General features: G+C 47.1%; 3 protein-coding genes, 1 long non-coding RNA gene and 1 other non-coding gene across 8 annotated transcripts; 2 read left to right on the top strand and 3 right to left on the bottom strand.

The window, feature by feature from the left end:
* The first annotated feature begins 10,946 nt into the window (after positions 1 to 10,946).
* C2H1orf162 (chromosome 2 C1orf162 homolog) lies at positions 10,947 to 17,955 on the top strand. Of its 4 annotated transcripts, XM_058716218.1 has the most exons (8): positions 10,948 to 11,069; positions 11,440 to 11,581; positions 12,789 to 12,908; positions 13,082 to 13,129; positions 14,315 to 14,375; positions 14,862 to 14,956; positions 15,221 to 15,288; positions 15,455 to 17,955. In XM_058716218.1, exons 4-8 carry the CDS (start codon positions 13,093 to 13,095, stop codon positions 15,614 to 15,616), a joined length of 423 nt encoding a protein of 140 aa, XP_058572201.1. In that variant the 5' UTR covers positions 10,948 to 11,069; positions 11,440 to 11,581; positions 12,789 to 12,908; positions 13,082 to 13,092; the 3' UTR covers positions 15,617 to 17,955. The 4 variants fall into 4 exon arrangements, with proteins under 4 accessions (XP_058572203.1, XP_058572201.1, XP_058572200.1 ...); XM_058716220.1 differs by lacking the exon at positions 11,440 to 11,581 and having other exon boundaries at positions 10,947 to 11,069; positions 13,051 to 13,129; XM_058716217.1 differs by lacking the exon at positions 11,440 to 11,581.
* Positions 17,956 to 24,376: 6,421 nt separating this feature from the next.
* LOC131490882 (transmembrane domain-containing protein TMIGD3-like) lies at positions 24,377 to 27,678 on the bottom strand. The gene is made up of 3 exons (XM_058693316.1): positions 27,450 to 27,678; positions 25,834 to 25,899; positions 24,377 to 25,099 (listed from the first exon to the last, which is right to left on the bottom strand). Exons 1-3 carry the CDS (start codon positions 27,676 to 27,678, stop codon positions 24,930 to 24,932), a joined length of 465 nt encoding a protein of 154 aa, XP_058549299.1. The 3' UTR covers positions 24,377 to 24,929.
* A 3,068-nt stretch (positions 27,679 to 30,746) lies between these two features.
* On the bottom strand, positions 30,747 to 33,076 carry LOC131504192 (uncharacterized). The gene is made up of 2 exons (XR_009257852.1): positions 32,574 to 33,076; positions 30,747 to 30,995 (listed from the first exon to the last, which is right to left on the bottom strand). It is a non-coding gene; the product is annotated as an uncharacterized LOC131504192 (long non-coding RNA).
* Positions 33,077 to 35,104: 2,028 nt separating this feature from the next.
* On the bottom strand, positions 35,105 to 39,663 carry ADORA3 (adenosine A3 receptor). Its single transcript, XM_058716216.1, has 2 exons — positions 38,694 to 39,663; positions 35,105 to 36,214 (listed from the first exon to the last, which is right to left on the bottom strand). Exons 1-2 carry the CDS (start codon positions 39,041 to 39,043, stop codon positions 35,608 to 35,610), a joined length of 957 nt encoding a protein of 318 aa, XP_058572199.1. The 5' UTR covers positions 39,044 to 39,663; the 3' UTR covers positions 35,105 to 35,607.
* Positions 39,664 to 56,926: 17,263 nt separating this feature from the next.
* On the top strand, positions 56,927 to 56,999 carry TRNAE-CUC (transfer RNA glutamic acid (anticodon CUC)). Its single transcript has one exon. It is a non-coding gene; the product is annotated as a tRNA-Glu (tRNA).
* Positions 57,000 to 64,429: the final 7,430 nt, after the last annotated feature.

Genomic DNA, 64,429 nt, shown 5'->3' with positions numbered 1-64,429 from the left:
AGATCTGGCCACTCCTCCCACTGCTTAATCCAAGCTGCCACTTCACTTCAGCTACTGCACTTCGGGCTACTACAATTCTCTGTTCCCATACTTGCACCTTTTTTAACAAGCCTCCGTAGCCAAAGTGAGCTTTATCAAATGTAAGTCTAAACCCATCACTCCCCTGCATAAAACTGTAATGCCCCATCACACTTAAGTAGAATCTAGTCCTCACCATTATTTATAAGATGCTGTATGATCTGGTCCCCAGCAGCCTCTTGGACCTCACCTACCACTCCTTGTTCATTCTGCTTTGGCTATCCTTTCTTTGCTGTTCCTCAGACGTCTAAACCTTTCCAGTTTGCAGCGTTGGCACAAACTTAGAGCTTCCCAGACAGGTTACCACGAATGGCAAATAACGCCAGGAGATACTGCTGTCCTTAATACGTGGAGCAGCCGGGCTGTTCGAGGCCTCAGGCCAATGATTTCAGGCTGAGAACAGCATCTGGGTTTCTCACAGGGCCACCTGATCTGAGCAGAGTCTGAAAGCATGCCCCATAGTCCCCAGAACCAGAGAGCTGGATGAGTGACGTCCTGCACTCAGCAACACTGAAACATTGCCAAGACAGTGCTCTGCCAACCTAGACCTTAGCCATAGCCAGTTATAGGAGCACATGCTGCTTCTCTTGGGCAAGAGGCCCCGGATGGAGGAATTTATTTACCTGTGCCCCAGGAGTGTGGTGTCACGGCCCAAAGTGAAGCCAGCCAGGAAAGAGAGGAGGTGATAAGCTGAGCAGGGTTCCTGGAGGTAAAACTCCACAGACTACAGCTCCAGATCTCCACCTTCAAATTACCAGACGTTTATTTCTATGTGGTAGATGTGGTTTAGTACTTGCAAACTGGCCGTGTGGTGATTGGCTGTGCAGTCTGCAAGTTAGAGTAGGGTGATTATTTTTTAAATACGTGATATGAAAAAGTCCAGTTGAACTTGAAGTATTTTTGTGTTAGCAAAAGAAATAGATTACAATGTCAGTGAGAAAAGAGAACTGTTGTTAGATCCTTTACTTTTGTTATAAATGTGATAATGACCATAAGAAAATTTATTATCAACGATAACTAATAATAATCTGAAGACCATTCCAGTCAAGTCAGTCACCCTAATTCAGTGGTTATTCTTAGCAACATGCATGGTGAGATAACCAGAAATGTTTCCTGATGGGACTAAATATAAACTAGACAATGTCACCTGCGATGTTAATCTAGCTAAAAATATTTAACTTGAATCTATCAAGGCATAAGATATAAATTCCAGTTCCAGGAAATGAAGGAGATAGAGGAACAAGATAAATGACACTAAAGGAAGTAATTAAATTAAGGATTGTTTTTGTATATATTAGGTCTTGTGTTTTCCCTTAAATTATTTTTGATGTTCTCTGTTAAGGTCCTATACCTCTTTTATAACACTTATTTTAAACACTTTCTGTCCTTTATTAGTATTATAAAATGTACCTTGCTTAAATTTTCTGTTTGCTGTTGAAGTAAGAAGTACAATTAAGATGTGGACTCCTGGAGCTTTGTTGTTGGGATTCAAATACAATTAAACTGCAAAATCTTGAAACTTTGGCTTCCACTAGTGGTAGACAAGGTAATTCAGACCAACTGTCTGACTGAAGAAATTTTTAACATCTGAGCGAAACATAAAACCTATCTTAGGGGTACGAAAGCACCACAAGATAACGAGAAATCATCAGGCCAAGAACCGAGAGATGGTGGAAATTCAGAGAGGTGAGTGTAGCCCTCGGGACCACTTCTGCCCTGGGAGCATTTGCCAATCTCGAGATAGCCAAGAGACTACGCTATGCTTCTGGTGGCTTCACCGGCCTCTGGTAGCTTGAGGAATGAAAGACAGAGCCCAGGACCCATCGAGGATGAAATGCAAGTAAACATCACCACTGCCCACCATCACCACATACTGTGCACACAGTCAGCTGCGCTCAGAGCACAGGTGAAGCCAGAAAACACCAGTCCTTACACTTGACAGCGCCTTGCTGTGAGTGGACCCACTCAGTGAACTCAGCCCTGAACTCGGATTAAGGTGATCCCAGATTGCCGATGCCCCCAAGTCTCTGGCCAAAAAAACCCACAAAGAAACGGAAACCTCGTTTGGAGGAAGAAAACATGATCCTAGTCTTCTCTTTCTTCTGCAAATGATTTTTCAAACCCAATTTTAGAGGAAGAGGTAATCAGATAATTAGAAGATAAGATACCATAAGCCAGGACTAAACAAGCCATAAGCTAATTATGCTTATTGTAGTGAAGGAGATAAAAGTCGAGTGCGAAAATGTTGACAGAGGGGTGTTTGGCTGGCTCAGTCAGTAGAGCATCTGACTCTTGATCTCAGGGTTGTGAGTTCAAGTCCCACGTTGGGTGTGGAGCCTACTTAAGAAAAAATGTGGACAGAGAACGAGACACTCTCTTAAAAGAAACAGAAGTTTTGAAACAAATTCTAGAACTGAAAAAATACACAGAAATTAGCTCAATTGGCCATTTTGTATAGCAGATTAGAAAGGAGCAATTATGAACTGGAAATAACTTAAAAGAGAACATCCAGAATGAAGGAGACAAAAAGATGAAAAACACAAAAGGGAGAGTAGGAGAGAAGATACAATAAGGTCTAAATATGCGGTTGGAGTCCCAAAAGAAAATGAGAGAAGACGAGGCAGAAGGAATATTTAAAGAGCTTATGGCCAGAAGATCGTGAAAGGAAATGATCAGTGGGGGGGGGGGGGGGGGAGTACCTAACTAGAATTCTATAGCAGCAAAAATATCTTCTTTTAAGAATGAAAGAGAAAGATTTCAAGAGAACCAAAAATGAGTTAGCAACACCCGTAAGTAGCACTTCATTAAAAGACTAAAAGCTATTCTTAAGACAAGGAAAATGATCCCATAGAACATGCCAGAAACACAAGGGAAAAGGAAGAAAAACATAGCTATTAAATATGTGAGTAAACCTAAATGAATATTATAAGTATAAAACCTTTGGAGATTAAAATATTTTTATGTAGAAATAGACAAATTTGGGGGTGCCCTGGTGGCTCAGTGGTTTGCATCCCGCTCTTGATTAGGCTCTCAGGTCATGACCTCACAGTGGCAAGACTGAGCCCTGTGTCAGGCTCCTCGCTGAGCATGAAACCTGCTTGAGATTTTCTCCCTCCCTCTGCCTCTGCCCCTCTACTCGTGTGCATGCTCTCTCTCTCTCAAAAAAAAAAGTATATATATATATATATATATATATATATATATATATATATATGGAGAGAGAGAGATTCATAATTACATCAGTAACTAAAGAATTAGGAAGCAGTTAGGATATAGAGTCTGAACAAACACAAACACAAACTGGACTTAATAGAGGTACAGAACACTGCTCCCAATAACTGCAGGCTATACAATTTTTCTCAAGTACATACGAAATAGTATGTAAGACTTGACCATATAATATGCATGATGCATGTCTCAACAGATTTTAAAGGATTGAAATCGTGCCCAGTATTTTTGCTAACCACAGAAAAATTATGCTTAAAGTTGTTAACAAAAAGATAAGGAGATCTACATATAATTAAGAAACACCTTTCTAAATAATCCATGCATCAAAGAAATCAGAAAGGAAATTAAAAACTATTGTAAAATGAATGATAGAAGATACAGAACCACAGAGTGCAAAATCTGGCCCAAAACTTGCTGAAGTTGGGTTTGCAGTTAGAGGATCCTCAAAGAAGTTTTGTTTTGTTTTTCTCTTTGCCCTCCTCTTGCCCAGAACCAAGATTGGTATAAGCCAGAGTAGTAGGCAGGATTCTACACTGCGGCACAGTGTCCGCCCCCTGATGTTACCCTGGGTGAAATCCCTTCCCCTGAGCGCAGATTTAATCTGTGCCTTGGATCTAATCAATACAATATAGCAAAGGTGGTGGGGTGCCCCTCCCTTGATTGGGTTACTTTATGGGGCCAAAGGTGATGAGAAGTCACTCCCACTGCTACATTACGCTGTGTAAGACCATCCCAGCAGCCTAGTAAGACTCTCCTGCTGGCCTTAAAGAAGCAGGAGATTGTGTTTTGAACTACCTATGAACAGGGCCAACGGCAGAGAACTGCACACAGCTTCTAGGACCCGAGGGCAGACTCCAACAGAGAGCCAGTGACAAGCTGGGGCCCCCTCGGTCTTACAGCCAAAAGGAAACGAATTCATCCAACAAATGGAGTTTCAAAGTGGATCTTCCCCCCCCCCCCCCCCCAAGCCTCTGATGAAACCAAGACCCCAGCCAATACTTGAACTGCACCCTGGTGAGAGCCTGAAGCAGAGAACCCTGTTAAGCTGTACCCAAGCCTGTAACCCACAGATCCTGTGAGATAATAAATGTGTACTCTCTTAAGCCTCTAATTGTGTGACCATTTGTTATGCTGCTGTTGAAAGCTGGTACAAGGATCCCTACCATTTCCATCTGTGGCATGACTTTTCCTCATTTACCCACTGTGGGTCCCCTTTCAGAGGGTCCAATGCAAATTCCCACCTTTGCGCAGGCTTTAGAGTTGGTTTCCAGATCTTATGCACATGGCATTTCAACCCTAGCTCTGGCTCAACAAAGATTACCAGCTATTCCCCAAGCAAACACCAGCTCCAGCTCTCACCCAGCGGGCTTCCTTTCTACCTTTGAGGATTTCCAACATCTAGTTCAGCCATGCATTTTTAAATGATGGTGTTTAAAATGTTTTATCCAGCACTTACTGGTGTTCTTTAACAAGAGGATCTCTTTAAAGATCCAATCTGCTATATGTCCCGGGATTTCTGTTCAACTATGCAACCCACTGAAGTCTTATTTCCGCCACTGCCAACCCTAAACTACATTCACAGAAGAGATCATGATCTCTTAATTTCCTAATCCAATCCACTCTTTCCAGCCCTCATGTTACTGCACCTCCCTCTCAGCAGCATCTGGCACTGTTGGCCACAGTTTTCCTGCTTTCCTTCCTTCCTTCCTTCCTTCCTTCCTTCCTTCCTTCCTTCCTTCCTTCCTTCCTTCCTTCCTTCCTTCCTTCCTTCCTTCCTTCCTTCCTTCCTTCCCTCCCTCCCTCCCTGGCTTCTAATAGCACATGTGAGATAAGAACCATCCCAAAATCTCCATGTCTTTTGCCCATTTCTTCACTGGATTATTTGGTTTTTGGGTGTTGAGTTTGATAAATTCTTTATAGATTTTGAATACTAACCCTTTATCTGATATGTCATTCGCAAATATCTTCTCCCATTCCGTCAGTTGCCTTTTAGTTTTGCTGATTGTTTCCTTTACTGTGCAGAAGTTTTTTTATTTTGATGAGGTCCCAATAGTTCATTTTTGCTTTTGTTGCCCTTGCCTCCGGAGACATGTTGAGTTAAGTTGCTGCGGCCAAGGTCGAAGAGGTTTTTTCCTGCTTTCTCCTCGAGGATTTTGATGGCTTCCTGTCTTACATTTAGGTCTTCCATCCATTTTGAGTTTATTTTTGTGTATGATGTAAGAAAGTGGACCAGGTTCATTCTTCTGCATGTTGCTGTCCAGTTTTCCCAGCACCACTTGCTGAAGAGACTGTCTTTATTCCATTGGATATTCTTTCCTGTTTTGTTGAAGATTAGTTGGCCATACATTTGTGGGTGCATTTCTGGGTTCTCTATTCTGTTCCATTGACCTGAGTGTCTGTTCTTGTGCCAGGACCATACTGTCTTGATGATTACAGCTTTGTAATACAGCTTGAAGTCCGTATCCCAAAATTTCCTTAGTGTCAATATGGAAAAGCTTATTTTTTTGCTCATAAAGAATCTACCGCAGGTCCAAGCGACCCTCCAGAGAAACTGTCCTCCATATGATGACATAGTGATCCAGCTTTAGAGCTTTCAGCCTTAACCTTCTCACCACAAAATCTCCATGATCACCCTGCAGGAGAAGGGGTCAGAGGAGGTCTTAGTTAAGCAAGTAAATGCTTCAACTGGAAGGGAATACATCACTTTCATTCATGGGCTGTTGGCCAGAACTAGTCACATGGCACCACCCAACTACAGGTGAGGCTCTGGGCCAGGAGAGGAGAACCGTTTGTGGGTGAGAACTAGTACTGTCCACACAAATCTAGATCTCTTTCATGAGCCCTAGACCTGTGCATCCAACTACCTCATGTTCCCCGGCCACCCTAAAGTCAACGTGTCCGAGAGTGATGCGTTATTCCCCCACTCCAACACCCATTTCTTCTATATTTGCACTATTAATCAGGGATACAAGGCAGAAATCTGGGAGTTACCCTGAGCTCCTCTCCCGTGCCTTCCTCTCACAACTGATAAATAATCCCGTCTCTCTGCCCTATCTCTTCCTCCCCGTGCTCATTTCCTCTGGCCAGAGCTCTGCAGTGGCAGAGGACTTGCACCCACTTCCTGGATCCCAATCAGTCCCTCCAGCGCTCTGTTGCCTACACCTAAATGTGACCATGTGATTCCTCTTCAGCAGTGTCTCCATTTCCTGTAAGGTAAGGTTTGTGTAGGGTCCTCCATCACCTGGTCTTGCCTTTCCTCTCCAGCCTGTCCTCTTCTGTTCCCCATCCGCACCTGAGCCTCATTCCCCACTGCACCAGCCACGTAAAACACTTGCATTTCCTGGACCGTAACCAGCATGACAAAGCATGTCTTTGCTCGTGCAGTCCCCCTACCTGGAATACGCTTCCTTCCTCTGCCTGCCTAGAAAATGTGATTCATCTTTCCAGACGCAGCTCATACATCATCTCCTCTATGATGCTTCTGGTGACACTCACTTTTCTTCCTTATTTTGTAAGCTGGGCCTTTTCTCTCTTGGGTCCCATTCCATCCTGTGCAGATGCCTGCATAGCATCTACCATGTTTCATTTTACTGTTGACTCCAGAACTTGGCAGTGCATTTGGGTCATAGTAGGCGCTCGGTCAAGGTCTGATTAATTAATTAAATCATCACTCTAAGTCTCAGGGCGCCTGGGTGGCTCAGCATCCGACTTCGGCTCAGGCTGACAGGGTGTGGAGCCTGCCTCGGATCCTCTGAATCCCTCTCTCTCTGCCCCTCCCCCATTGACTCTCATAAATAAATAAGTAAGTAAATAAATAAATAAATTCGTTACTTTAAGTCTTGAGCTACTGCTGTTTCCCATTCTGGATCTTCTTCCTCTGTCAGTCAGCTCTTTGGTAACAACTTTGGTAACAACTTTGCTCACAGTCTGACTTTGCCCTTCCTTGTTTTTGCCACCACCCTCCTGGATATCTCTCAAATTCACTTACGCCTGTCCATCTCTCTACTGCTACTGCCTTAGCCCGAGTTACTATTATCCATCCCTCCACTGGGTCACTGCAGTAACCTCACAGTCTGTCCTTTCATACCTAATCCACTGTCTTCTAGTTTGCTCCTCTCCCCCAGGTTGAGTGATTGAGAACGCAAGTCTGATCGTGTCACCCTTGCTTATATACCTCTAGTGTAGATCAACCCAATTATCTTACAATAAAAACAAAAGCTCTGAGGGAACCCACCCCTTCCTGCCTCTTCAAATCCCCCCCTCCCCACCGCCATGCTCCACACCCCACCCCCCAACCCCAGAGTCACAGGCTTCCTTGCTTTAGGCTGTTGTCATAGGAGTCTTGTTTTTCCTTTTTGAACTTCCTACCCTCCTTTCTGGCACAGGGCTTTTGAATTTTAACATTCTGTTCCCTCTGATCCTTTGTCTCATCTTGGCCTAGTGGAACCCCAACTCACACTTAGAATTTTGGCTTGCTTTTCCTCCAGGAAGCCTTCCCTGGTTCCCTGTATGTATCATAGGCATATACAGTGGGAATTCTGCACCTTCACAGCGCATGGAATTATTGCAATTTATCATTTCCTTGTGTGGTATAGGCCTCTTTTACTAGCCTGAAAGTTCTACGAAGACATGAAAAGGCTGTTTTGGGCTCACCATTATGTCCTCAGGATGGAAGTACATGGCACACAGTAAATGTTCAACAAATGATTTTGGAGCGAATGAAAAAAATGAATTCTCTCAGCCACCGAGATTCAAAACCTTGACATAATCACTTGTTTCATTCCCTGTATCCAGGTCCCAACTTTTACAACTTCCAGTCTCCTTACACCTGGAAGGCGGGTTCCTCCCCATCCCCAATGCTCATGTGCCTATTAAATACCTAAAATATTGCCATATTCCCCTAGCTGATTTCCTTGTCTCTTTCTCTACCCATAATTTATCCTAGATGAGGTGGCACAATCTTCCTTAAAGACCATGTTTATCGTATTATATCCCAAGTCAAAAACCTATAGTGGTTCCTTATTATTACTTAAAATACGTATTTTGCTTGGATTCAAAGACCCCCACAGTCTGCCCTCAGATCTGTGGAACTATTTCCTACTTCCCCCTCCTTCCAAATGCCCCACTTTTGGAACCTTGCTGATATCCCAGAAACACATCCCCTGAATTCCAGCAACCAGTCCCAGGCCTAGGGCACTCTTTATACACGGTTCCGGTTCGTTTCTGCCCCCTCCATCAAACCCCATCTAGGCCCAGAGCCCCAGCTCCAGGTGTACCCGTGCAAAGCCTGGCCTGATTTCACCAGCTCTGCCCGTTCCGCCAGCTCTTCCTTTCTCCAGGCCCACAAGTTGCTCTGCCCTCTGCCTGGAACCATCTTTCCCGTCCTCTTGTCCTCAGTGCTTGCTCCTTGGACAGACCATCCCCGGTCATCCATTTCATCTAATGACATTCTCCCATCATTTACTCTCTAGCATGGTACTCAGCTTCTTTCCTTCATGGCCCTCAACACAATCTGTAATCAGTCTGTTGTTTTCTTACCATCTCTCTTCTCAGTTAGATGGTAGGCCTCACAAGATTTTCTGCCCTGTTCTCTGAAATATCCACTGCACCCAGGTCACTATTTTTTTGTTAGTGATTATATGTATTAATATTTTATATATTTTTCCAAACTATCAAATGTTTATTGTTTTCAAATACTAACCAAAAAAAAAAAAAATAGTGTGCATTTCTTGATTAACAATCCAGAGATAGTAATTCCAAGTTAAAGGTGTTTTTTGGGGCACCTGGGTGGCTCAGTTGGTTGGGCATCTGACTCTGGCTCAGGTCATGGTCTCACGGTTTGTGAGTTCAAGCCCCACGTCAGGCTCCGTGCTGACCTCTCAGAGCCTGGAGCCTGCTTCAGATTCTGTGTGTGTCTCTCTCTCTGCCTCACCCCCACTTGCGTTCTGTCTGTCTCTCTCTCAAAAATGAACATTAAGGGGCACCTGGGTGGCTCAGTCGGTTGAGCGACCGACTTCAGCTCAGGTCATGATCTCACAGTTTGTGGTTCGAGCCCCACATCAGGCTCTGTGCTGACCACTCGCTCAGAGCCTGGAGCCTGCTTCAGATTCTGTGTCTGCTTCTCTCTCTTCCCCTCCCCTTCTCATGCTTTGTCTCACTCTGTTTCTCAAAAATAAATGTAAAAAAAAATTTTTTTTAATGAACATTAAAAAAAATTTTTTTAAAAAGGTGTTTTTCCTCTATTTCAATAGTTTCTTTGAGTTATACTAAGAGGATAATCGACTGAGCCCTCTCTTTCTTTGATTGCTTTAGCCTCATAAGCATGAGAATTCTTGCTTTATTTTCCATAAACTACAAAATTGAGGACATTCTTTTGAAAAAAAAAAGATACCTAAAAAGTAATAATTTCAGGGGCTATTTTCTTTTTTCACACTTCTTGAACCCTTTAAATATCAGATTTCACTCTGAAGGTGTTGTTTTCTTATAATGTCAAACACAAAACACAAGAGTGACCAGAACCTCGGCGGTGTTCTTAGAAATTGCCATGCTCCAAATTTCTTAAATATCTGTGAATTCATAATAGTACATCTTTCATAAATTCCATTTTGGATAATATTTCTAGATCCTTATGTTTATTTTTCTAAATTCATCTTCCCTCTACTTTTTACTACCCCTTTTAAGAGGCAGAGAGTACTTTAGGGGTGCCTAGGTGGCTCAGTTGGTTGAGCATCCGACTTTGGCTTAGGTCATGATCTCTCAGTTCATAGGTTCAAGCCCCACGTCGGGCTCTGTGCTGACAGCTCAGAGCCTGGAGCCTGTTCCAGAATCTGTGCCTCTCTCTCTGTCTCTGCCCCTCCCCCACTTGTGCTCTCTCTCAAAAATAAACATTAAAAAATGTAAAAAAAAAATAAGAGGCAGGGTACTTTATTAACATTATGTTATGAATACATGTTTATAAAGGAATAATTCGTGGGGTGCCTGGATGGCTCAGTTGGTTAAGCATCTGACTCTTGGTTTCCACTCAGGTCATGGTCTCACGATTTGTGAGTTCCAGCCCTGCATCTGGCTCTGCGCTGACAGTGCAGAGCCTGCTTGGGATCCTTTCTCTCTCCCTCTCTCTCTGCCCCTCCCCGCTTGTGCTCTCTCTCTCTCTCTCTCTCTCAAAATAAAAAAATGAACTTTAAAAAGAAATAAATGATTCGTCTTCCCTTTGAAGGGATCGCCATAACTGTCAACACATTTCATGTGTGCCCAGCCAGCCGGCCCTTCACCCTTGATAGTGCTCTCCGTTTCTCCTTATCGACCTCATCTTTCTGGTTAGAACAAATGAGATTTTAAGATGCTTGGTGGCAGCGATAATATCATCCTGCTGTGACCTCCACCTTATCTAGCATGGTGGTTACATACATAAGAAACACTTCATTAGAAATAAACTTGTTTTTAATCCCCTACATTCTGGTGTTCGTGTGTCAAAAGATACAAAAGAAGCTGTTTATGGGATTCAAAAATATATGCTCTTATAAAAAAACAATTAAAAGTATATATATATATATATATATATATATATATATATATATATAGCGTTGGCCTCAAAGAGGAAGTCTGCCCTCAGGTTCAGATAAGATCTTTGCGACATACAGCCTGATGGCGGCAATAGCAGTAATCGTTTCGTCATTTCTGAAAAGTAGTACTAAGTCACGGAAACAAATGAAAAGTTCAGTCTTACACGATTGGCGTCTTGTGACCGGACTTTTTCTTAGAAGGTAATGCCTTTACTCCCATGCTTTTAATCTAGATGAAATAATCATTCACCAAAAGAAAATGTCATCTAATTTTTAGTGGTTGCTATCCTTTTTTTTTTTTTTTTTTTTCTGTTTAATTTTATTTGGTGGGGGAAGGGTTGTATTTTTGAGTAGCTGCAGTTAGTTGGTAGAATTTGTGGCAATCAGTAAGATTCTTCCCCGGGGGAAAATGTGGGAAAGTAGATACGCTGTTTCTATTTTAATTTATGCTCTGTCAAATGTTTGTTTGGAGTGTTGTTTTCAAATGGAAATGTGTTTCCTGCTTTTCTTGGCCTGGATCTGTAAGTAGTTATTTCCCCGCAGCACTGTGTGTGAGGGTTTTGTCTTTCAGGGTGGGGTGGCCCAAAATATTTTAAAGGTGGCAACAGGGACATTTCTTTGTGGATGGTGGTAAATTGAGAGCCATTCAAGTGAAGATTAAGATTTTACAGAATCCTACGGATCCGGATCCTCTCCCTCTCATCTCCCCAGTGGTAAGGTTCAGTATAAATTCCTAGGGGATCAGAGTCTTTTTAGGGCAGACACATATTTCAATATTTCGAAAATACTCTGTACTAAATATTTTATGGTGCTCTACAAAAAGCACTGTTGACTTTTAAATTAGAAAAGGAGCAACAAATGCTAGAAAAATTGTTATCACCGGTGATTCTGCTGTAATAGTGGGCTTCCTATATCTCGTGTCTCAGAATTCTCACCAAATTTTCCTGTCAGCACTTTTCTTATTATCCTAGGTTACGTTATTTGGCCAATTGTAAGGCACTTAATGTTGCTGTTGCGGTTGTAACTGGTACATGGCGATGAGGTATCCTTCTCCCGGCCCTCCCCATGTTCAAGGACTTGGAAATTCATTCATTTTTGAAAGCTGAACAATTAAACACAAATAATTGATGACATTTGTTGTGTAAATACATGACCTTAAAGTACACCAGGTATAAGGAGAGCCAAAAATTCTTGTCAGGGCATGTCTCAATATGAAGTAGAACTGTGGTCTTCTAAAATTGTTTTATTATTTTATATAAAGAAAAGTGGAAACCATTTTTATCAGCGAAGAAACTGGTTAAGCACACTATAGTACATAGCTGTAGCAGAAAGGCCTATCACCACTAAAAATGCTTATGGAGAGTTTTGAGTGGCATGGGAGGGATGTTTATGATTAAAAAAAAACTTAGTAAAAATAACAAAAAAGGAGACATGAAGAAGGCTCAACCAGATTTTAGGCAAATGCATGGAAGTATAACTAAAAAGAATACACTAAAATATTAATAATTGGCAGTGGGATTTGGGGTTATTTTCCTCTGCTGCTTTTAGGTACTTTATCTTTTTAGTACAAATAAATAAAAGAGAAAATACAGAAAGTTTCACATAACAAGCAGAACCATAGCCTAGATAAGGACACTGACATACTTGGAAAGACAATATGTGGACAGAATAAAAGCTCTGATACAGCCTAGAGGAAGGACCTTGAAGAAAAAAATGGGTCCAAGCTTACCCAGCACCGCCAGGGAGGAGTGAGGCAAATACATCAGACCTATATGACGTTCAGTCTTAAAGTCATGCTTTCATCTTCTCCCATACTTAGTTCGATTCAATGTTTACCAAGAAAAACCGGTTTTAACTGACTTTCTTATATGTTCTGATAGAACACACTAGTGACACAACATGTTCCTTATGTCGTTTCAGTGTCTACATCAGTCTCCTGTGAGTTACTTGCTTGTGAGTCAGTTCTGGACCAATCAGCCTATTCTTGGCGCTCCGCTAAGATTAATTCCGGACGTGCAAAGCTGAGGACTAGTTGCTGAGGTGTGGTAACCATACCATATGAAGTCTGTGACCCCTGGCCTCACCAGAACACCCACCCTGACTTGCCTCTCTCTCATTGCTACCGCTCTGATATTAAAATCACACTCTCAGAGTTTGCCCCTTTGTTGCCTTTCCTTTCCAGGCTTTCTAAGAGGAATCTTTTTTATTCTCAGGGGAAGACGGCATGGGAGGAGGTCATTCCAAACCTGAATGCAACAACGGTAAGTCCAGGGCAGGAAGCGTTACCTGCCCCACTGCTGAGTTAATCTGGACTGGCATCACCACCATCAATTTTACCTTGATGCAGAATCTAATGACAGGAAGAGAGAAAAGGAACCAGAGAGAACAATCTGGTCCTCCCAATTTGAGTAAAGCATGTCTCTGTGCTCAGTACCAGACGGGCTGGGTAGTTTATGGCAATACACTTCCCTTCTCTTCCTGGTCCCCTATTTATGGTGCAGGCATTAACACCCTGCCCTGTCGCTGCCTTTGGCTAGTCACTGTTAAAAGCTGCCCTGCAAACAAAGGAACAAACTAAAATAGGTAGCAGTTTACAAGGCCAAGTTCCCCAAAACATTGGGAAATGCTAGTTCTGGGTTTTGCTTTTGGTTCTCTACTCCCTGGCCTTGAGATTGTTGGCTTAAGTCCCAGGGAGCATATCTCCTAGGGGTCCTATTAAATCTTTGAGGGGCCACAGGAGAGGTTTGTTTGTTTGTTTGTTTGTCAAAGGGACACATGGGACTACAAAAACGCTAGGCTTCTCTTTCATTGGTTTAGCTGATGGGGTTTTTTGTTTGTTTTTTTAATGTTTATTTTTGAGAGAGAGAAGGAGAGACAGCATGAGTGGCAGAGGGGCAGAGAGAGAGGGAGACAGAATCTGAAGCAGGCTCCAGGCTCCGAGCTGTCAGCACAGAGCCTGACGCGGGGCTCGAACTCACAAACTGTGAGTCATGACCAGAAGTCGGAGGCTTAACCAACTGAGCCACCCAGGTGCCCCTAAGCTGATTGTTTTTTAAGTTCCAACTCTAATTTTCACATGAAAGGATCGAGGATCTAGGAAACACTGTTCTCTTCTTCTTCTTCTTTTTTTTTTTTTTAAATGTTTATTTATTTTTGAGAGACAGGAAGAGAACATCAGCAGGGGAGGGGCAGAGAGATAGGGAGACACAGAATCCCAAGCAGGCTCTGCGCTCAGCCGGACGCGGGGCTCAAACTCCTGAACTGTGAGATCGTGACCTGAGCTGAAACCAAAAGTCGGACACTTAAGCCGCTCAGGCACCCCTCCCCTATTGCAGAGTGTAGCACCCCCAGCATTTATCTCCACGGGTTGCTTGCATAGGGAGGGGTGCCTGGGGACATTCATGAGACGGGACAGGGACACTAATCCCCTTTCTGTTCTCTCACAGACGAACGAAACACCAACACAGTAGCCCCAACACCTCCGTTCTCCTTCTGGGAGCGCACCAAGTAAGTGCTCCGCCCATTTCGTCTGGAACCCCAAGGCCCCGGATTTTGCGTTGACAGCTTGGGAGGGTGACTTAGGAGGAACTTAGGAGGGCCGTCTGGGGAAAAGGGACCAGAAACAGCTGAAGAACTGAACTGGTTTTTTTTATTTTCAGAGTGTGGTTCTTAACCCCAGGTTGCCCAGGGAGGGGAGATCCCTCAAGAGATCCATGAATCCCCTCGGCGGATACATGAAATCTGCTCTGGGGGGGGGTACCTATGAAGATTTCAGGGAGGGAAGAGAGCCCACAGTTTTCACTGAGGCCTCAAATAGTTCTGGAACCCAAAAGCAAAATGCTGAAAAGCAGTGGGTAAGAGTGAAAGTCACCTAACCAACATGGCAGCTATTGCAGGGATTTATGCACGGGTGGGAAAGAGGACCTTCTGGCCTCTGGCAAAGGCCTTCAGAAGGTCCAGTGGTCCGTCTCCTCCCTTTCTTTGCCAAAACAGCATACAGTATTTGCTCTTGGCCTTTTTTGCCGGGGTCCTGATCACGCTGCTGCTGTTGGCCCTTATCTTCTTCGTCATAAAGAGCTACAGGAAACGTAAGTGGTCTCTGAGAGACGGCACGGCTCTCACTGCCCAGCCGTTGAGAACAGACGTGGCTCTGAGGGGGAGTAGAACCCAGGGAGCTCACCCTGTCTGCACACTGAGGACCTGAATCCCCAAACTTCTCCACCTGCCCTCCCACCCTCCACGCTTCCCACCTCCAACACCCAGCCTTCACCCCAGCCTGCAGGGAAAGCCTTCCTATTCTTCCAGACCCCATTGCTGAGACTTGTCCCTCTCTCTCCTGGCACCTGAGGCAGGTCACTCTAGTCCCTGCGCCCTGGATCCTCCCTTCGATCCTCACTCTGGCCAAGATTCTCCGGCCAAGGTAAGATGACCACGTTGTTTCCGGGACCCTGGGCAAGTGCATCTTGGAAGGGTTCTTCTGATCTCTTTGGTCCTCTGTGACCACAGCTTCCAAATGGCTTCTAAAGAGACACCTTCCTCCAAATCCAGCTCACTCACTCCTCTGCCTCCTCCTCCTTCCTCTGCAGCTTTCATCCCCAGAGGAAACACTCACCTATGCTAGCATGACTTTCCAAATCGCAGAAGAAAAGAATCATTACCTGACTGAGAAACATTCTGCAGGCTTGGATCCGGTTGTCTACTCTCAGATCAAAGTGACAAACTCACCCGACCTTTCCAGTGAGGCTTGACGCCAGTCCCTCTTATCTCAGCTCTGTCTTTATATAATCACTTTCCCTTTGGACAAATTTGGGACCACAGCCTGACCAGACTACAGTGGAGTTGTTGGGGTGTGATCTGGCCATGTTAGCCAGCATGTTTGAAGACCAAGGGCCCATCTTTCCCTTGGCCTGAGAAAAGATTGCTGGCCCGGCCGCTTGAACGGACAGTCTGATAGCCCCTCAAGGGCTGAGACTGCCTCGCTCGTCCCCTTTCAACGAGTGTGGTAGTACAGAGCTCATGGCACAGAGTGTTCACTCAGGGCCGCTGATCAGTTTGGGAGAAGTCAACCAACTGGGCAAGTTAGCAAGAATTACAAATAAAAGCAAACCCCCTGCAAAGCCGGCCCCTCCTGCATCATGCATTTGTCTGTCCCGGTCACCTCCAAAGACGCAGAGCTCATGCACAGCCAGAAGCCTAACAGAGGTGACGGGACTCTAGATCAAGTTCAGGATTGATTGGGGCACAGGTCTCAAGCTCTGCACCAACTAGCTGCATTCTTTTGGGTAAGTGTGTGAAACTTTTTTTTTTTTTTGATTTTTTAAAATGTTTATTTTTGAAAGGGAGAGAGACAGAGCGTGAGCAGGGGAGGGGCAGAGAGAGAGGGAGACACAGAATCCGAAGCAGGTTCCAAGCTCCGAGCTATTGGCACAGAGCCCGACCTGGGGCTCGAACTCATGAACCCTGAGATCATGACTTGAGCCCATGTCGGATGCTTAACGGACTGAGCCGCCCAAGTGCCCCAAGTGTGTTGTTAAACTTTTCAAAGCTTCAACTGCTTCATCTTGAAAACAGAATAATACTTACCTCTTAGTGTGAGAATAAGTGAGATGGCATCTACTTAGGTACTTCATACGTTCCAGTTTTACATAAATACAAGGTCCCTGTTGTGTAAAGTGCTATTCAAACCACCTTCTTGCTATAGCATAAAAGATATGCCAAGCAATATTACATGGAACAAAGGATTAAATGTTAACTCCCCTAAATCCTAATGGATAATCCCATATATAATCCCAGTAAAAATACCAATAAGATTATTTTTCACTCAGTGAGGTTCCTGTATAGATAATAAACAAGAAAGTAAATCCAGGAAAATCTATACAAAGAAGCAAATAAAAGTAATCTGGGAAGGCTAGTCCTCACAGCTAACTAAAAGTATTATTTTATCAAGCATGACGGACTAAAACATGTTCCTGGTTCATGAATAAACAAATGGGATAGAGTAAAAAGACTAAAAAAAGATCAAAATCCATGAAGAAATTTAGAGTATGACGAAGATAGCGTATCCAGTCATTTGGGGGAAATTGGTTAATTCATAAACGGTGTTTAGACAGGTAGGTAGCCATATGGATGAAAGTAAGACCAGAATCCACACCTCCCTTCTTAAATCATAATAAATTCAAGATACATCAAAAATTTAACTGTAAAAACATTATAAAAGTATTAGAAGAAGGGCGCCTAGGTGGCTTGGTCAGTTGAGGGTCCGACTCTTGATTTCAGCTCAGGACATGATCTCACGGTTCGTGGGCTCCGTGCTAACCGTGTGGAGGCTGCTTGGGATTCTCTCTCTCCCTCTCTTTGCTCCTCCCCTGCTCGCACACAGGCGCACACTCTCTCTCTCTCTCAAAATAAATAAACATTTAAAAAAATTAAAGTAATAAATAAAAAATTTTAAAGTACTAGAAGAATATATAGGAGAGTTTTTAAAACATAGTGGTGCATGCCTCAAATGTATGACCTGGAACCAGTAAACCAGAAAAGACTGATTAACTGGGCTTACAAAATACTATTCAAAATGCCAAGCTTGGAAAATATTTGCAAAGCACCTTATAGCCAAAAGGCTAATTTTCTTAATATATTAAGAGCTCCGGAATATATTAGGGCTCCTAATATATTAAGTCAACAGGGAAGAAATCAGCAACTCAGGAGAAAATAGAAGACCAAGGATAGGTCTGTTGGTCACAGAAAAGGAAATGTAGTGGCTTGTTTAAACATGTGAAGAGGTACGCAAGTTTACTCGTAATGAGAGAAACAGTAGTTAAAACTACAATTAGATCTTTTCTGTCAGTGATGTTGGCGACCTTCAGAAAGTTTGCTAACAAACAGCTTGGGCAGGACTGTGGAGACCCAAGGCACACATACAATTGCTATGGAGGCAATTTGGCAAGAGCTGGTGACGTTTTAAAATCTGCTGCTGCGAAGCGGGTGATGGGCATTGAGCAGGGCACCTGTTGGGATGAGCACCGGGTGTTGTATGGAAACCAATCTGACTACAAATTTTATATTAAAAAAAAAAATCTATTGCTGCGAACACATCCTATGGAAAGTCGCCTATGTATTTGAAATCGCAGTTCATAAGATCGCCTAACACTTAGCAAGGCTTGTTATACTCGAAGTGTATTCTAAGTGTTTGGCACGTGTTCATGGAAGCCTCACAAAACACTAGGAGGTGACAGTTTTACTGTTCCCATTTTAGAACAGAAAGGGAGGCTCTGAGAGGCTCAGTAACTTGCCCGAGTTCACACTGCTAAGTAAGTAGGGGCGCTGAGGCTCACACCTACGGAGGCTGGCTCCGGAGTTTGCCCGTTTTTCCATTATCATCAATGATCTGAAATAGTGAGAGATGGAGAAAACCCTCAGTGTCTGTTAAAGAGGGGACTGGCTAATGGAGTACAACGTAGCCATTAAAAAGAAGGAAGCCACTCTATGTTTGAAGAAAAAAAAGATTTCCAAGTTATGTTAGATGAAAAGTACCAGCTGCAGAACAGAATTCTGAATACACTCTATTCATGTCCAGTAGAGAATGTGTGTGTGTGTGTGTGTGTGTGTGTGTGTGTGTGTGTGTGTGTATGCACATGTGTGCCTGCACGGGTGCGCACCTGTATTTGTGCACATCTAGTCTCTGAAAGAAAACACCATGAACTGGTCTTAGTGATTGCTCCCCTGGGAGCTTGATAACTGAGGGACCGAGGGGTAAGGGTGGGAGGAGGTATTGTCCCTTAAAAGCCTTTCGGTAACTTTTTTTTTTAAATGTTTTTATTTATTTTTGAGAGGGAGACAGAGACAGAGACAGAGACGGAGCATGAGCAGGGGAGGGGCAGAGAGAGGGAGACACAGAGGCCGAAGCAGACTCCAGGCTCCGAGCTTTCAGCACAGAGCCTGATGTGGGGCTTAAACCTTTGAACCTCGAGATCATGCCCTGAGCCGAAGTCGGACGCTTAACCGACTGAGCCACCCAGGTGCCCGATCCTTTCTGTGACTTTTGAAGTTCTTCATTTACCTTGATGAGGATCTTCAGGGGACCTGATACCCAGTGCTCCCGTCTCCACCTGAATTCTGAACCAACTGAGAAACAAGAGGACTCAGCAGAGAAAGAACAAAGTACCACCTTTATTACAAACGTAGTGCTGGAGAACACAGAGAAAGTGTGTCGTCAGAGAATTGGGCAAGTCCCCTCCCCTCCCCACATCCCAACCAGTGGCTCAGCTGCCCCCAGGAGTTGCAGAAGAGATCATGTGCTCTTTGAAAGCTGCACCCAGACTTTCCCTTGCCGGTTAAAAAAGGAAGAGGAAGGGGCGCCTGGGTGGCTAGGTCAGTTAAGCGTCCGGCTTCGGCTCAGGTCATGATTTCGCGGTTTGTGGGTTGGAGCCCCGTGTCAGGCTCTGTGCTGACAGCTCAGAGCCTGGAGTCTGCTTTGGATTCTGTGTTTCCCCCTCTCTCCCCCCCGCCCCTGCTCATTCTCTGTCTCTCTCTATCTCTCAAGAATAAATAAACTTAAAAAATTAAAAGAAAAAAAGAAGAGGAAGGGCAGAGCGGGTACACCCAGCGTCCCACCCATAGACTCACATCAGATAGGTCACTTCTTCTCTGTTGGGGTATCATTGAGGAGTGTTACCCTAATGGAGCTCAGTCTGCAGCAAAGGAAGCAAGAATGGGAGGCAAGCAGCCTCCACAAATCTCTTTTAAAAAAACATTAGGTAAGGGGTGCCTGGGGGGCTCAGTCAGTTAAGCATCTGACCCTTGGTTTTGGCTCAGGTCATGATCTCACGTTTCATGAGCTTGAGCCCTGCATCAGGCACTGCACTGACATTGCAGAACCTGCTTGGGATTGTCTCTCTCTCCCTCTCTCTCTGCCCCTCCCTCGCTCTCTTTCTCTCTCTTAAATAAGCTTTAAAAAATACATTAGGTAATATTGTAAGAAACTGAGGTAGGAAAATTAACATTCAAAGAAATCAATTTAGCCAATGTCTCGCATCTAGTAAGCAGCAGAGCAACATTTATTTTATTTTATTTAAAAAAAAAATTTTTTTTTAACGTTTATTTATTTTTGAGACAGAGAGAGACAGAGCATGAACGGGGGAGGGGCAGAGAGAGAGGGAGACACAGAATCGGAAGTAGGCTCCAGGCTCTGAGCCATCAGCCCAGAGCCTGACGCGGGGCTTGAACTCACGGACCGCGAGATCGTGACCTGAGCCGAAGTCAGACGCTTAACCAACTGAGCCACCCAGGCGCCCCACAGAGCAACATTTAAATCCAAGTCTTCCAACTTCCGATTCCTGGCATCTTGCCTGCACGCCAAGCTGGCCCACCCAGAGCAGATAGAATGGCAGAGAAACTAGAGAAACTAGCAGATAGAATGGCAGAGAAAGTCAGGTGACCTAATCGAGAGCGTGTGCATTCTGAGATGGAGCAGTGGCTCCTGAGAGCTGGATTTTTTTAAATAAGCATTTATTTTTTTTTTATTTTTTTTTAACGTTTTATTTATTTTTGAGACAGAGAGAGACAGAGCATGAACGGGGGAGGGGCAGAGAGAGAGGGAGACACAGAATCGGAAGCAGGCTCCAGGCTCTGAGCCATCAGCCCAGAGCCCGACGCGGGGCTCGAACTCGCAGACTGCGAGATCGTGACCTGAGCTGAAGCCGGACACTTAACCGACTGAGCCACCCAGGCACCCCTAAAATAAGTGTTTATTTATTTTTAAGAAAGAGAGAGAGGGAGGGGCAGAGAGCAAGGGAGACAGAGGATCTGAAGCAGGCTCCACGCTGTCAGCGTATAGAGCCTGATTCAGGGCTCGAACGCACAAACCACGAAGTCGAACGCTTCACCTGAGCCACCCTAGCATCCATTGACAGCTGGATTTTGAGAAGGCAGTGGAAGAGCGGGCCCAGTTTGGGAGCAAACAAACCGGGGAGAAAGACGGTTGGGGGACGAGTCTTGTGCAGAGGCCACAGCACAGCAGAGTGGCCAGCCCCGGGAGGGCAGTCGAGGCCCTTCTGTCGTTGGCTGTGGGGAGCACCTCAGGGAGGTCTCTCTAGCTGTCACCCATTCCCAGACTCGGGGCTGACAGCAAACAATTCTACAGACCTGTGAAGCTAGAAGCCACCTCAGCTTTCCAGTCGAGAGCCAGTGCTTTTTACATGGCTCCAAGAGGAGGAGTAAGCATTGTCCCAGGGCCACCCACTTGGACATGAAGTATCACATTAATTGCTCTTGCTTTTTTCTTGAAGCTTCCCCATTTTTAGTAGCAGAGCCATACGTTTACAAAGTTTTGGGTTTTGTCTCCCTGTCGTGAAAACTGGTGTGCACCTGGTCTTGCTGGATGAAATGAGCCATTAAGTAATTGACCAGAGATTCAAAAGGTCAGTGCCAGGGACGGGAGGGAAAAAAAGGCTCTAGAACCCTGGTTCATGGAATCAGAGCCAACCTGTAGGATTCTCAGGAAAATGGCTCTCCAGATTCATAAGTATACATCTTCCAAGAATAGCGATAGATGTCTTCATCTGTCATGGAAGATTGATGCCTGCTGTCTTGCCTCATGCAGTAAGATGGCCCCACGGGGCCCAGACTGGATTGCTATTTGTAGAATCGGCAGGCTCGTGCTTGAACGTGGCCACGGAGGAGGGCCTTGAGTTGTTTTGTAGATGAGGGAAAAGGCAACACTTTTGCCGCTGTTTGCTCTGAGACTCTGGGAGGGAGGGGGTCTGGCCACAAGGACACAGGGAGGATGGCAGGAAACGGATGGTCCCCCACACCCCTGCCCCTTCCCATCGGGCTTCTGGGTAGCGTTGAGCTCCCCACCGACAGAGGGGTTTGGGTGGAAGACACCGTGAAAGCCTGGACCTAAATGTGCGGGGCACGTGCAGAATCGTGGCACGAGCCATTCTCCCTGCCCCTGCCCCACACTGACCTCAGAACTGCTGATTACCCTGAGCGCTGACACTGGCCGGCACCCTACTGCAAGATACCAGAAGAGCGGGGTTTTTATGAGGGCAGCAGAGGCGGTGATGGGGAGCCCCTGGGAACCCCCTGAAATTGTAGGAAAAGACTTTATATGGGGAGAGAAGGTGCAGACGTGCAGGTGTTGCTGAGAGCTTAGGTAATTCTGTCGTTAATGACGGTATAGCTTCACTTGCACCCACGGCTGCCAATGCCTTGGTCTTGATTTGTGTTTCCTGGTTTGACCGAATATTTCACCCACCACGCCTCGGCTTCTCACCGGTCAAGGGCAGCATCCGTTCAGTCTGGTGGCGGTTTCCCACAGAGGACCACCTTTTCACCAAGAAGATCTGAGAAATGCTGATTTCGCCTCATGGGGGTAGGACAGGGTGTAATACCAATGTAGAAGCTGATATTGCAATGTCATAGTTTAAACTTTCCCAGAAATCCATTTCCAGTGATATCCCAGGAGACGTTAGTCGTGCCTCAGAGTTTATTCAACACCAGTGAGGAGTTCATGGGTGAACCAATAAAACACAAGGGATCTCCTGATCCCCTGACCAAGATGCTGCCCTCTCTTCACCTGGCAGCTAGCCGAGGGTATGGAAACTAAGATCTTTTTTTTAATTTTTTTTTTTTTCAATGTTTTTTATTTATTTTTGGGACAGAGAGAGACAGAGCATGAACGGGGGAGGGGCAGAGAGAGAGGGAGACACAGAATCGGAAACAGGCTCCAGGCTCCGAGCCATCAGCCCAGAGCCTGACGCGGGGCTCGAACTCACGGACCGCGAGATCGTGACCTGGCTGAAGTCGGACGCTTAACCGACTGCGCCACCCAGGCGCCCCTAGAAACTAAGATCTTGAGATGTTGTCGACCGCGGGGGCAGCCTTGCTCTGTCATGGCCCAGCACAGCTCCCGTGGCTAATACTGTTCTTACCTAGCTGCAAGCCAGCGCCGGCAACCTGGGGGGGGGGGGGGGGGGTGGCCTTCGGAACACCTGAGAGATCACAATCCATCCCCAAGGTGTGGGCCGGTCGTCATGGTGACTATGGCAGCATCACTTTATTTATAAACTAAATGAAAGAGATCTTCAGTCATGTCTGTTCAGGATGAGCCATTTTCTTTGGAGCCAGGACACCAGGAGGAGGGCTTCAAAGAGTCCTCTACTTTGTGGGGAATAGACAAAGGAAATGGAGTTGAGATGTGTTGCCTACCTGTGCCGAGTGGTTTCTGCCACAGAAGTTGCAAACTCTCTCCTGGTGGCTTTACGGGGCCTAAACACCAAAGTATGTCTTCAGGGAAGAAATCAGCTGTCATTGCTTCAAAGCCCATTGGTCAGTCAGTAGGGATGCTTGGCACATGGGGCCTGCATTCACCTCCCACCGAGCTTCGGTGATATAATGCAACCGGACCCCTTCAAAGCCCAGGAACGTCAAAGCCAGAAGGGCGCTTGATTCCAGCTTCCATGTTTCAATTGGCTGAGTGTGGGGAAGCAGGCTGGGGCTAAAACAGGTTGCACCGCCCCTGGCTACAAGGGAAGGGGGTTGGATTCCGCTGCCTCAACTTCCACGACACCATGTGCTTCTCCCATACCGTCCTTATGCTAGCGGACACATTTTTCATCTGTGTGATAGTTTGTCTTCCTCCCACTCTACCTTATAAGTGCCATGAAGACAGATGCTATGTCTTTCGCTCATCTTTGTATCCCCAGCATCTAGCACGGTCCTTGTGCTTGAAAGAATGAATGAATGTATGAATTAAAAGCTCGTGGGGAGTATGAGAATGGAGTCCTCAATCGCTAGAGAAGAAAACAGGCCCAGAGAAACGACCAGTTACCCAAGATCATGCCTTAAGGCGGTGACGTTGTCTGTCTTAGCAAAAAACCTAGAATACAATTGGGCCCCGAAGGGAACAGTCTTGGGTAGAACTGAGAAAGATGTTGTCTTGTCTATATTCTTCACCTCCGTGGTTCCCAAAGCTCTAAGAGGACAAAATGGAGCCATGGCTTTGATTTCTTAGGGCTCCTGCTCCACCTGGGGCCACGTTATCACAGAGAGACTAGGAGACCTCACAGCCTTAACTGTGACTCTCAGATTCCTCTGGCGTTACCCTTGTGCTTCCGTAGCAGGTGTTGCCACACGTGCACGTGTGTGCGTGTGCGCGCCTGTGTTTTCCATCATTCTCTGAAATGTTTTTCTGCACTTCCACACCCACAGGAGGGGGGAGTCTATTTTGTACCTATGCCTACAGTCTCTCCACTGCCCAAGGTACTTCTGTGTCTTCTGAGCATAAATCTAAAGAAAATTAAAATAAAGAAACCCTACTGGCCAAGCAGTGGCACTTGTATACGATGTTCTTTCTAGCCTGTGTCCACTTGAGGGGTTAGCAGAACCACCACACGGTTGCCTTAAGAATTTTGGTTTTTCTGATGCTGCCCCAAAGGAAAGGTGCCCAGATCCACACAGTCCCTGCTGAACAAACTTCCTGTTCTCTGTCTAGGAAGGGAGATCCCTCAGTCAGGTGGCTGTGGGGCGCAGGGCCCAGGAAGAGCCAAGGAAGGAACTTACCAGAGGTGTGGGGATCATAGAAGGAGCTTGACTGGTTCTCTGGCTTCTAGCTGGGCCTTTACCTGTAATTGCCCAAGGGCAGGAGACACAAAGCTTAAGGGCTATTCCTCCCTTGGCTTAAGACTACAGTTGAGGCCATGGGCCTGTCCTCTTCTGCTCCTGACCCTTCTCAAGGAGACTTTTCTATGTCTGCTTACCCAGTGGCCCCAGAGGTCCTTTGGTAAGTCCCTCCAGATGAACAAAAAGTTTCAAAGAGTAAGGCTGCCTCCCAAAGCTTGTGTGCTGGGGGGGCAGGTGGCCCTCGCACACACTGGGACCCGTGGTGTGACCATCTCCGGGCCTCCCTCCTCCCTAGTCTACACATACCTCCACTTACCAAGGCTACTGTGTCCTCTCTGTGACATCTCACGGGGCCTTTGTCACCATGAAGCAGAATCTACCCCTGTCTATGGGCTGACTGCATTGGCCTCCATGGGTCCAGGCAACAGATGAGGGGCACGTTCACTCGTGTGAAAGTTTTTCCTTGGCCCTTTCATTTTCCTTAATCCCCACCCCCAATGGCCACTTACCCCTTCTATTCCTCTGGCTTCTCCGCCTTTTGGACAAGTGACTAATTATAGAGATTATCCCCAAGCCTGTGATCAGTATGCAGATTATGAGAATGGACATCCCGGAAGGAATCGCAGACAGACTTCATGTCGACTGAAAAGAAACCACCTTTCATTCCTGTGCTCAGGATCCCCATTCCTGGGATCTGTCCCTCTGCCCTGCCCGCACCCCACCTAGTCCCAGTAGCTCCTGGCCACCAAGTCCCTTCAGAGTGCCCGTGTTCTCCAGCCCACGCCTGTTTGGACCCGGGCTGGTGGTCTGACCAAGCGGGGCTGAGCCCTTGCCTCAGAAACTAACATGGACCCAGAGCAGGAGGATCCAGTGTTCAGACTGGATGGGCTCTTGAACAGGGGAGACATAAACTCCGGAGCTAGAAGTGGCTGCAACGAAACAGAAAAGGGCAGTGCAGAGAGAGAGAGAGAGGAAGCAAACACACATGAGAGCAGTGGATCAGAGACAGAGACAAAGTCCCAAAGACATTCCGGACCATTGCTGAGGGTGCCATGTCTCACCCTTCATGCATGCAACATTGCTCTCCCCTTAGGGTAGATCCTCCTTTTCAATTAACATCATGAGAGGGCATTTTTGCTATTTACGTTCAAGAGTCCTAAACTATATTGTTCTGAAAGAAACCACGTGGTCACATTGAAGCTACACAGTTCAGGTGGAGAACAAGAACCAACGACATGCAGCTAAAGAGCAGCAGGTGCAAATCAGTTGCCACACTGTGTTATCCTCGCCTGCCTCCCCCCCAACCCCCCAACACCGGTCTGTCCTCCCCAAGGTCTGACTCACCTGGAGGGATTGGCCTTGTGAGCCACATTGGAAGCCCTGCAGCTCCGGTTCCTGTCGCCTGATAGGTCTGCAGCAGAAAGGACTGGTTGGGGGTCAAGTGAGGCCAGCCCCAGGCCTGCCCTTTGCCTTCGGCATCTCCGCGTCTCTGCCCGTCATTCAATCCCCAGAGAACGAGTGCTCTGGGCAACTCTGCTGGGTCGAGCAGAGGCACGGGGCATAGCTGTATAAATGCGCCCTGCACAGGGCACAGGCTGGAGGGAACAGGTAGGAGCTGAAATCCAGCCCACCCTCTGCTGGCCAAGCCATATGCCCTGCCACTGGGCTCCAGGCACCTCGAGGAAGGGCCACCTTTCCAGAGGTGCACCAAAGCTCTGTGTGGACTAGATGTGGCCCATGGTTAGAGAGTCCCAGGCTGAAGGCTATGATACCAGAGGCACAAGAGGGCCAGTCCAATCCTTAAGGAACGGATGGATAGGTGGCATCATTGCCACACTGTGCTCGTGGCAGCCACTGAAACCCAATGGGGGAAGTTCTGCCATGGCCCACCCACACTGCCGTCTCTGGCAAATCTCGTTGGGGAGGGGCAGGGGTCTTTGTTTCACTGAAACTAAGGAGCACATTTAGGCGAGGCCTCTTTCATCCCGAGCCTAAAACAGTGCAGTAGAAACATTTTAGGTGTGAAGGATGCCACACATTCAATAAGATGCTTCCTAAACAAATTACTAGTTGGTCAAGTGTGAGCAAGATTCTCTAGCCCCAGGAGGCTTCCTATAGCTTCCCTTAAGTCCTCGGTCTGTTTTTCTACTGGCATTGTGTTCTGGATTATGATAGAAAGCATTCCTTCTAGAAATGGAAACACTGAGAAGCCACAGAAGGAAAAAGAGGAAGGCTGGTACTTTCCATAAGCTTTTTGCCTGAGCAGAGGCTTTCTGATTTAAAAAGAGGTTTTCAGCATTGGACAGAAGAATTTGGGTGAGCATCTGGAGAGTTGTGTCTCAGCCCTGGCCCAAAGGAGCAGTTGACCGGCTTAGCCAGACCTCCTCCCACCACAGGCTCAAGTTCAACCTACACCCACCCAGTGGCCTCCCCGTGTAAACTGCACTCCTAACCAGTTTGGCCGTGATAGTTACGCCTGTGGATGAGGAAACTAGTTAGCGGACGGTCTTTGAAGGTCCTCTTCCAGACACCTGGGTCATGTTTTACAGCTTCACTCACCTCTCAAGAAATGGATCTTCAAGATTCTAGACCTACTAGGTTGGCCACAGAGCACAGACGTGTAATGAGAACCTCTGAGCCTTTCCTGGCCAGCAACACGAAGCTCTCCCACCTGTTAGCCCCCGGGAGCCTCTCCAAATGCCATGGGCCAGATCGCTGCGAGGGAAGGGAGGTTCCAAGAGCACCCCTGCGCCCACCCACCCTCCTCTTCCCCAAATTCCAAGTTAATCCCCGGCACCATCAGCAACGACCCTACCTTGGAGAGAAGGAGATACCAGGGTACCCCAAGGAACCTAAGGGGGGCCTGAGCTGGTGCTCACTGGCCTCAGCGAGTATGTACCACACCAACAAACATGCACAACTGCGGGTTACCCCTGACTAGACCCCTGACAGGGTCCCTACCTTTCCCAGACCAAAAATCACTGGCGAGGCCTCCTCTGTCGTCAGTCACAACCAGCTCTGTAAAATCCAAGTCGTCCCTGGCAAAGTCCCACTGGATGCCACACGGGTACCAGCCTGTATCCTCCTTGGTCAGGCAGGACAGAGTGATGATGAGCTGGCTTCCTGTGTCCCTCAGGGCATGACACGCATGCACACACACACACACACACACCACGGTCCTTTTAAACATGTTGCAGCTCCCGCCACACTGGAGCAAAATCAGTTTAAGCACTGGGGGCTGATTTTTTATTTTGCTTGTTCTGGGTTAGCAACTGCTTTGGGCAGAAAGAGGTCCCGCTAAAACTCACACATTGAAGTGTTAACTCTAGTACCTCAGAGTGTGACAGATTGAGCCTTTAAGGAGTTAATTAAGTTAAAAGGGGGTCATTAAGAATGGGCCCTAATGCAACCTGACTGGTGTCCTTATGAAAAAGGAGTTTAGGGGGCGCCTGGGTGGCTCAGTCAGTTGAGCATCCGACTTCGGCTCAGGTCATGATCTCACGGTTCGTGAGTTCAAGTCCCACTATCAGCAAAGTTGTGTGCTGATGGCTCAGAGCCTCGAGCCTGCTTCGGGTTCTGTGTCTCCCTCTGTCTCTGCCCCTCCCTGCTTGCACACTCTGTCTTTCTCTCTCTCTCTCTCTCAAAAATAAATAAAACATTAAAAAAATTAAAAAAAGAAAAAGGAGTTTAGGACACAGACAACAGGTCGAGGGAAAGTCCTGTGAGGACACAGTGAGAAGGCAGCCCTCTGCAAGCCAAAGAGAGAGGTCTCAGCAGAAGGCAAACCTGCCCACACCTTGATCTTGGACTATCCAGCCTCTGGAAATGTGAAGAAATTAACCTCTGTGGTTGGCTGGACCTCTGAGTCCAGCTCTGGACTGGACCTCTGAGCCAACCTCTGGCTGGCTGAAGCCAGCCAGTCTGTGGTGTTTGTTACGGCGGGCCTAGCAAGCTAATGTAGCAACCCTGGAGAAGTCCTGTCTCCTGGCCTGAGGCCGGGGGATCAAGAACTTAGGAGGCCTCTCCCCATTGCTTGTTGGGGGGCTGGAAGAGCCCGAGGATCACTGTTAGCAGATCCCCTGTGTCCATGCCACTGTGGACCCCTCAGGAAGAAACCGAGAAGGTGTGGAGGCTTCTGCGGGCTGCAGAGGGCTGGGAACAGAGGGAGTCACGTTCTGTTCTTAGGAGCCGAGAGCTTCCTATTCCCTCCGGACAAGACCTGCGCGGGCAGCCCCATCATCTCAGCGTGTTGCGTAGTGAGGAAGTCATGTACTCTGTGTCCCCCTAGAAGGTGGCTGGGGAAGTATCTGAACAAGGAGCAGAGATGGGAGCAGCAGGCATTTCTCAGCTAGGTCCCCTCAGATGCCACCAACAACCAGCCCGCACGGCAGGTTCACGTCGCTGATGTCAACTGATGTGACTTGATATCTTGTTTTCCTATCAAACCCACAAGGAAGATGGGGTGGTGCTCAGCTTACAGGGCTGGACTCTGACCCAGGGAGAGGCACAACAGCCATCAAGGTCAGCACGCCGGGGGTGGGGTGGGGGGCAGCAGAGCCAGGACTGGTCCCCCGAGTCCCACCTTCAGGCTCAGGCACCGGCAGACAGTGGAAAGTCCCGGCCTCGTCCATGTGCTCAAACACTTTGAGGAAGAGAAGGGGGAGGGAAGGGGACCTTACACTGAAAGAGAGAGTACAGAGGCCCACATTTTCGCTGAGGCTTTCAAATTCCTCACAACCCTCTTAGCAGAGCAAAGAGCAAGGATGAATTTGGACAGGATCTCTTTTCTCCTTTTATTTTCCCATCCCACTTCTTGGGTGGTTCGAGCTACTAAGCAGGAGGGGAGAAGGAAATGCAAGGTGTCTGGGAAGTTTGGAGGCTGCAGATGTTCTTTCCCCATATCTTACCTGAAAAGACAGTCAAGAGAAGCAGAATGAAGAGCCCCATGACTGGAAGGAAGTGAACCTTCACCTGGAATGGTAAGATACCCCCAGGGTTTCAGGAATCCTGGATCTGTTTAAAGGAAACAGATATCTTTGAGCTTAAGCCGGTTTGATCCTGTTTGAAGAGACCAGGGCAAAATGACCAGTCAATCCAAGCAGTGCTACTATGTATAGCTATCCAGGTTGTGTACTGCACAAGGGTACCTCCTGAGAGGGATGCCATTCATGGACATAAACTTACTTTTATAACAATACGGGCAACTGAAAAAAAATTGTGGGCTTCTGGCACCCCCAAAACAGCAACGGAGAGTCCCCTCCTGGATAAGTCCACCCTGCTACAACAAAGCCTTATACATACGTAGACCGGCACAGGCACACACATCAGCACGGACACACATTCAGGTGTCCAACTGTGCCCTGTCCCGCCAGTGGACCGGGTTATTGCCAGAGGACGACACGCTCAGAGGCACGTTCTTGTCTAGTTGAGAGGAAGACCAGTAAGGAAATTACCTCCCCTGACTCCCGCGTGGACCATGAAGCCTCACCCAGGGAGCGGGGTCAGGGGCAAAGCACGAAGCTGTTATGAGCTGTGCCTGGTGTCTGGAGCATGGAGTGGTGTCGGTGTGAGTGTCTGAGTGTCAGCAGGCAGGGCCGCAGCCTCCAGAACTCTTGAGAGCTTTCCGGGCAGAGCTGGGGCAAACCAAGGGTATCTGTCCATGCAGAGGTAGAAGCTTCTCTTGGTTCCTTTTGGGACTCCTGGCCTGACCACTGATTTTGATTTTTATTTATTTTTGAGCGAGCGAGCGAGCGCGAGAGAGAGAGCACGCATGTGCACTCGAGGCAGAGTGGCAGACAGAGGGATACCAAGGATCTGAAGCGGGCTCTGTGCTGGCAGCGGAGAGCCTGACACAGGGCTCGAACCCATGATCCACGAGATCATGACCTGAGCTGAAGTCAGAAGCATAACTGACAGAGCTATCCAGGTGCCCCCCGACCAATGACTTTTAGGGTTTGAATTGTGGAACCACCTCCCAGGTGAATTTAGACCGAGCACTACTTATCACACCCCAGAGCCAACACTTCCCATCAATGGCCAGAGGTGGATGAGCGTCCAGGGTGTTCAATCATGTCCTCTTGTGAGGGAGGGGGACCTCTCATCCACACGAAGTCAGCATGTTGGCCAGCTCTAGGCCGAGTTTCACCTGCACCATGTTGGTTGTGTTACCCATATTGCCTCATTTACACCTCATCAAACCTCTACGAGTTCAACACACAAACCGCAAGGTGGAGGAAAAAAAAAAAAAAAGGAAGAAAGGAAGGAGGAATCTATAGTTTAAAAGGGGCTTAAGAGAAATAATGACAAATCACAATATATGGAACTCATTTGGATCCTGATTGAAGCAAACAGTTGAGAAAAGTGTAGACAGTGGCTCCATAGTTGATAATGCTAAGAAATTATGGTTACGTTGTTTCAGAGGGGATCCTGACATCGTCAAGAACCAGCCTCTCCAATGGCTCCCGGCATTCATGCTGTTGTTCCCTCTTCAGCCGAATCAGGGCTGGCCTGTGTGATCAAGAAAACCAATGAAAATTAGATAGCAATTGATAATTTGTGTGGTCATATTTTTTAAAATCAGTATTATTTCTGAGAAAGCTGCATGCAAATCGTGCACTGGGAATGGCTCGGAGAAGGTGCCGTGAAACCAAAGAAAAGCACCAACGGAAGGAGAAATGGATTGTGCCCAGACGTCAGTGAAGTGCGCAAGTCATGAAAAGGTGACGTTCTAAAGCAAATGAGAGGCCCGGAGTTATAGAGAATGGACGGATGTGTCTTATCAGTATCCTGACTTCCAGGTGGTGCAGTTAGTTCTCCCGGTGCCTCATAAGGGTAGAATTAATTTTTGCTCCTTAGATGGGCAAACTAAGAAGATGAATGGGTAAAAAGCAGAAGCCCACTGATCATTTAAAAACTACCTTTTAGAAATAAAACCCGAAATGTTTGCAGAGGAAATAAATTGATGTCCCCAAATTTCAAGATAGTCAGGGTAGGGCAAGCGGGTGGGTAGGGGCATAGAGGGAACAAGATTGGCTGTAAGTGGACCATTATTAAAGCAGCATAATAGATATCGGAGGGGTCATTTTTCTGGTCTCTCCACTTTTGTGTGCCTGAAGTGTTCCATAATAAAAAGTAAAACAAACAAACAAACAAACAAATAAACTCAGATATTACAAGGTTCAGTTTTAGGAAACTGCCCCAAGTTCACATGCCCAAGTACAGCCATGATAATCTGATGCTAAATCCGGAGGAAAACACACACACACACACACACACACACACACACACACACAGTTCTTTCCATCACACTCTTCTTCTTCCTCAACAGTAACAACACTGCAAAATTATAGATACTTTATGTTTTACAAGGGGACGTGACCTACACATATCACCTGAGTGGTCAGGGCAAGAGGCAGCCTGTTTTCCCATTCCCACCACACCCAGCGTGGCATCAAAGGGCAGAGTTTCTCTAGAAAATACGCATCTGGTTGTAAGAAACTGAATACACCAGTGGGCAATGGCCCGATCACATATGACAATAGACCTCTGGACAGAATTTCTGGCTGGGGAAACCAGCATCTTATCTACAGTAAATGGCCGGGGAAGCTGGCCTGCCAGAAGTCCAGTTGGTAGGAAGTCAGACCGTAATCTCTAGCAGAAGTCCAGAATGCCAATTGATAATCCCCGTGACCATCAACCCCAAATGGCCAGGGATAACTGACAGCTTCCCAAATTCTTGTCCTGCTTCCAACTTGGGACCAACCAGAGAAAGCCAAATACACTCTCCTAACCAATCCCACAGGATGCCCGCTGCTACTTAGCCCACCCGCAGCTTCCCCAGGCCAGCAGCCTCTAGGCAGGGCACAACTAAAGCCTCCCAGTTTCCCCTGTAGAGCCTGCCCCCCTCCTCTGCACGCCTTTAAGTCTCTGCCGAAATCCAAGTAGCAGTGACTGACTCCCTGGCTACTGCAAGCTTGGGATAGCTTTTGCCTGTTCCCATCTGGTCCTAGCTTATTTCCACAGTTGACTTAATAATAATAATAATAATAATAAATGGGTTAATAAACCCAGCTACTCAGCGCCTACCTTCATTCCAACGAATTCATATGGAGGAGGAGGAAGCAAACTTTGGTCTTGTCTGGGTAGTCTTTTTTTCCTTATTCCTTGCGAACAAAAGCCCAACAGCCACCCTCAACTGTTCAGCTGAAGGGAGCTAGCCAGGAGACAGCCTGGAGGAAGCGCCGGTGACACTAATCTCTAAATCTGAAACCAGGGTGGACCTCACCACTTCTACCCGAGCCCCTCACCAGGGATTCTTAGTTCATCTTTTCTGAGTCCTCTCTAACAGGCATTCTCATTGTAAGGGCTTCTTCTGGGCTGGTGGAACATCTTAGCTCAGGACATTCCCATTTCACTGAAACAAAGCAAAACAAAACATAAAAAAAAAAAGCAACTCCTGGGGCGCCTGGGTGGCCCGGTCGGTTAAGCATCCGACTTAGCTCAGGTCATGATCTCGAGGTTCATGAGTTTGAGCCCCACATCGGGGTCTGTGCTGACAGCTCAGAGTCTAGAGCCTGCTTTGGATTCTGTCTTCCTCTCTCTCTCTCTCTCTCTCTCTCTGCCCCTCCCCCACTTGTGCTCGTGCCCTCTCTCTCTCTCTCTCTCTCGCTTTCAAAAATAAATAAACATAGAAAAATTATTTTAAAAAAATTGAACTCCCTGCAAACCCTCAGTGGATCTGCTAAGCAGTGGACTTCAGAGCGGGGGAGTGGCGAGGAGGAGAAAGGGAGAAGAAAGGAGAAAAGTTTGTTTTTTCTGAAACTCAGAAAACTCATCTTCCCACAGTGATGACCCAGGACAGATTGCTGCTTTGTTTTGAGGGAAGTAGTCCCCTTAAACGAAGTTTCTTTCTTTTTTTTTTTTTTTTATTTTTTTTAACGTTTTATTTATTTTTGAGACAAGGAGAGACAGAGCATGAACAGGGGAGGGTCAGAGAGAGGGAGACACAGAATCTGAAACAGGGTCCAGGCTCTGAGCTGTCAGCACAGAGCCCGATGCGGGGCTCAAACTCACGGACCGTGAGATCATGACCTGAGCCAAAGTCGGCCGCTTAACCGACTGAGCCACCCAGGCGCCCCTCAAGTTTCAAAAACAGTAGGTGTGAAGTGTGCTACTGCAATGTTACAGATTGTAAATTATGAAGCGCCTGTGTCTGGGACTGAAAACTGATCAGCCCTTCCTTCAAGGGTCCGACGGGGCGGAGGTGGTTTCTGGCCAGCAGAATGCAACAGGGTCACCAGAAAATCCCACAGTAAACCCGGGGCCTCATCCTGGAGGGGCGTTTTAACTCAGCACAAAAACTAATTCAGGGGGGAAAGCCTTAAATCAAACAAGGGACGCCATTAAGGGGGAAATTTGGTGGAGGTTTTGGGGCCGGCGCTTGGATTTTTAAAGAAAATAGATCCCCAAATGTTGAAGGGGAGGCTGCTGGGCTGAAGGTAGCCTCCCACACTTCTGGGGACAGTGGCGCCGTGGTCCAGCCATTTGCCTTTAAGATAGATTGTGAGCGGTGCAGGGAAGTGGGTGGGTGGGTGACCAGCTCAGTTTGGGGTTAGGAAAGTAGACGGAAGTTTTTCAACTTCCCAGACAGTGTTCTTCTTCCTGGGGTGATGGGGGAGACAAGCGGGGCTTTACTGAAATGAAATGTTAACTAGATAAATATGGTTATCATGCCCTGGCCCAAGATTGCGGTCGGGATAAACTTTCAGAACCGGCTAAGAACTAATACTAATGATGATAATAATAAACCATTTTTGGTATACTTATCCTCTTGGAAGTGGTTTAATTGAAATCCCATCTTGCTGCTCTCATCAAGTTTATATATTCATTGTCTGGGGAAAGTCCACAGCTGCAAGTGTGCACAGACCACACCAGAGATGTGCCCTTCAATCTCTAGAGCCACGCTCAGTGTTTGAAAGGTGTGGCTGGAACTCTGTCCCCGCCTGGCGTACCTAAGTACGGCCGTGCTCGAGCATACAAGCTGTAGTTTGTATCCATGTGTCTGCTGATTGTACCTTAGATGAACTTGACAGTTTGGACTTTGGAGAAGTTACAAGCCCCTCTTCGTGTCTGAGAATAGGTGGAGAGGAGCTTGGGATCTCCGAAGGCAGGGCTGAGTTTCAATCCTGGCTCTACTACTTGTTAACTGTTTGACTATAGACAAGTTATTTAACCTCTCTGTTCTTCCATTTTCTTCTGCACAGCGAAGAGGATAGTAATGGTGGGACCTACCCCAGAGGGTGTCCAGACAAATGTATGCAAAGTACGTAGTGCATAGAAAGTGCTCAGCAAAGAATAGCTATCCTGTCTCTCTCTCTCTCTCTCTCTTTTTTTTTTTTTTGCCTCTTTTGACCCTTCTCTAACAATTGATGAATGGTTCATAAAGTTGGCAAATGCTCCGATCAGCCCAGGAAAAAAGAACAGGGTATTCTAGACAAGAAGTGAGGGCCCCAGAGTCCAAACAGGTGAACATGGCAAGCAGGTTGAGTGCCACGAGCAGCCAGCTGGGGTCTGCAACCCCAAATGACCCTGACCCCCAGCAGAGAACTACACAACAGTTAGCCGTCATCTTTTATTTACTCAAATACATTTATTCAAATACTGGTGAATTCAGCAGTTTAAATCCCCCTTTGTTAAACTCTGCTCCCACCATCTCCCTGGCATCTGATGGTGTAGATGTCTCTGCTTGGTTCCACGACAGAAAGGAACTGAGTCACCATCACACACATCCAGATCGGGACCTTTCATCAGTAAGTCAACAAAGCATCCTTCAGATACCTTGACTTCTCCTCCTTCCCAAACAGGAGGCAGTAGTAACAGTAGAACGCTTTCTTCAAGTCAGTCATCCGGAACATAGAATCAAAGAAAGACAAGGAAAAAATTGGATAATAGAAAGGGGGTGTTAGGGGAGGTACCACTGGGGGCAGCCAGTCAAATGCTCCCCACTCAGTAGAAGGAATTAAGGACATGAAAGCCTTTGGCTCAGATGGGTGGTTCTTCAAGTGTTTACTGATGCCGAATCCAAAGGTCAATGGGGTGAAGAGGGGTCTTTCATGGATAACTACTCAGAAGTCTGATCGGTGCTTGGGTCCAAGGAATCAGAGGACTGGCAGATCATACAGGTTTTGAAGATCAAAACGTAGGTTTCCTTGAACTTCTTTATTTTGTAAGCATAGACAATAGGGTTCATCATGGAGTTAGCATGGGAGAGCAAAATTCCCAAGTAAAGTATAATTTGCGGCACCTCACCATGGAAGTAGGTGATACAGTTGATGATGGATAAAGGCAGCCAGGACAAAGCAAACAGGAAGAGAACCAGAAACAGAGACTTGGCCGTCTTGAACTCCCGTCCGTAAAACGTGCCTGTCTCTTTGGAGCTCGAGAAGCTCTGATTGAGTTTGTTCCGGATGACATAGAATATGTCAAGATAGATGGCACACATAATAACCAGGGGGATTAAAATCCACGTGAAGAAGCTGAAGTAGACCATGTAGTCCATCGTCATGACAGAACGGAACTGGCATGAAAGGGAGGTGACATTTCTGTAGTACTCGGAGGTCAGTTTCATGTTCCAGCCAAACATGGGGGTCAGTCCCACCAGGAATGACACCAGCCAGCAAAGGCCCAGGGCCAACCATATTCTTCTTTGAGTGGTGATCCTCCTGTATCTGTTTGAATGGAAGAGAATGGGTGAGTTTACAGTAGGAATTGCTAAAGGAGTGGGGGAGGGGAAGATGAGGCTGGAGAGTGCTGGCATTCCTGCAAATTTCTCCAGGGACTTCTTTTTTGTTTTTTGTTTTTTTCAAGAAATACCACGGGGCGCCTGGGTGGCTCAGTCGGTTAAATGGCCAACTTCGGCTCAGGTCATGATCTCATGGTCTGTGGGTTCGAGCCCCACGTCGGGCTCTGTGCTGACAGCTCAGAGCCTGAAGCCTGTTTCAGGTTCTGTGTCTCCCTCTTTCTCTGACCCTCCCCTGTTCATGCTCTCTCTCTCTCTCTGTCTCAAAAATAAATAATAAAATGTTAAAAAGAAAATTAAAAAAAAAAAAGAAATACCATCTAGAATGGATTAGAAATATGTTGCCACACTCGCAGCTCAAGAACTCTTTGATTCCTGGGAGGATAAGAGTTTTCTAAGTCTCCTGGCATCGCCTACTTCGTGAGAAATTATCTCCTCAAAGCGCGTTTCTGGCCATGTTTTGTTTGGTCCAGGAATTACACTTTGCCTCTCCCACACTCCCCCCCACCCGTGCCTGCCCCTGCTTCTCTCTTTGCAATGGCATCCACACTTGGTGTTTGAGTCACATGGGTCTGTGGAGTTGTAGAGTTCAGGTTCAAGTGCTTCCAGGACCTAAAACGACTCATCCAACAAGAGTCACCATCTCTCCTTCCAGCATCCTTCCTGACAACATTCCACACAGACTATGAGAAGGAAACTGATTGTGTTAAGCACCGACTGTGTCCTCAGGAGACTTTAGCTCAATTAAATTTCACAACAGGGGCACCTGGGTGGCTTAGTCGGTTAAGCGTCCGACTTCGGCTCAGGTCATGATCTCAACAGTTCGTGGGTTAGAGCCCCGCGTCAGACTGTGCTGACAGCTCGGAGCCTGGAGCCTGCTTTGGATTCTGTGTCTCCCTCTCTCTTTTTTTTTTTAAAAATTTTTTTTTTTCAACATTTTTTATTTATTTTTGGGACAGAGAGAGACAGAGCATGAACGGGGGAGGGGCAGAGAGAGAGGGAGACACAGAATCAGAAACAGGCTCCAGGCTCCGAGCCATCAGCCCAGAGCCTGACGCGGGGCTCGAACTCACAGACCGCGAGATCGTGACCTGGCTGAAGTCGGACGCTTAACCGACTGCGCCACCCAGGCGCCCCTCTCCCTCTCTCTTTGACCCTTCCCCCACTTGTGCTCTGTGTCTCTCTCAAAGATAAATAAACATTAAAAAAAATAAAATGAAAAAAAACTCACAACAAACAAAAGCTATCTCTATGATAATGTCCATTTCATTGCTAGTGATGGGTGAGGATAACAGTCATTTGAGCTACCATTGATCGAGCACAGACTGGGCAGGCATTTCGTTCTTTTAGAAAGATATTTTTTTTTAAGTTTATTTATTTTGAGAGAGAAAGAGTGCAAGCGAAGGAGGAGCAGAGAGAGAGGGAGACAGAGAATCCCAAGCCGGCTCCGCAGCTGGCAGCACAGAGCCTGATGGGGGGCTCTGACTCACAAACTGTGAGATCATGACCTGAGACAAAACCAAGAGTCAGATGCTTAACCGACTGAGCCACCCAGGGTGCCCCGACCTATGGAATTTCATGAGGAAGTTGCAGTTACTGTCCCCACTTTATAGGTGAAAAAAAGAAACGGGCAAGTAACCTGCATGAGCTGGAAGCGGCAGAGGTAAAAATGGAAACGAGGTAAGTCTGAGTTCAGAGTTCCAAAGTTAACCACCGTGGAAAGACGAGGAACCAAAGCTGAGAAAGTTAAACAACTTGCCCCAGCTCAGAGCTCAAGATCTGGGCTTTGACCCCTGGCTTGTTTGCAGATTTGCAGGTTTCTCCCCACGTCTCTTCCCCAAGACCAGACAGGAGGAATATGAGACAATTGCTATTCAGGACTCTTGGGGAATGAGATGTCTCCACTGGTGGGCCTATTCTATTCACATGGTCACAGGAAAGGTTGTTACTGCTTTCTGCAGTGGAGAACGTTTTGATCCCCGTCTCTACATGGAAGAGGAAGCAAAGTTAAAGTAACTTTAAAATAACCTACATCTGCAAAGAACAGAACCATCCATTTATCCCTGCCTATTCTTTTCTGTTCGCTCCTTATTTTATCTGGTAGGTTTCCAACATTTCTAAAACTCAGGAACAGTTTTTACTAATTAAAGATGCATCAAGCTTTCATCATCCTTAGCTGCCCCAGGGGCCCGAGCATACACGCCCACAGTCAGTGGAGAATGATCGAGCATTCCTCTGTTCCAGAGTCCCAGCTCAGCGTCGTTAAGCCCCTCACACACCAAATGGTGCAAAGAAATGTAGTGTCCTCTTTCAAGTTCAGTCTGGATTTGTTTTCACTGAAAAATCGTCTGGGATCTGAATTTTGTAGCCCCGTGCCCCAGGCGCCCCCATCACACCTCCCCTCTTACCTGACTGTGAGCTTGACCCGCAGGTATCGGTCCACAGCAATGGCTAGCAAGGACATGATGGAGGCATGGGTGAAGATCAGCAGTAGGCAGGTCATGAAGAGGCAGTTATAAAAGTGGATTGTGATACCCAGGCTGATGACAATGGCCAAAGGCATGACCAGCACCCCAACAGCAATGTCAGCCAGGGCCAGGGAGACAATGAAATAGAAGGTGGTGGTCTGCAGGCTGGGGTTCAGCTTGACCACCCAGATGACCAGCACATTGCCCACTATGGCACAGAGCCCGATGAGAATCTCCACAGTGATGTAGGTCACGTTGGCCAACAACAGGGCAGTGCTGTTGACAGCCATCTTACTCTCGCCAAGGAGCCTCCCTAGTAGCAGGCGTGCTGACGGGATCCGTGCAGCCCGGTGAGTCGAGCTCTTGCCAGGCACCTCACTTGAGGTTCAGGGGCAGCAGCAGCAGTCTGAAACTCACAACTCGCTCATTCCTTCTCTTCTCCGATGGGACACTCCCTTGGAGACGCCCCCACCTTTTCTTAGAGAGAGCCCATCTAGGGGCAATCACTTCTTGCCTCTTTGTGGGCCACACATCCCTGGGCTCCCAGAAGCGTGGAGGACAGTTCTCTGTGGGCTGAATCTGAAAGTGCTGCGGCTCTTAGTTCCCCAGACAGACACGCTCAAGACCTCTGCCTCCTGCCCCCAGGGGGCCACTTGAGCTCCATCGAGATAAGCAGCCCTCTTCAGGGGTGTTTCAGGAAGTAAGATGGGCCAAGAGGAAGCAGAGACCAGGGACATTCAGCCAGAAGATGGAAAGAGAAGAGGAGGGGTGTGAATGTCAGGGAGAAGGTTCTGAATTCATTCACGGGGGGACTGGATAGGAGTATAGTACCGGGTGGGAGAGCAGTGGAAACACAGACTCTTCTATTCTGGCTTTCTGCTGACTTAGCAGAAAGATCCCGTGACAAGGAAGCAAACGGGAGCCACAGGGGAACAAGAAATAGATTGTGGTGGCAGCCTTAGCCAGAATTTATTGGGTTTTTTTTTGTTTTTTTTTTTTTAGCGTATGTTATAGACTGACTGTTTGTGTCCCCGCAAAATGTATATGTTGAGATCTGATCCTCAAAGTGATGGTATTAGGAGGTGGGGTCTTTAGGAGGTGCCTAGGTCTTAGGGATAGAGCCCTCAGGCATGGGATTAGTGTCTTATAAGAGACACCCCAAAGAGCTCCTTCACTCCCTCTGCCATTCATGAACCAGGAAGCTAGCTCTCGCCGGACACCAAATCTGCCGGTGTCTTGATCTTGAACCTCCCAGCCTCCAGAGCAGAATGTCTATGGCTTATAAACCACCCAGTCTGCAGTATTCTGTTACAGTAGCTTGAACAGACTAAGACAGTGCAGACAGCAAGCACTGAGGCCAGCTGGGACCCAGCTTTTGCATCAAAGATCCTTTACCCAGGCTCCTGGCTCAGTGGGTTAAGCGTCTGACTTTGGCTCAGGTCATGATCTTGCAGTCGGTGAGTTCGAGCCCCGCGTCGGGCTCTGTGCTGACAGCTCGGAGCCTGGAGCCTGCTTCGGATTCTGTGTCTCCCTCTCTCTCTGTCCCTCCCCCACTTGCACTGTCGGTCTCCCTCATATGAGAGAGAGAGAGACCCATTGTCAAAGGACAAGCTAAGATCCCCTGCTCAGAAGGGCAAAAACACTCAGCACCTCCCACAAGCATCACATCTGCTGACTCCACATTTCCCCCTGTCAGCCCACACGCCCACCAATGTCTCACATGCCCTCACACCAGCAACCACCGCTGTGACAAATCTCTTTGAGGAACAACAGGACAACAGGATGACCGGCCAGGCAGAAAGGAGAGAAAGGGCCACGCGTGTACATAATCACACAGCATACCCCTCCCACTCACCCACCCCCACCCGCATGAAAAGAGGAACCAAACTGCTTCCCTGAAAGTTGCTCATCACCTGGTCTGAAGCTTCTGGAAATCAGACACTCAAATGCAGTTGTTATTTAAGGTCCAGTCCTGCCCACTGGGGTTATTTAGAGACCCAGCAAGAAGGGATGGGTGGACCTGAGCTCACACAGTGGATTGGAAGGTTTATAATATTTGCCTTAAATAACCCCAATCTACGCGCAGCCAGAACTAAAATTCAACACCGACAACAGCGTTGCTCACATCCTTGCCAGGGCACCAGTGAGACGCCTCGGGGCCGTGGCATTTCCACGTCACCCTCTGCTCCCCCCACACCCCCTCCCCCCATCTCAAGTTGGCCCAAGTCTGAATAACCTTGCCCATGCCTCCTGGACTTGCCACTTCACCCTGGCCCAACCCCCCAGACATTAAGGGGCGGCGGCCCTCTCCAGCAGTAAGCATCGCCGCCTTTCCAGCGTTTTCCAGTGGTAACCATGCCCACATCCCTGCACCGTGGGAACTTGAGAAGCTTCGCCAGCCTCCTGTGCAGCTTCTCACAAGAGTATCTACTGCAACTGCTTTCTTTATCTCTGCTTCAGGGGAGGAAGTCACAGAGAGCAATTTCTAGGAGGCTGTGTGCTACCGAAAGAAGTTGCTCTCGCCCTAAAGCAATGGTTGAATTTTGGTGACAGGGTGTAAAAAAAAAAAAAAAAAAAAAAAAGGTACCCTCTCTGCTGGCCCCTTGCCACCCAGTAGGACCAAACAGCCAATATGTGAGAGCAAGACACTCTGGGGTAAGGATCAGTCATATTGCTACGTTGGGGCGAATGTATAGTAAGGGAGCGGTTTCCAGGGGGGTGCTTGGCCACCCAGGTCTGCCTTGCTCCGCATTCGAGAGCTGGTCAGGCAACAGACAGCTTCCACATTTAGAGAGAGAGGTGTGAGGGGGGCTGTGTCATTATGAGCCAGAAGCTGGGGGAGGGAGAAGGTGGCAGAGGCCAGGAAAGTACCTGAGCCACGGATCCAGCCACAGAAAGTGGGCAAGGTTTTGGGGATGGATTCCACAGCTAGAGCTGGAAACCTGATCTTTACCCCTTTCACCCTCCTTTAGGACCTGAGAGAGTCCTTTTCTAACCAGCCCATCTCGGCTGTGTTAGAGAAGCCACGGAGAGGGCTTTGTGTCCCCGCACCTGTATCAAGAGCAGAGTGGTGGGTGCAGAATAGCCTGGGAGAGAATAGTCTAGGGGGAAAAGTGCGGCTGGGGCCGCACTTGAGACACCTTGACCTAGACCCCTCTTCCCACCTGGGAATTGTGTCTCCTGAATTTTCTGGACATTTCCTGTCCAGGAACCAAGGGAAGGCTGAACCCATCCGTGCTCAGGGGGGTGACTGGAGGGATGAGGAGAGAGGTTTCCACATTACTTAGCATTTTTGCCTAGTATTGGGCCCTGAGCCAACTTCTCACTCCAGACCGAGTGCCAGAAGGCAACCTGGAAAAGAAGAGAGAGCAGGCTGGAAAAGAAGACAGAGAGGCCAGGACAGATGGTCATCTTGTCCCCCCCCCCCCCCCCGACATGCCGCACAGCTGCTCTTGGGTAACTTCCCTCATCTCTCATGGACACGTCGTCTCAGCTCCCTGAGCCATCCCCAGAAGCAAGTCTCCCCACAGCCTTTATGCGGCCCTCAGGATCAAGTCCGGCCCCTTTGGAATGACGAACGAGACCCTTCGAGGTGGGGTGTCCCAGCCCCCTGCAGCCTCCTGGTGCCTGGATCCCCCTCTTCTCCAAAACCACAAGCACCACCATGATTTCTCTTCCTCCCCCACATGTGCCCAGCTTAGAAAGCCCTTCTCCCTGTGTCCACCTAGAACACAAGCACTTTTCCTTCAAGACTATTCTCGAACAGGACCCTGAAGAGAATTTCCCAGACATCCCCTCACCATGCTGTGTTTATAAGCCCCTCCCCTGCTATCTACGCCCCTGGAGCATAGGAGTCTCCACTCATCATTTCTAGCCCCACCACCATGGCTGGCAGGTTGCAGGTGCTCAAGTATATTTCTGTTAAATGAATGAATAGGAAAGCTCCTCAGTGAACCAGAGGGCATCAGCTTGGCACTAAGTATAGAATCAGCTAGGACCGGTTGAGTATGTTCCCTCATACCACCTGCCACGGTGAGGGTTTTACTTTCATGGTCTCATTCAATGCTCTCTGATGAAATGTTTACTGTAATCACAGCTGAACAAACTGAGGCTCAGAAAGGAGAAGTAATTTGGGGCGTCTGGGTGGCTCAGTAGGTTAAGCATCCCACTTTGGTTCAGGTCGTGATCTCGTGATTCGCGAGTTCAAGCCCCGCGTCGGGCTCTGTGCTGACAGCTCAGAGCCTGGAGCCTGTTTCGGATTCTGTGTCTCCCTCTCTTTCTGCCTCTCCCCTGCTCACGCTCTGTCTCTCTCTGTCTCAAAATTAAGTAAACATTAAAAAAAGAAAGAAAGAAGAAAAGAAAGGTGAAGTAACTTGCCCAGGATTGCGCAGCTAGAAAGTGGCAGAGCTGGCATTCAAACCCAGGCTCCTGGCTACGGTAAATGAGTGGGCAAGGGAATAGCCACGTGAAGCTTTCACAAGTACAAGGTGTCCCTGAACTTGACGTTGCCATATTATCATTGGGAGGTTCTAGCCTCAATGCATGGAAAAGAAAGAGGCGACCAAGATCATGGGAACAGAGCACCAGCATAGTGTAGGTCTGGTACCTGCTCTGAATTACGGACAGGTGAAAGAATGAGCAGGGCACTTGGCAGGGCTTCAGGGGGAGATCTGGAATAGAAAGAAAACCTTTTGTTGGACCAGTGTGCCAAAAAAAATTTTTTTTTACATTTTTTAATAGTTATTTTTGAGAAAGAGTGAGAGACAGAGTGTGAGCAGGGGAGGGACAGAGAGAGAGGGAGACACAGAATCTGAAGCAGACTCCAGGTTCTGAGCCTGATGCGGGGCTCGAACTCACAAACCGGTCATGACATGAGCTGAAGTCGGACATCTAACTGACTGAGCCACCCATTTCCTCCCCCCCCGACCAAAATTTTTTTAAATAATAAATTATAAGTGAGATGTGGCTCAGGGAATTTCCCCATCTAAAAGAAGGACCATGTCTGTTTCGGTTTTATTAAAAGAACATGGACTCCATGGAAGAGGCAAGGATCGGGGAAGGAATCCATCAACCTGAACCACAGGAAAAGCATCTGAGTCCTAGGGAAAGGCCTCACCTGTCCCAAACCCTGGCCCGACACCACTGGACACAGCTCAGCCACAGGGCTGCAACCTTGCCCTTGGGGTTCTGCTTAATGTCAGGAGAGGCTGGTCAGACAGATGTTCTTCTGCTCCTTTGCAGCTTCTCAGACAAGCCTGAGAAGCCCCAGCAACCACCCTGCACTCACAGCAAGATGCTGTCGGAGCAGGAGCCCGGGCGGCGGGGGGGGGGGGCACCTTCTGGAGTCCTAGAAACTGGTCCAGGAGGCTGCTGAGACAGGATGTCAGGCAGCTGGGAGGTGGGGGCTCCCGCCTGAGGTTGGCTCACATGGACTCCACCGCTGCCTGCAGAATTGCACAAAATCAGTTTGTCCGCTTCCTCTTGGCCCCATCACCACTTCCCCAAAACCTTATATTTTTGTAAAGCTTCTTGCTTGCTAGCCAGCAGTGGAGGCTTAAAAAGAGTGAGGTGGCCAAGAAGGTGGCCTCTCCCAGCACCCCTCCCTTCCCTGCTCTCAGTCAACACAGGAGGAGGAGACTGGGCCTTTCCAGAAGCCTTCCTCTAGGGGCTGATCTGGAGGCACTGTCCCCAGGGGGCTTCCTACTAGGACCCATTGACCTGAGCCACACCGGCTTGGCCAAGGAGCCAGGAACTGTGGCCCGAGTTCGGGATACTCAGAACCAGTACAAGGGGCAGAGGGAGGTCAAGGTCCCTTCACTCGGAGCAACAGGAAATCCTGCTCAACAAAGGGAAACTCCTTGGGGGTGCACGCCCCACCCTCCAGACACCCCGCGGCACCTCGTGTGTCAGGAGGCCTCCAGGCCCTAATGGAGAGTCCAGGGAAGGGTTCAGCTAACTCTGAACTTGTTCCAGGTTCTAGGCACTCAGAAAGCAAGGAGATGCTCATACTACAAGAGTCTTAGCGAGGGCAGAGGCTTCCCCGCACCAGCTTCAAGTGTCCACAAGGCTTATTCCCGAGCGTCGGCAGGGGCTCTGTGCTCAGCAGTGACCACCAGGTGGCAGCACGTTCCCACTGCCTCCCAGACTATAGGCTGAGCGAGAAAACGAGAAGCTGGGAGGAGTTGGTGGCACCCCCTTTCAGCGCTGCTTAGAGCGACCTCAGATGGTGCCGAACACGAAGGAATCAAGAATGAAGGGCAAAGGAGACAGGGATAGATTGCCAACTGCCTAAGTTCAACCTGATCCCATGGAATATTTCTGGGCCGCACTAAATTCAATGCTCTTGACTCAAGAAGGTTGAGAAGCTGCTTCTACTTATTCAAGCTTGTGAGTATTCCAAGAAAAACAGTATCTGTGTTTTTCTGTAGGGTGCACCACGCCGCTCACACACTCTGCTTCACTCAGTTAGCAAAACCACCACCCGAGACGCCCGTCTTACTCATCTCTGCTCACAGCAGAAGAAACTGAGGCCCGGAGGCTGGAGAGGTCTGCTCAGGACTGTCCCTGTACCAACATCAGAGGGGACTCGGGGACAGGAGCCTCTCACCGGCCTCCTCACCTCAGGAGAGGACAGTGAAGACGGGGAGAGGGCTTGTCAGGTGAGGTCCCGCTGGGATGTTTCGCTCCCCGCAGTACCTTATATCACCGGTCCCTCCCTTGGCACCTGCCAGGCTCTGACCAGTCGTCTCCCTTCTGTGGGCAGTTTTGCTGGCCTTTGCTGGTGAGCCTCCTGTCCCGTGATTTCTCAAAACATTCTGGGTGTCTTTGCAACTCAGCCCCCGGCTTCTTCTTCTTCTTCTTTTTTTTTTTTTAACGTTTATTTATTTTTGAGACAGAGACAGAGCATGAACGGGGGAGGGTCAGAGAGAGGGAGACACAGAATCCGAAGCAGGCTCCAGGCTCCAAGCTGTCAGCACAGAGCCCGACGCGGGGCTCGAACTCACAGACCATGAGATCATGACCTGAGCTGAAGTTGGACGCTTAACCGACTGAGCCACCCAGGCACCCCAGCCCCCGGCTTCTTCTAATCACCCACGCGGGGTGTCACCCCCAAGTCCCAAAGCGGGCAGGACTCAGAAGCCAACTGTACATCCTGATGTCAACCCCTAAGCCCTTTATCTACACACCAGAACGTGCAGGAATGAACTCTGATCCTAAATGTTTACAGTGGGGCCGTATCCTGCCCCCCACCCCTCTTTTTTTTTTTTTTTTTTTTAACCTTCCACCTAACAAATGTGGCGCCACTCCTTAACGAATTGGGTGCAAACCCTCCTGCCATGGCAGGAGATGAGCAACCTCCCTCTCCTGCTGACGTGTGTCTTCCCCCTCCTACTCCACAAGGCCTTTCGTGTTTATTCTCATGACAGCCACCATGGAGACAACGCCAACCACCACGGGCTGGGCACTTTGCCAGGTGTCGCTTCCGATTCTATAGCCATCCTGGAGGTAAGTGCTGTTGGATCCATTGTACAGAGGAGGAAACTAAGGCGCGGTGACACCTGAGTGACTTGGCCAGTGAGCCACCTGAGCAACAAAGCCAGTGAACGACAGGGCCGTGGCCCGGACCCAAATCTGTCTTGGCTTCAAAGCCTTGGCTCTTCCCACTGAACCCCACGAGAAGAATACAGTATCAGTTATGCCAAAACCCAGTTTGTCATCTGAGGCAGAAATTCTTCAGTGTCCCAGTGGGGTAAGTCTCGTGTCCTAGGTCAGGCCAGCTATCAGGGGCAGTGTGCTATCCCACCAACCGTCTGGCTCCCACCCCCCGCCAGCTCCGCTTAGAAGACGGCGGTTTGGGACCGCTGTGGGCAGCCGACCTCTCTTCTTCTGCATTCTCCGTGTGCCTGTCTTGCACCCAGCCCGTGATCAGACAGCAGCGTCGTGAAACCATATTACGTTCTTTCCTTGCTAAACGCCTTCCCAGATAACCTGATTCTCTCCGCTGCTTATTAAAGGTAAATATAGAAAGCTGTCATCAGGAGTATGTCTCAGCATTTCATCATGACCGAGGGGGATGGTCTGCTGCCCTGTTCCTTGTAGAAAGTTTCTTAGGGTAAATTTCACTGAGGAGTTGAGTGCTAGCCAGGAGGGGGCTTTTCTTAATAAACTAGCTTGCTTTGTGTAACTGCCTACTGGGGGAGCTTTGTGTAACTCAGGTGTGCAGGGGCAGCGAAGAGGCTGGAGCTGGTATTGTCTCCGTGACCATGCTTGGCTGTGGTTTCCCGGGGCATCTTGAGGTCCCACGTCATCCCTGGGCTCCCCGTGTGAGAGTGATTCTGTCACACCCTGTTCGTTTACTGGGAGCGACCTCCCATCCTTTTTGGAAGTGGGCTAAGTATTAATAATAAACACGTAGAACATTAGAAGGAGCACTGGTGTTCATTTCGGAGGCAGGTCTGCAGGGTGATTATTCCAGGCTGTTGTACAAAGATGCTCGCCAGTCCCTCCGTGACTTGGAGTGAGGTTCTTTTCCTCAACAGGTGGTCCACAATCCTATTTTATTTTCACTTACTTTTTAAATGTCTATTTATTTTTTGTGTGTGAGAGAGAGAGGGATGGATGGATGGACAGAGAGAGAGGGAGACAGAGGATCCGAAACAGGCTCCACGCTCTGAGCTGTCAGCACAGACCCCGACGCGGGGGTCAAACTCGTGAACCGCGAGATCATGACCTGAGCAGAAGTCGGACACTTAACTGACTGAGCCACCCAGGCGCCCCCGCAATTATTTTAGAATCAGTTTGGACAAAAGGGAAAAAAAAATGATGGGGCTGAAAATGCTCCCTGGGGTTAGTTGAGCTCTTGGAGAAAAGCTATCAGTACAACTCTTGAAGCATCGCTCTCCAGCAAATGCTATCTAGTAAACACTCCCTTAGGAATGGTGCTGTACAGGGTCTAATATTATGATTCTCCCAGGTACACTTTTTCTTTTATTTATGTACACCCCACCCACTTCCACACAGGATTGAAGTCACTACCAGACTGAGTTAATAGCTTCCTCCTCTGTACGCTCAAGCCAGCTGACATGTTTCTCTATTCGAGCCTGTATTACACCATTTGTAGTGATTTTATTTATATGACTGTTCTCCCACTAGCTAGTAAACTCCTTAAGCAAACTCTGTAAGAAATGATGCCTTCCTCCTCTTTAGATCTCCTTCCCACTCCCCTTCTCCCCAAAGTACCTAGAGCCTAAAATAGAACCCGGCCCAAACGAGACCTGGGATAAATCCTCGCGGCACATATAACATGTTAGTCTCGAGCCTGTCTTCTCCTCGCCCCGCAAGAGTGCTGACCGCACCTCTCAACGTCCAGTGAGGAATCAGGAGGCACACAGGGAGCCCTCCTCCTCAGCAGAAATAGTTTTCTTGGCATCTAACTTCAGTCTCAAACCAGTACAGATAGAAAATAGAGTGTGACCAGTTAGCTCTAGTGAAAGGGACCTTCGGAGAGAATGTCTGATATTTGCATTGCATTTTGTGGTTTCCGCATTTGTACGTGCAACGGCCTGTGTCATTCTCTCATCTCTGTGGTAGATCTAAGGTGTGTCCTCTCTCTCACACACACACACACACATGTACACACACGCTCACACACGTATTTTTCATTGTCTCACTCTGCTCATTTCCCCTTCACATCACAACTAGTTCATCCCCTCCTTACTCATCACTGCTCTGTCTGCAGGACCCAGAGCCCCCTCTGGCCCTGGCTGACCACTTCATTCTGACACATGATGTAACAGGACTCAGGAAGTCGGGGGACTGGCCCCGGATCGCTGTGCTCAGTGTAGGGGTCCCAGGACACGGGGATTTGGGGAGGGATGGAGCACTGTGGGAAACTGATGCCCAGAGTGGCTAGTTCAAGGTCAGACCTGGAGAAGCAGCCAGGAAATGGTTAGGGACCTTTACGGTTGGGAATCCATAAAAATGCCCTCCCCAGTTCCTGTGATTCGTCAGGGCTGATTCTCTCAGTGACTTGTTGGAGGGGCTGTATGCCTGTTCTGTTTTGCTGGCTCTTTGGTCATCCTGGTCCACAACTCTCTGAATCCCCAGCCACACAGCCTGGGAGCCTCCAACCAAGCCCACGGGTGGGTTGGTCTTTCACCGTGCTTGACTCCTGACGGTCTTCCTGTCAGTCCTCGCTAACGGGGGAATGGTGGGTGCTGCAAGTTACATTGTCCCACACCGACAGTGCCTTTCCACACCAGAGCACCCCAGATGTGCCCAATGGTGTTCAGCCACAGCCAGATGCCTCTTCACATGGGAGCAGGCCCTTTCCACTGTGCTCCTGCCTGCGTGCTATCAGTGCCAGCCATGTGCTTCAAACTACACCCGTCTTTCTTGTTGTCAGTTCTGTTTCTACATGGATGATGTTGCACAAATTGTTTATTCTCTGTGTCTCCAATTGCCCCTTTGATAGGTAACAAAGACACTTGAGTGAAGACCAAGTGAAGTGACATAGGCACAGCAGGTGTCACGGAAACTGGTCCATGGTGCTGGCTCTCTACTCTCTGCCCCAGTGTGTGTGAGGGCTCTGGAACGTGGGGTGGGGGGAGCTGTTTTACTGTCAGGGCATCTCCGGCACCCAGACGGGAGCTCCACTTAGGAGGTACCTGATAAACCCTGAATTAGAACATTCCATACCTACTGGGGTGCCTGGGTGGCCCAGTCAGTTAAGCATCTGACTTCGGCTCAGGTCATGATCTCACAGTTCATGGGTTCGAGCCCCATGTCAGGCTCCGTGCTGACAGCTCAGAGCCTGGAGCCTGCTTCAGATTCTGTGTCTCCCTCTCTCTCTGCCCTCCCCCAGCTCGTGCTCTGTCTCTCTGTCTCTCTCAAAAAAAAAAAAAAGAAAAGAAAAGAAACATTAAAAAAACCCCACATTCCATACCTACCACCCTGCCACAAACTGTGAGATACAGGGTTATTGGGAATCCATTAAGGATGTGCCCCGTGCATCCTGTGTTTCTCCAGCACGGATGCTCAGTCTCTCACTGAAGGGGCTCTTCTCAGTTCCAATTCTGCCTGATGTGTCCCAGGCTTCAGAAATGAGAAGTGTGCAAAGGAGATTTCCAGAAGCTACAATACCTCTCTCTCCCTTCTTCACACTTGCCAGGAAGTCCCTTGCTTATGCCATTCTGAGTGGTTTGTCCACACTGGAGGTGGCACCTGCTTACCCAGGAAAGCATCAGCAGGCCTGCCCGGTGGGTTCACCAGCAGTCCCACCCATGACTCCTCTGGGCCTGGGGAAAGGCAGCCTGCCAGCTCACTACCCCCTGAAAGCCGCTTGGGCTCCCAATTTGCTGCAAGCGAAACTCTTCCAGCCTGGGTCTCGAGAGCCAGATGACGCTGAGCAATAATCATAGTGCCCATTTCTCGTGTGCCATTCATTCTGGCACTACTTGCTGCTATGAAGGGGCCCCCGCCTGAGCAGGGTGTGAGGGTTGCTGAACACACAGCCGGCTCCGGCCAGAATAGCTGCATGGCAAACATCCGGGGCCCGTGAGGCCCACAATTTAGTTTGCATTACATTTATTTGTGTTTGCTCTCGACCTTCAACACCAAACATCATCTAATCTTTCATTACCCCTGCAATCTTTCCTGATTTTGCAGGAACAAAGAAATAGAATTTGTTCTTGGTCGAGGTTCAGCCTCAGGGCCGGGCTGCGGAGCCAAGCCCCAATTGCTCCCAGCATCCAAGATAGCATCTCGCTCTGTCCTTGTCCCTCCACGATGAGCCAACGGGCCGCTCGGGCCATTCCCGGAGGGGAGCCGGACCTTGCTTCAGTGACCGCGACAACAGAGCTCCAGGTCACGGCGAGACAAGCCAGCTTGCGCTCCTTCCCTCCCCCCACCCCCAGCGCGCCCAGTGCCCATGACTAGGGCGTTCTGTGTCCTCCTGCAGTTTGGCACGACCTCTGCATTTCCTGCCCATAATGCTGGCTGTTGTTTCTGAGCAAATGGAACAAATGACCAACGTACCCTCCATGCAATCTGTAAACTGGAAACATCTGCAGGGAGGCCAGGGCAGCTGCTGGCTGGGGTGGGGGTGTGGGGACGCGGGAGGAGAGGCCGTGGGAGGAAGATGCACGGACTTGAGGGCACATGCATCAGAGAAGGGCAAACAGGCCACTAGGCTGTGGTGGAAGGAAGGCCCCAACTCTGCTGGGTGGTAGCGGAATGAAGAGACCACATGCCCACCCTTTCGTGGATCCACCCTTTCGTGGATGGATCTTGGAAACCAATGGGTCCAACGCCCTGTTCCACAGGTGACACCAAGGGCCCACAGAGGCAGCAGGTGTAATAAGTGACGAGCACCCGGCACCGGTCCCACACACCGCGAGTGTGTGTGCAGTGTGGGCGGGCACGTGCGTGCACACACACACACACACACACACACTTTTCCATGTCACCTCCCCTCAAGTCAGGTTGAGGAGGAAGAAAGGAAGGGAAAACAGTAACAAGTATCCATCGCGGACCGTGTGCCAGGAGCCACGCTGGGGGCTTTCCCGTGCAGCGGTACAGTGACAGCCCTCCCGTGGGCTTTTCTGGGCACGACGCCTAGTGCCCTATCTCGCTTGACCCTTGCCATGGCCGTATCATAGCGTCCATCATTTTCATCACATCTGTTGTTCGCAGGGTGGGGAAGTTGATATTTAGGAAGGTGAAGCAGCTTTCCCAGGATGGCCCTGTTTGTGAACGTGGAGCCAGCGTCCCCCTCGGCGGTCACTGGCCCAGCCACCATGCTGCCCGGCCCGCCTCAGCCCCGGGGGCTGGGTTTTGCCAGTCTCCACAGATGAGTGACGGAGGTTGAGCGTCTAGAATTCTGAATTCAACAGACAGATGCCCCCGGGGGCCTCTCTTCCCCGAAAGAGGGAATCTCCAGAGTCAAGGCCTAGTTCTTGACCCAGACTCTAACCCAGAGTGAAGGCCTAGTTCTCGACCCAGACTCTCACCTGGAAAGGCCTTTCTGAGCATCACATGGATGCTGGCCCATGGGACACAGCCTGGCTCTTCCCGCCTGGTTTCACAAGGGGCTGCAGAACCAGGAGTCCCCTCGAGGAAGGACTGAGCCTCGGCTCCCCTGTGTCTTGGAGAGGAACCATCAGTTTCCCAAACTGTTACATGCCTGTCCTCAGCCCTGCTTCTTGGATGAAGGAGTCACCAGCTGAGAGGTGTTTTCAGGTCCTGGCTGTGGGGCCAGGCCAAGAAGTAGGGAGAGGGCAGGTGCTGTGGGTTTCCTGGTGGCGGGTGGGAGTGCTGTCAGTCTCCTCCCAGCAGCCATGAGGAAGGAGCCCCCTGGGAGGAAGTGTGGCTTGGGCCAGAGGCAACAGGCCCACTGTGGGGCAGCTGCTGGGCTCCGTGGCTGTACCTGAGCTGCCTGGCTGTGGGTGTGGGAGCTAGAGGGAGCCAGGGACAGCAGCCACAGAGCCCCAGGGCATCTGTGCAGGGATGTGGTTCCCAGGCAACCCCCAGAGGTCCCCATGCCAGCAGCAAAGCTCCCCTCCTTTTCCACGGGGGATGCTGGGGTGGGGCTGTCACTATGATTCAGCCACGACACAATTTGAGGACGCTGGTGGTACAGCCGGCCAGACGCACTCTGCCAGAACTCTGCGCGCCAAGGGCCGCTGGAGGGGCATTCCCCGCAGACTGCAGGGGTGCGCTGGCCTGGTCAGCCCAGCCCAGCCCAGCCCAGGAAGGGTCAGTCCCCTGGTGGGATCAGCGGGGTGATGCCCTGGCTCAGGGCATTGGTACCCATCTACGTGGCCCTGGAGAGTCCAGGAACTGTGGGTTCCACATGACCCCTGCTGGGTGTATCCTGTACCCCCAGTATTCCCGCCTGCCCTGGCACCCCCCTGGGCTGGGTCCCTGCCCTGCACAGCCAGCCCTTGCCTCCCAGGACCCTGCACACATCCCCATCACTGGAGTTCTAGTTGGCTTGGCCAGGAAGCTGCTCTTAGGGCCTCGGAGAGAGGAGAGCAAGGAGGAAGGCCAAGAGGAAGTCACAAAGATCAGTTTAAAAATAACCCTCCTCTCCATGTCAGCCATGAGGAGGAGCTTGGAGAGGAGCCATGTTCTGATGGTGGTGGCTCAGGGCAGCCTCAGAAAGACCCAAAAGCGAATTGGCAGAGGCCCATCTGGGAGCACACCCCGTGTCCTTATCAGCTCTAGCAAGCCACCGCCAAAACCCCGTCTTCAAGGGACTTCCGCCCAGCCAGCATCTGTTTCCTCTCCTATATTTAAACAACCAGGTTAGTGAACTTGGGAGAGCATTTCTGCCCGGGGGAAGAACACAGCCCTCCGCAGAACACACAGGGCACAGGATGATATGAGGCCCTGTGGCCTGTGCTTTGCTCCTCCTCAGCTTCTGCTGAGTGAACGGGGCCCAGAGTTTGGCGAGCGGCTGGGGAGGTCTGCCCAGATGGCTCTCTGGGAGCGAGCAGGTGCGATGCCTTCCGGCACCAGACAGAGTGAAGGGGACCCTCAGGAAAAGCAGAGGTCCACAAAACAGCACCTACTTCACAGCCTCGGTCCTGAGCGTCAGTGTGTGAGACCCCTTAGTACTGCCAGTCTTGGGATATACTCAGGCCTCTTGGCTATTTTTAGGCACAATTTCCGTCTTTCTCCAAACACAGCTGTTTGTTTAGAGGAAGGGCCACAGCTTCTACCAGGAACCTTTTCCTGGTTCTGCTGGCTCCTCAGTCCCAGGCTATCCTGTCATCCCACTATACACACAGAAAACACACACGTGCACTTGTGCACACACACACACACACACACACACACAGCACTAGCCTCATGAAAGATTTAGTGAGGGGAGGGGCATCTCAGGACTCCTCTAGAAAATATCTCCTCGTGGCAGGAAGCACCAATGCTGAGTAACCCAACCTGCCAGACCTAAGCCGTTACCAGGAAATGTTCCCAGAAGCGGCTTCAGGCTGCAGTGGTGATGCAAGGTGGCTCTCTGGATGTAGCAGTTATCCCTGGAGAAAAGCAAGGACTGCACCTGTCACTGGTGTCCTGCTCCTCTTTCCTCGTCCCTACATGCCCTGGGTCATCAGTCCCAGCCAGTACTAGAGATAGATGCCTGGCTTTACATTTTGCTTCCTTTCCTGTATACAGAGAATCCCAGCTGGTTGAATGTTGTACATCCTGGAATTGCCCCGAGTTAAGCGTTTGTGAATTTTGGCTCACCAAAACACAGGCTGGAGGCATCCCTAGATTCCAAACCCCAGCTCTACCCCTATGGCTGGGAGAGTTTGGGCAAAGTACTTTAATTGCTTAGAGCCTATTTCCATGTCGGTAAAAAAAGATCAAAATAGGTTAATAGAAGCCGTTCCAAAGAGCTGTCGAGGGGATTCAGTGAGACGATATTTATAAACATCTGGCACCTTGCCCAGCCGCTCATAGTGGGTCCTTAGTGGGTTGATGAACTTTCTATTGCTGTGTCAATTACCCATTTTATGTTTGGCTTATGTTCCTCTCCATACTTCCTATCAAAAAATTCAGAGTTTCTTATTAAAACCAGGGCTCCTCTGGGCACTGGCTCTGTATTTATTCCCCTTGTAACAAGAGAAAATATTAGGTGAGCAGGTTGCTATCTATGCAGACCCATCCTTTGTGAGGCAGGTATATCGTTATTATCCCCGGTTAAGTGGGGCTAAGACTGTGGTTAAGTGACTTGCCCAAGGTTATACGTGCAGTGCATGGCAGAGGCAGACTTTGGACGTGGGCAGACTGGTTCCAGAGCCACCACCTTGAACCTGTTTGCCACAACGTCCATAACTGGTTCAGTGGGCCTCTGGTACCACCACTGGGGACTTTTCCTGAACCTCAGATAGACTTGCATGATCCTTGCTTCCCTACAATCTGGTTTTCAACTAGCCACACTGAATGCATGATTTGGTAATGATAGCTACCACTGAGGCAGCGCCTACCTGTTTTATGCCAGACATTTTGCATATGTTATCCCTAAACTAAGATTTTCTCAACCTCAGCTCTATGGACATTTGGGGCCAGATAGTTCTTTGCTGTGGGGGTGCTATCTGTGCATTGCAGGATGTTGAACAGTATCCTCCGCCGTTTCCACTAAGCACTTCTCACCCCTTGTCCTAAATGTCACCAAATATTCCCGGGGTGGGGGTGGGGGCAAAATCCCTCCTAGTGGAGAACTACTGCTCTAAACGAGAAATCTGAAGTTCAGAGAGGTTAAATGATTTTCCCAAGGTCACAAGGCTGGCAGGCAGCAGAGACATGATCTGAACCAAGGTTTGCCTGATACCACGACCACGTATTTGTCACTGTATCGTGCTCTCTCCGGGTTCTAAATAAGGAAGGTGTGAACCTGATACCGAAATCTATTTGCCCAGAAACAATAGCGTCATTATACTCTGACTCCCCGCCCCCAAGACTGTTCAAATTCTGAACTTACAGCCTCCGGCTGCTACTTATCTGAACGGAATCTAGATCTTAGATTTTTGGAGCTATATCAACTGAGACCTAGGCCACTCTGCTGAGCCTAGGAATTGAAGCTCTCCTTTACAGTCCTGTGTCCCCTGAGTATGCCACGCAGCTTGGTTTGGGCGTATGCCACGCTGGTTCTTCTGGAGCCTTGGGAAGGCTGAGGTCTTGGGAAATAAGGGCGGCTCTCTGTTACTTGTCTCTGGCTACTGTCTAGAAAAATGCTGGGGACAGAATCACAACTTACAACTTCTGCCTGAGTTTCATCTCCCCCTGGTTCCGAATTCATTTATTAAAATCTTTATGGACATAAAAGGAACTGAATTTGCAAATGACACCGCTTCCTGTGACACAGAAAGATGTGTCATTGAAGACAGACTGACAGATACATCAATACAAAGTCGCATACAGGAGCTCTAATTCATAGCAGAACTGAAACCACCCCAAGCCTAGGTTTCTTCCATCATTTTTATTCTCTAGCCTTTTCCTCTTCTCTGCTGGACCCTGCTGGGCACAGACATAGGTACTTACCACTGTTAACGCACTGTGTGTTAGGAAAGAGGAACCACTTTCCATATGGCCCTCTTTGTGCATAGATAAAACAACAACTAAAAGTAAATTCTTCAAGGAAGCTAAATAAGTCATCACAAAGAGCAGGTTCAGTGTCAGAGCCACCTTGCTTTCCTTTATGAGGGAAATGATAGCTAACAGTAGCTGTTATGTTAGTGATGTCCAGACGCCTTGGCAACCAGAGTAACCCTGTGGCCAGTCGCTGCCATCTCGCTGTCCCCCAAAAGGCCCCCATAGTGTTCCTAGAGTCATCACAGAAGAATCTTCATTATGAGATCACAAAATTAACAATCTCCAAACAAGTCAGTGGGGAGATGGTAGCAAAGGGTAAGGGTCGATCTCAGGCGCCAATGCAAGAATTTGAAAGATAAGGTCTTTTACTTTAAGGCTCTAAATTTTGTCACCGCATTAACAGAAGGGGAGATGACCATTGGTGATAAAGACATAGAAACTAACACGAGGGGGAGGGGGCTTGTCAATGTAACTGAGGGACTGTTTTGGACTCAAGCCATGCAATGTTTTTCAAACTACAGGCATCAACCTATTAGTGAATTATGAAATCAGCTTAGTAGATCACGATCAGAGTGTATTTTCAATGGAGTGGAATGAAATGGAATGGGTGTATCAGATGACAGGGCACATAGCAAGACTAATTTTTTTCATCAGGTATATGTTTGAGTGTATGGTGGGTAGTACTCTAAAATTAATTCCTTTTGTTTTACACCCTTATTGAAGTATATAATTCACATGCAATAAACTTCACATATTTAAAAAAAATTTTTTTAATGTTTATTTATTTTTGAGAGAGAGAGAGAGAGAGAGAGAGCGTGAACGGGGGAAGAGCAGAGAGAGAAGGACACACAGAATCTGAAGCAGCCTCCAGGCTCTGAGTCAGCACAGAGCTTAACGCGGGGCTCAAACTCACAGGTCGTGAGATCATGACCTGAGCTGAAGTTGGACACTTAACCGACTGAGCCACGCAGTCACCCTTTTAAACTTCACATATTTAAAGCACACCATCTGATAAATTTTGGCATATGTATACACAGGTGAAACCATCACCACAATCAAGATAACATATCCAGGGTGCCTGGCTGGCTCAGTTGGTAGAGCATGTGACTCTCGATCTCAGGATTATGAGTTCAAGCCCCACATTGGGCATAGAGATTAATTTAAAAAAATTAATGAATCCCCCCAAATATATTCTATTTTTTAAAAAAGACATCATATCCACTGCCCCCCAAACTTTCCTCATGCCTCTTTGTGATCCCTTCTTCTCCTTCTTCCCCACTCCTCCCCACTCCTTCCCACTAACTACTGGTTTTGCTCTGTGTCATTATAGTCTGTACTTTCTAGAAAAGTGTAGAAATGGTATCTACAAAAAAATGCGCACACTTTTTTTACATGGCTTCTTGCAATCAGCCTGCTTATGTTAACATTCGGCCATGTAGCTGTGCGCCTCAATAGTTCATTCACTGATATTGCTGGATAGGATTCCACTGAGTGAATCTATCACAAATTACTTATGCATTCACCTATTGATGGGCATCTAGATTGTTTCCAGTTTGGGGCTACTACATTTAAAAGTGCCATCCATAAACACTCACATTCAAGCCTTTGTGTGGACGATATGTATTCTTGGGTAAACACCTGGTTATGGAAAGACTGAATCATACGGTAGGTGTATATTTAGCTTTTTCGGAAACGGCCAAAACACATTGGAAAACGATTGCACCATTTTACATTCCCACTGGTAGTGAAGGCAAGTTCCAGTTTCTCTAAATGGACCCTTGCCAATGCTTGGAATAGTCAATTTACATTAGTTTTAGTGATTCCAGTGGTTACATGGTCGTATCTCATTGTTTTAATTTGCATATTCCCAGTGACCAATGAGATTGAGCATCTTTTCACATGTTTAATTTGACATTTATACATCTTCTTTGGTGAAATTACTGTTAAACTTTTTGTCCATTTTTGGGGCACGTGGGTGGCTCAGTCGGTTGAGCATCCGACACTTGATTTCCATTCAGGTCATGATGACACGGTCATGGGATCGACCCCCGCCCCGCGTTGGGCTCCTTGCTGAGCATGGAGACTGCTTAAGATTCCCTCTCTTTCCCTTTCCCTCTGCCCTTCCCCACTCGCATTCTCTCTCTTAAAAAAAAAATCTTTTGTCCATTTTTAATTGGATTACTCATCTTCTGAAGGAGTTGTTAGAGTTCTTTACATATTTTGTTACAAGTCTTTTGTCAGATATATGTTCTGCAAATATTGTCTCCCAGTTTGTGGCTTACCATTTCATTATTTAAATAATGCCTTTTGAAGAGAAAATGATTTACTACATATATATATATATATATTTTTTTTTTTTTTTTTTTTTTTTTTTTTTTTGCTTGGATATCCAGTTTACTTATTTTTGCTTGTATAGTTTGTGGGTTTTGTGTCATATTTAAGAAATCTTTGCCAAGCTCAAGGCCACTAAGGTTTTTGCCTGTGTTTTCTCCTAGAAATTTTATACTTTTAGCCTGATATTCAAGTCTATGAACCATTTCAAGTTAATTTTTGCATATGGCATGAAGAGTTGAAGTTCATTGTATTTCATATGGGTATCTAATTGTTCCAGCACCACTGGTTAACAAGATTGTCCTTTCCCCATTCAGTTGCCTTGACATCTTTCTTGAAATCAATTGACCATATGCATGTGAGTCTATTTCTGGACTCTATATATTCTGTTCCATCAATCTATTTGCCTATTTTTATACCAATGCCACACTGTCTTGATTGCTGTGGTTTCACAGTCAGTCTTGAAATCTAAGTAGTGTTGGAGTCCCAACTTTGTTCTTTTTCAAAGTTTATTTGGCTATTCTAGGTCTGTTGGATTTTCATACACATTTCAAAATCAGCTTTTTAATTTCTTCAAAAAAGCCTCTGGAAGCTTGATTGGTATTGTATAGATAAGCGTGGGAGAGAATTGCCATCTCAAAAACACAGAACCTTACAATCCACAAACATGATCTATCTCTCCATTTTAGTAGGCCTTTTCACATTTTCTCCAGCAATGTTTTATAGTTTACAGTGTTCAGAGTTTACATATGATTTTACATATTGATGTAATTATATGGTTTTTATTTTTTCTTAGTCTGTTAATATACAAATTATGGGTTAGGTTTTGAATGGTAAACCAACATCCTATTTCTAGAATAAATTCCACTCGGACATATGTGTTATCCTTTTTATGTGTTGTTAGATTTAATTTACTAAAAATTTTAAGGATTTTTTGGGGCATCTATTTCATGAAAGATACTGATATGAAATCAATACTGGTTTTATAAACTGAGTTGGGAAGTATTCTCTTCAATTTTCTTGGAAGAGTTCTGGTGGAATTGATATTTTATCCTTAAAGTTTGATGCGATTTACTAGTGAAGCCATCTGGCCCCAGAGTTTTCTTTATGGGAGGATTTTTTTTTAACAAGAAATTCAATTTATTTAGCTTTGACAGTCTGTGTCTTTAAAAAATTTTTTTGTTTCTTCTAAATTGTTGAATTTATCAGCAAAGTTATAAATAACATCCACTTATTATTATCCTTTCAGTTTGTACGGGAGCTGCAGTAATGTCCTCCACTTTAGCAATTCCGTCTTCTCTTTTTACAAAGTTTGTCAATTTCATCGATATTTTCAAAGAACCAGCATTGATTTCATTGATTTTTCTCTATCATTTTTCTGTTTTCTATTTCATTGATTTCTGCTGTAGCCTTTATTATTTTCTTTCTTCTGCTTGCTCTGGGTTTAGTTTGCTTATCTCTTTCTAGCTTTCTTAAGGTAGAGGCTGAAGTCATTGATTTGACTTTTCTAGTAATGTTTAGTGCTATAAATGTCCCTCTAAGCACTGCTTTGGCTGGGTCCACAAATTTTGATGTTATATTTTTATTTTTATTTATTTCAAAATACTTTTCTAATTTGCTTTTTTATATCTTCTGTGACGTAACAGATTATTTATAAGTGTGTTAATTTCCAAATATTTGGGAAATTTCTTAATATTTTTATATTATTTATTTCTAATTTAATTCCATGTGGCTAGAAAACCATTTGTATAATTTAAATCCTTTTGAGTACATTGGGACTTATTTCATGTTTTATTGGTAAATGTTCTTTGTGTACTTGAAAAGAATATGTTTTCTGTTGCTGCACGGATAGTTCTATGAATACCAAGTTAGGCCCAGTTAAATGATGGTTGTTATTCAATTTTTCAATATACTTGCTGACTTCTGTCTATGTGTTCTAATAATTATTGAGTGAGAGATGTTAAATTCCAATATAATTGTAGATTTGTCTGTTTCCTCTTACAGTTCTATCAATTTTTGTTTCATTTATTTTGAAACTTTATTAACACATACATAATTAGGGTTAATGTGTCCTCTTGATGAATTGATCCTTTTATCACTATGAAATAACTCTTTTTATCCTTAACAATATTCTTTGCTCTGAAATCAACTTTGATATTAATAGAGCCTCTTCAGCTTTCTTTTGATTAGTGTTACCATGGTATATTGTTTTCCATCCTGTTACTTTTATCCTATTTATGCATTTATATTTAAAGTAGATTTCTTTGAAACAACATATAGTTGAATCTTGTGGTTCTTATGTGATTTGGACATCTCTGCCTTAACTAGTATTTTATGTAATTATCAATATAGTTGGATTTAAATCTACTGTCTTGCTATTTAGTTTGTATTTGTTCCATTTGTTTTGGGTTTCCTTTTTCCTCTTTGTATGCCTTCTTTTGGACTGAGTATTTGTTAGAATTTTTTTTTTGTATTTTTTAAGGTTTATTTATTTTTGAGAGAAAGAGACAGAGTGTGAGCAGGAGAGGAGCAGAGAGAGAGGGAGACACAGAACTGGAAACAGGCCCCAGGCTCTGAGTTGTCAGCACAGAGCCTGACACGAGGCTTGAACTCATGAGAGGTGAGATCATGACCTGAGCTGAAGTCGGATGATTAACTGACTGAGCCACCCAGGCGCCCCTGTTAGAATTTTTTTTAAAAAAGGATTTTATTTCTTACAGCAATTTTAAATTCACAGCAAAACTGAGTGACAAGTACAGAAAGTTTCCACATACCCTCTGCCCCACATACACACAGCCTCACTACTATCAACAACCTGCACCAAGTGGTTATAATCAAGGAACCTATATGGACACATCATTATCACTCAAGTCCATACTTTACATTAGGGTTCACTCTTGGTGTTGTACATTCTATGGGTTTTGACATATGTGTATAGACATGTATCTATCACTATAGTATCACACAAAATAGTTCCACTGTCCTAAAAATCCTCTGTACTCTACCTATTATTCCCACCCTCCCCCTCAACTTCTGGCAACCCAGTGGTTTTTGTTTGTTTGCTTTTTCCAGTTTTGCCTTCTCCACAATGTCATATAGTTGGAACAATATAGTACGAAGCCTTTTCAGATTGGCTTCTTTCACTTAGTAGGTTCTTTCATTTTAGGTTCCTCCATGTTTTTCCATGGCTTAATAGTTCATTTATCTTTCATGCTCAGTAGCATTCTATTGTCTGGATGTGCCACAGTTTATTATTCATTTAGCTATTAAAAGTCATCCTGGTTGCTTGCAAGTTTTGGCGATTATGAAAAAAGCTGCTATAGGGGCGCCTGGGTGGCTCAGTCGGTTAAGCGTCCGACTTCAGCTCAGGTCACGATCTCGCGGTCCGTGAGTTCGAGCCCCGCGTCGGGCTCTGGGCTGATGGCTCAGAGCCTGGGGCCTGCTTCCGATTCTGTGTCTCCCTCTCTCTCTGCCCCTCCCCCGTTCATGCTGTGTCTTTCTCTGTCTCAAAAAACTAAATAAACGTAAAAAAAAAAAAAAAAAAAAAGAAAAAAGCTGTTATAAAAATCCATGTGCAGGTTTTTGTATAGATATAAGTTTTTTTTTAACTCACTTAGATAACTACCAATGAGTGTGATTGCTGTATCATATGGTAAGATTACGTTTTGTTTTGTCAGGAACCACCAAATGTCTTCCAAAGTGACTGTACCATTTTGCATTCCCACCAGCGATGAATGAGAGTTCCTGTTTCTCCACATCCTTGCCAGCATTTAGCGATGTCAGTGCTTTGGATTTGGGCCATTCTACCAGGTGTGTGTAGTGGTCTCTCATTGTTGTTTTAATTTGCATTTCCCTGATAACATGGGGGGGGTACTTTTCATATGCTTATTCGAAAATTTGCATATTTTCATTGGTGAGGTGTCTATTCAAGTCATTGGCCCATTGTTAAATCTGGTTTTTCATTTTCTTACTGCTGAGTTTTAAAAGTTCTTTGTATATTTTGAGTAATAGTCCTTTATCAGATTTGCCTTTTGCAAATATTTTCTCCCTGTGTGGCTCATCTTCACATTTTTTTGGCAATGGACCTTGTAGAGAAAAATTTCAACTTAATGAGGCCCAGAAATAAATGAATTATTATTTCATGGATTGTGCCTTTGATGTTGTTCTAAAAAGTCATCGACATACCCAAAGTCATCTAGATTCCCTTCTATGTTATCTTCTGGTCGTTTTATAATTTTGCATTTCACATTGAGGTCTATGGTCCATTTTAAGTTAATTTCTGTAAAGGGCACACAATCTATGTCTAAATTTACTATTTCACAGGGATGTCCAATCATTCCAGCTCCATTTGTCAAAAAGACTATCTTTTTTCCATTGTACTGCCTTTGCTCCTTTGTTAAAGATCAGTTGACTGTATCTATATGGGTCTATTTTGGGGCTCTCTATGCTCTTCCACTGATCTGTCTACTCTTTCACCAATACCACAATGTTTTGATTACTGTAGCTTTACTGGAAGCCAGGTATCATCAGTACTCCAATTTTATTCTCCTTCAATGCTGTGTTGGCTATTCTGGGTCATTTGCCTCCCCACATAAGCTTTAGAACTATTTTGTTGATACCCATAAAAAAACACTGGGGTTTTGACTGGGATTGTGTTGAATCTATAGCTCTAGATAGGAAGAACTGATGTCTTGACAATATTGAGTCTTCCTACGTGGACATGGAATATCTCTCCATTTATTTAGTTCTTTGATTTCTTTCATCAGAGTTTTGCCATTTTCCTCACATAAATTCATGTGTATTTAATTAGATTTATATGCAAGTATTTCATATTTACATAATAATGCTAATGTAAATGACATTGTGCTTTTAATTTCAAATTCCAATTGTTTATTGCTGTTTTACAAATAAAACCATTTTACTTTTGCATATTGACCTTGTATCCTGCAAACTTGCTATAGTATTAAATTAATCCCAGGAGCTTTTCATTGATTCTTTGGAATTTTATACATAGAAAATCATGGCATCTTAAGAAAACCGTCAGTTCTATTTCCTCCTTCCCAATCTGTATACCTTTTATTTCCTTTTGGTTTATTGCATTAGCTAGGACTTCCAGTACAATGTTGAAATAGAAGAGTGGGAGGGGACATCCTTGCTCTGTTTCTATATTAATATTTGTAATGATTCCATTTTATCCCCTTTTGTTGACTCATTAGCTGTAACTATTATTTTATAACCATGAGTTTGTAGCATAGTCTCCTTTCCAGTATTATACCATTTCACACAAAGCATAAGCCCATAAAGCAGTATACATCCATTTCCACCCCCCTTCCTGGACTTTGTGCTATTGCCATACATTTTACTTCTATAAATGTGATAAAGCTTTCACTATATTGTTATTTTACACCTCATTCTTGATCATATTCTGGCTCTTCACATGACAGGTAATTTTTTTGACTGGATGCCACCGGGCTTTGTGAATTTTACCTTGTTAGTGCTAGATATTTTTGTATTCCTGCAAATATTCTTGAGTTCTGTTCTGGAGCATGGTTAAGTTACTTGGAAACAGTTTTACCCTTTCCAGGCTTGCTTCAAACATTGTTTGGTGAGACCAGAGCTGCCTTTAGTCTAGGGCTAATTCTGTCCTACAACCGAGGTGGTATCTTTATGAGATCTCTACCCCAAATCCCATTAATTGTGAAGTTTTCCACCCTGGCTGGGGGGAACATGAACTATTATGGTCCTGTCCTCTGCTGCCTTTTGATGCTTCTGTCCAGCTGCAGACAGTTTCCTTGCATGCGTGTGCTGACCAGCACTCAGCTGACAACTAGGAGGAGACCCTGTGTGGTGTCCAGCCCTTTCTCTCTGCAGACTCTGGCCACCTCAGCTCGCCAGACTCCCGTGTCCATTTCCTCAATCACCAGGCTCTGCCTCGCTCCTTCCGCTCTGCTTCGCAACCTAGACACTCTTCCAGAAGTAATCTGGGTGACTGTGGGGCTAACATCATCTTTTTCTCCCTTTCGGGGAGTACCGTCTTCAGGGCCTGACAGTGTCCAAACACTGTTTATTACTTGTTTTAGCCGGGAAAGCAAATCTGGATCTTCTTATGCCATCTTGCCTGGAATTAAAAGTCTAAAATATATTTTTTTTAGTGTGGGGCGTGTGTGTGTGAGTATAAAAAACACTGCCTTTAAAGACACATTTTCATGAGTAATAAAATTCCATCCGTTGCAGGGTATAGTCATGCA

This window comes from Neofelis nebulosa, chromosome 2 (assembly GCF_028018385.1).
Source record: "Neofelis nebulosa isolate mNeoNeb1 chromosome 2, mNeoNeb1.pri, whole genome shotgun sequence".
Lineage (NCBI taxonomy): Eukaryota > Metazoa > Chordata > Mammalia > Carnivora > Felidae > Neofelis > Neofelis nebulosa.
Note: the sequence above shows the minus strand (reverse complement) of the source record. Positions and strands in the feature narration are given on the sequence as shown.

Coding starts and splice junctions, on each gene's coding strand:
- C2H1orf162 (XM_058716220.1), top strand. CDS start 13,093: ATGGGAGGAGGTCATTCCAAACCTGAATGCAACAACG. Junction 14,957..15,220: donor CATAAAGAGCTACAGGAAAC/GTAAGTGGTCTC, acceptor CACCTGAGGCAG/GTCACTCTAGTCCCTGCGCC. Junction 15,289..15,454: donor GCCAAGATTCTCCGGCCAAG/GTAAGATGACCA, acceptor CTTCCTCTGCAG/CTTTCATCCCCAGAGGAAAC.
- LOC131490882 (XM_058693316.1), bottom strand. CDS start 27,678: ATGTTTAAAAGGACCGTGGTGTGTGTGTGTGTGTGTGTGCATGCGTGT. Junction 25,900..27,449: donor TGATTTTTGGTCTGGGAAAG/GTAGGGACCCTG, acceptor TTTCTGCTGCAG/ACCTATCAGGCGACAGGAAC. Junction 25,100..25,833: donor TCACAAGGCCAATCCCTCCA/GGTGAGTCAGAC, acceptor CGATTCCTTCCG/GGATGTCCATTCTCATAATC.
- ADORA3 (XM_058716216.1), bottom strand. CDS start 39,043: ATGGCTGTCAACAGCACTGCCCTGTTGTTGGCCAACGTGACCTACATC. Junction 36,215..38,693: donor CGGGTCAAGCTCACAGTCAG/GTAAGAGGGGAG, acceptor CCATTCAAACAG/ATACAGGAGGATCACCACTC.